At 39.2% G+C, this 72,089-nt stretch overlaps 1 protein-coding gene across 6 annotated transcripts; it reads right to left on the bottom strand.

Annotated features, from left to right (window-relative positions):
• Window positions 1-15,691: 15,691 nt before the first annotated feature.
• Window positions 15,692-62,209, bottom strand: LOC134540489 (gastrula zinc finger protein XlCGF57.1-like). Of its 6 annotated transcripts, none has more exons than XM_063383295.1 (5): window positions 62,018-62,198; window positions 53,556-53,645; window positions 51,265-51,323; window positions 46,749-46,897; window positions 15,692-21,477 (listed from the first exon to the last, which is right to left on the bottom strand). In XM_063383295.1, exons 4-5 carry the CDS (start codon window positions 46,843-46,845, stop codon window positions 20,204-20,206), a joined length of 1,371 nt encoding a protein of 456 aa, XP_063239365.1. In that variant the 5' UTR covers window positions 46,846-46,897; window positions 51,265-51,323; window positions 53,556-53,645; window positions 62,018-62,198; the 3' UTR covers window positions 15,692-20,203. The 6 variants fall into 6 exon arrangements, with proteins under 6 accessions (XP_063239365.1, XP_063239364.1, XP_063239368.1 ...); XM_063383294.1 differs by having other exon boundaries at window positions 46,749-46,881; XM_063383298.1 differs by lacking the exon at window positions 51,265-51,323 and having other exon boundaries at window positions 15,692-18,528; window positions 21,253-21,477; window positions 46,749-46,881.
• Window positions 62,210-72,089: the final 9,880 nt, after the last annotated feature.

Below are 72,089 nucleotides of genomic sequence, written 5' to 3'. Positions count from 1 at the left end.
GGGCTTGTTAAGTAGGTAACTGTTTAACAAGATTTGAACAGGACGTAGATTCTTTCCGGCGACAAACAACGCCAAAATGACTGGCTTTTAACCGCACACGTCTCATTTTGTGCCATAGCTCACAATCAGCTTGCATTTTTGTTCGTTCTACGATATTATTTCTTTCTTCCAAAGTGACTTGCAGTGATGGGATGCAATCAACATTAATTACATAAGTTGTTTTGTCACAGAAATGATACTCCTAAATATACTAACATTGTGCACCCGTTAGATGTTAGACATGCAATTATAACATGACATTAATAATATACATTTTTATACTATTCGTTACTGTTAAATAAAACTATATACACGTTAATTATATAACGTTTTTCAGTCACATTGTAGCAAATATAAGACGTGTATAATTACAATGGCATTCCATCGGTGAGTGGGCAAAGGCGTCACCAAAACTCAGAAAATCTAATTTAGTACTACTTTTAACGTAAATTGATTCTTACATTAAGTGAAATTATAATAAAAAGTTTGTTTTACGTATAAGTCTAAAAAAATATACACATGGTAAAATTTTTAAATGGAATAACATAAAGAATATTTTACAGAAATATTTCTGGATTATTTTCTCAGTTTCTGTTTTATAATCTATTGTCGCTGGCAATAAGATAAGTTGACAGTAAAGATTACAAAAAATTTTATAGACATAAAATTGCATCCTAATGAAAATGGTATTTATAGCTGCATATAAAAATCAAAATTTTCCCGTATGCATCCGCACTTTTACGGTTAACATTGTCACTAGCACACAAGTGTAATGTATCATTAATAAATTTTCAATCTATAGGCATATAGAAATAATTTTTGAGCATAAAAGGAAACCTTAAATCCGTTTGAAATGTGTTTAGAGCAAATTTTTTTTTTTCAACTGTTAATAATATTAAAAATGAATTTCCAGGACAGTCAGTTTTCAACCTTATTTTAAAAGTTTTACAGTAGGTCACACATAAATGTCTCATATCCGTGCATGCATAATAATAAATATAACACTCAATGTACATAGGTACCTTTTTTATTTTTAGCATACGTGCCAGAAGCATTTTCTTTTTTGCGGATTTCTTTCGCTTTGACAATTTATTGTGGCCGTTTATTGAGGAATTTTGTGCTGCCCATAATCGCACACTGCGTACCAAGACTTGATAAAACTTCGTTGAATAAGTCACACGTAGTCGAGCATTCCGAACACTAATACTACACAAGAGAGAATGAGTGACCTCGGTGAGACGCTGGCGTCACACACCTTTCCCCATCCCTTCCCTTCATGTTCGGTAGCCGAGGGCGCAGCTAGCCACGGGCCTCGACGCCATAAACTCTTTTTCTTAAAAAAATGTATAATTGACAGAATGTGAGTGTCACTAGATTTTTTTATCTACACGGCTCTACCAAAAATATCAAAGTTTGAAACAAATGTAATTGTTTGTGCGTCTTCAGAAACATTTGAATTTTCAGGAGCAGCCTAAATCTAAAGATAGCAAAAACTATTCTGTGTTATTTTTAAAACTCGCTATTAAAATAAAATTTTATCAAGTGTGTGTAGATATTCAGATAGGAATTTGAGATCTCTTGTCACAATAAATGTGAAGTTAAAAAAATTAATAAGCATTTGGTTTAGACAGGATTGTTTCGAAGAAGCCTCGGTGTTCATAACAGTGTGACATAAAATCCTCCTAAATTATATATGAAAAAACGACCACAGAAAAAACTATTTAAAGTAATGTACAAATTTAATTTGTGAAGACGAACTGCGCAAGCACAATTTTTATTATTTTTAATGCATGACCATCATGCTATCAGTTTTTGTTTTTATTTGCTGTCCTGTAAAGAGTTAAACACTAACCACTGAAGTTGTAAATGCAGAACTGTCACTACCCCGCGCGCAACGGCGCAAGGCGTGTCCGTCTCCCTGGCTCACAGTCGCGAGGGGTGGGTGACCTTCCAGGAAGGAGCTGGCAACGCGGCAGCCTGTCTCCGCCACCTCGCGCCTCATCCTCGCCCCCCTGCCACCCCTCTTCAACAACCATGTGCTGGGCCAACACCCTCTGGATACAACATAAAGGGCCTGCTTTCTAAACGGAGGGAGGCGTGTGACGTCAGCAGGAGTGGTCCTAGCCTGCCCCGGCCGGCAAGGGTCGAGCCTAGCGCGCGCACGTGTTCCTTCCCTTCTGTAGCTTGCCAGAGGTCAGTTTTTGTACAGATTTCGTGCTGAGCGGTCAGTTCACATGCTGGTTCACTGCTTTGTTACTCGATGTCGGTTTTTGCTGCAATTCGAACCGAGCTATCACTTAACATTCCGTATAGTCGTTGTGTCGGGATGTGGGTTTCTTATGTGATTTGGAATTGAGAGATCAGTTAACATGCCGTATCGCTGTTGTGCTACCGAATGTAACGAACTATAAAACAAAAGCATTTATAACCAAAGAGAAAAAATAAATATAATACAGTAAAGCAAAGGCCTATTAGAATTATATTTGAAATTTCCTGCAAGAAGCATTAAATTTACAAGTCACTAATACTCACGCTATATATAAACATGTATACTTACATACATACATATACATCCACTTTCAAATTTATAATGCTATTGATATTTAAACTACCATATATATTGGAGAAGGTAATATTTAAATGTGTTATGCATGAATGTTAAATTATGAATTCTTTAAAAATATTTGAAAACATTTCTAGGAGCAATTTTCTCTTAAAAAATAAAAATTCCTGATTTTAAAAATCATCATTTAAGGAATTTAGAGGGGAAAAAAACATTTTTAATTCGATTACATCTTTGTTTCATGTATAGAATGTTAGATGTTCATATCTTCTGTATGGGCCTTTTTGTAGATAAACATGAGAATTCTGATGCATAGTGTAAGAGAAAACAATTTTTTATTTGTTTGTTAACTTTACAAATTAATACAGGTTAACATAAATTGCATTTAAATTTACATTTTTTTCGGTAACTCTGATAACTAAAGCTCATTTTAGTTCAAAATTAATATGTCTATTTATTCGTGAGACCATGAACTAATTACGTTGGTACATAATTTTTAGTTATAGCTTTATAAACATTACTAAAAGTTTCGTAGTATTATTTTTTCGTATTATTTTGAAACAAAATTAACGAATATTGATTCTCATTACTAAAATAATATGCCCAGAAATTGTTTTGATTTCTTAATAACATTGGATTTAAGTGGTTTCAAATGCATAAAACTATCGCTAAGACTGTCAAATTTAACTTGCTCTTTCCCCACAATGCCAGTAAAATAAACGAGCATGCTTAGTCAATGATACCACTGCTTGGTATCAAATAAAAATGTATAGTATTTTATACTTACTGATTAATAGGTTTCTCGGATGTATATTTTAATAGCGTGGTTTAATACTGAAAAATCCTATAAAACACTATTCAAATGTCAGAAAATTACTTACACTTCTTCTTTTATATTGGCAGAAAAATGTTTACTGTTAAACTTCATAATAAACGTAGGATAATAAAGATTGCTAAATAACTATATTTTCTATGTAAACGCAATTAACTGACCCTGAAAACTTAATAAAGGTCAAACCTACACCAATAAATGAAAAATATTATACACTATAAACCAAATTTGTATTTGCTCAACTGGTCTTGTTAAAATGTATGCATTGTTTCAAATAATAATTTTCATTATTTTAAGGTGTACGAGTTGCATTTCAAGTCAGACTACATACTGAAGGAAACAAGCTGTTATGATTCTAGAACTGGCAAACATCTGACTGCTCCACTGGCACACCCAAGATTATGTGATGATGCCGTTCCAGAAATATTTCCCAACTGCCCTTCTTATTTGTCAGCACCTAGTCATAGTCGAGAAAGCCCTGAAATAAAAATAATTTGTTTGCAACAGGAGTTAGCACATGTTCAATTAAACTCAAATTTTTGTTATTTCATTTTTTGAACAGTCTGTCCACCTGGAATTTGAAACCATACATTTTAATTATTTCCCTGTAACTTGAAATTCTCAATTTGTGTATTCCATTACACCTCATGCCCATAAGATTCTTTTAGGAACCCAGGAAGAAATAATTTTGCCTCATTTTTACACAAAAAAAATTGCCCGTTCAACAATAATAACAAATATAATTTTAATTTCTTGAAACACTACAAAGTAAGTATCAGTTACATACGAGAGAAGAGTACTTTTTCTCTGGTTGACTAAATTCACTTGAAACCGTATTATGACTACAAAGTGCACTTTTTTTATGGTCATTATAGCATTTCATCGTCGGATGAAGATGATGTTTACATTTAACCATTAAAACCAATTACTGCTAAAATATACTAATCACTATATACTCTGCTGGTATTGTAACAATATACTGTGAATGATGTTCAAAGTTTGTTCTGTAACAGCAAAACTGTCTTCAGCAATGAATTATGAAATGTAATAAAGTTACGTCTTGTTATACTATCGTTTATTATGTGTAGGTATGTTTTTATGTTATGTAGCTATATTCAGTCATAAACTGAAAGTTCATTTGGATCTTTTTTTAGTAACCTAACTAAAACTAAGCGTATTTGTTTGGGAGGCGTCTGGGTTAGGTAAGACTATAAGTGCGTTCTAAAATAATTCCAGTGGTAATTATTTTGCTTTATAAACATATTGTCAACATAAGTTTTAAAACAGCCAAAACAGTTTATGGATAATAAATGGAATGACAGAATTTTTTTTAATTACTTCAGCAGAGTTCGTTTGTTTCGATGAGCTTAGTCAAACTGAACTAGCTTCTTGACAAGCAACCTAAAATTCATTAAAATAAAGAAAATAGAGTTTGCTTCGGTGGCCTGCTGTCGTGATAAAACAGTCTATAACTGTGTTTATTAACGAAACTAGCACTGCTGTGAGCAGAAACGTTTTTACAAAACATCCAAAGTATATTTTAAATCGAACTTTAGAAAATGTAATAAATAAAAAAAAAGACTATGTCTATAAACGTTAAGTCAATTTCTTAAAACCGTATAACACTCTGATACGTTTTTGTAATGGTTATCTTAGCCACGCATTTTCATTCTTAAAAATATCAGTTTTAATAACATTATACGATTAAATTTTAAATGATTGATGAACACGCTTTAATGAAATGTGTCTAATACTATATTAGACAAGCTAAGATTATGTGTGCAGAAGATTTCCTCTTCGAGAAATTACTGATTTTGTACTCAGGATTTAAATCGCATGACTTAACTAGATAAATTTTAATCCACAATTACTTTTAATTAATGTTATATGTGATGTCCATACAGTGAGACAGAATTATAAGAATATAAAAGTAATAACATAACAGCGAAAAGCAGCTGAAACGCTGTGAAACAGGCGCGCCGTAGAGCGGAGTGAGGGACCACTCTTGATGACGTCACGCTCTTGAAAGCAGGCCTTGTGTCCAGAGGGTGTTGGCTGGGCCTCTCGGCCTCAATGTTTCCATTACAAATAACCATGCTGTGACTTTGTTTTTAGAGATAGAGTATCAGCCCCGCTGACTTTAAAGAATTCAACTCAGTCAAGGGTGCAGTACAGCTGTTTAAGCGATTTAATTAATAGCCTGAAAACTATGATACTTTGAATATTATATCACAAGATATCACCATCTTGAAATAAAAAATTAAAACTTTTGAAGCCATAGCACTGTTAAAGGTCTTCAAAATCTACAACATGGTTTTTGTTTGACGCTATTATTACAAAAATTGTGGAAATCGCGCAATAATTTGTTTTGCATGTAAATGCCTATCCCGCGGCCGGAGTGAATTTGGTTGAAGCCCGGCCTTACTCGCGGACAAGATATCACCCTGGGTTCAGCCTGGCAAACGTTGGGTACTGCAGCTAGTATTATATATAAACCATATGGACATTAATTATATTCTATTTAAACTCCATTTAAAAATAGTTACAGTTAAAGGTGTGTGTGACTGTGTACAGTGAAGTTTGCGTAAGAATTGCTGTGTAGTTAATTTTTAAAAGTTGTCACATTTCCTGTAATAGACGCTTGGGCACGAGTTTTGGGCCCTTGACAACGTTAATTTGACCGCTGGGCGGAAGGATACCAAACAAGATAAATAATATGATAGCACAGTGGTAGAGTCGACTATGCTTAATAACATACCGAAAGTTTGCCGCTGTAGACCTTGTGCGTATTACCGAAAATTTGCAGTTAAGCCCTAGATGACAGCGACTGACAGCAGTTCATTAAATGCTTTCCATTTACGCACTCTTTACCGTAGACTCTCGATAGCTTTATGAAAATAATCTTAAAGCACTAATACACACATTTATAATGAATAAAGTTCTAAGTGTTAGTATAAAAGGTAAGAAAAAAATTGTTTAATTAATGAAATAAGTTTTTTTTTTACATCAGTCAAGGAAATAAAAATATTATTCACTTAAAAATAAAGGGTTTTACGAAAATATTTCTTAAACAAAAGTTGTTGTATAATTCTTAAGCTTAACAGCGACATATCTCTTAAAGGTCTAGCTTAGTTTATTGGATCACTTCCGAGCGTATCAATGTCGTCTACGCACTGCGACAGAGCCACATCCGCAAGCGCTGGGGCCACTTCCACTCCCACGAAATAGAAGAGTTTTAATCTTTGTAAAATTTGCTCCAAACTGAAATTTGAAACAGTAGTAACAACACGTTTTCTAGCAACATGTGAAATGTTTACCTCCGCAAACCTTGCGCGTAACACCGAAAACATGTAATTAAGTACTTTAGTACTTTATTGGCAATTTAACAATATAGCACTCCTTAAACGTAATTACTATAGTAGACCTTCATAATAGCAAACCAAAACTAACTCAAAACATTAATCTCTATGATTAAATTTAAAAACCTTTCACTACGTTTGACTAAATATGCTAAGTATTCAATAATATTAGGAGAGAGGTGTTATGCAAAAAAATGGCACAAATGGAAATATGCATGAAAAGCTCGATGTGAAAACATTAAATAAAAGTAGTTGCAAAGTTCTTAAGCTTTACATTAGTTTATTTGTTGAGAGTCTGGTACAATTTGTCTGACCGCCGAAGCGATCCGAGCCACGTAGTGTGTACTACTGCGAGGTTGCCGAAGTTGGCTCGGGTCGGGACGAATTTCGCTGTTAAGAAACAAAGGTTTTTAATACATGGAAAATTATCCCAAAGAAGAAACTTTGTACAGTTGTAGAATGACCGTTTCTTAGTAACATGTCAAAAGTTTACCGATGTAACCCCTGTGATCACACCAATAACGAGCATTTAAGTCCTAAATGATAATTTCCCAAACGATCCACAAAATTGTGTTTCGTAAATAATTTAATAACTCCATAAATACTTTTTTTAAGTAGGCTCTCAGTATACAGCAAACTTGGTTTTTCTTCAAACGCCATACTGCTACGGTAATAGGAATATGAAATCACTACAGACAAGATTTTGTTCCGTTTACTGTGGTGAAACCAGAGCTGACCGAGAAATGACAGAGCGTCCCGGAAAGTTGTGATATTTGACGATATTGCGCGAGTAGCACACCAGTACGTGACTACAGAGAATGGCTAGTTTCCTTAACCGTTAGGATTTCTGGGACGAACACCCTCTCACAGCTAGGGTCATAAAATACGGTCAAACTCTTGCAAAAACATCCACCACCGCTCTTTGCCACTAGCAATCCAACGACGTCAGCTAGGCGCAGCACTCAAATACATTAACTTATAAAAAAAAAACTAAATATGTAATGCTACCTATACATTTTACAACACAACTCGTGTTTTATTTATTTTCTGAAAAAAAAAAAAAAAGTAATACCTATTATTATAGGAATTATGTTATAAAAGTAAAAAATAACTCAGAGTACCTACATTTACGATGTATCGTTTTATTCCATTTTTATGTAGTAAACTGATTTTAAAGAAGTAAATATATAATTTTTAATATTTTCGAATACAGGCAACATTAAAATTTTGCATTGTTCTGATCGAAAATAAAACGATCTATCAGAAATAAAAAAAATATTTCTTGCTACAAAAATAATTTTTAATAATAAAATTGTTGTAACAGAATATATCCATGTATATATAAAACCAGAGGTCCTCTAGAGTTTTTCATTTACAAGTTCCAAGCAGAAATCATTTATTGTTAATTTTATTGTATCAAAAAAATTCATATAAGAAAAAAATGAATAATCTCAATACATGTAACATAAATACACTCTATCATATGAATTAGCTATGTTTAAAGTAATCCCTAAGTAAGACCAAGTTGAATGAGTGTCGCAGTACGCAGTGTGTCGCAATGCCGCGCCGGCGCGGCGGTGGCCGTGAGAGATCAGTACGGCCGCAGTACACTACAACGCTCGGGCCGCTTTAATAAGCTAACTAATTATGTTAGACTCTTTATAAATATACTGTCTTAAAGCTAAAGGTATAACCAAAAACATTTATTTGGACATTTTTCGCATTGGGCTCTTCAAATGGGTGTATATCGTATTTTTATCTAGGTGGCAAAGATAAAAAAAAGTTATGAATTAATCGCTTAATATCATATCTTTAATATTAACAACTTATGCTATTAACAACATTAATGGCTGTATTAGAGTCTCAAGATTATTTTGGTAATTTTATGGACAGTCTAAATTAAAAACTGTACAAATGGGTAGCATTTTAATGGACTGATGTAAGTCGCTGTCATCTAGGACTTAAATGCAAATTTTCGGTGATACGCACAAGGTATACAGCGGTAAACTTTCGGTATGTTATTTTATTAAGTATAGTCAACTCTACCTACTTGCAGCTGGCTTTTTGTAGAATGATGTACAATTATGATTATTGACAGAACAATATAAGCATTATGTGTTCTTCCGCCTGTATCAGCAGCAGTGTTGCACTGATTGTACAAAATTTATTTTACTCTTCAGACAACTAATGGCGGTCTTGAAATTTTCTGCAAATTTGCAGCAAAACCAATTTGATAGTATAATAATTTCAATCAGACTTACTACAAGCATATGAAAGCACACTTGTTATAAGCTTGTTGCAAGCACATCACTACTAGCTTGCTGCATAGCAAGCATCTCATGACATCTAGTGGCAAGCCACTGACAGCTTGGCATGGTAAGTTTGCTGCAAGCTGGTCATGGCAAACCAGCTGCGAGCTTGTCAAGGCAATAAGCCTGCTGCAAGCTTGTCATGGCAAACCAGCTGCAAGCTTGTCAAGGCAAGCCTGCTGCAAGCTTGTCACGGCAAACCAGCTGCAAGCTTGTCACAGCAAACCAGCTGCAAGCTTTTCATGGCAAACCAGCACCAAACATGTCATGGCAAACCAGCTGCAAGCTTGTCATGGCAAACCAGCTGCAAGCTTGTCATGGCAAACCTAATGCAAGCTTGTCATGGCAAACCAGCTACAAGCTTGTCACGGCAAGCTTGCTGCAAGCTTATCACGATAAGCCAGCTGCAATTTTGTCAAGGCAAGCCTGCTGCAAGCTTGTCATGGCAACCAGCTGCAAGCTTGTCATGGCAACCAGCTGCAAGCTTGTTGCGGCAAGCCTGCGGCAAGCCTGCTGCAAGCTTGATTCAATCACATTATGGCAAGCTTGCTGCAAGCTTGTCATGGCAGGCTTGCTGCTGCAAGCTTGTCAAGTGTAAACTAGTTAGCTTGAATCAAGCTTGATTCAAGCTAACACACTTGCCATGGCAAGCTTGATTCAAGTTTGTAGGCTTGTCATGACTCATGGCAAGCTTGATTCAAGTCTATTTTACTATCTGGGTAGTTAGTGGCTTGACCTAATCATCACCTCTAATTCTAACAAAGTTGTGTGCCATGGGTATCTCCCTGCACCGGGTCTATCACGCCACAATTTATTTACCATGCGTTTCCATTCGCGCACCTAAGTTTCTAGCTACAGAAATATCAAAATTTTTGATCAAACTGATTTGCTTAACAAAGTGGTCTAGTTATTCTTATAAACCCGGCGTGTGGCGCGTCCTCCGTCTGCACAGATGACACTGGCATCTTGTTATTGATGGCTCGAGGGGATACCTGCTTTCAGAAAATATAAGGGAGCTATTAAACGCAACGATGAAGTGTCAAATACAGTTTTTGAATCCTAGCATATTCTAAGAAACAGTTGTATCCAAGATGTACGCAAGGCTAAATTGCTTACACTAGCCGGCTCACGGCTCAAATAAGGCGTGATTTAAAAAATAATGTTAATGCAAACAAAGCTCCAACTGCGAAACATGTATTAACTCTAACGATTTCAATTCTCATTTCCTAATAAATTTCATTCCTGTGGCACCTGACATCCAAAATAAGGCAACAAAAGTCATGTTCATAATTTAGAAAGTCAGTTGTAAAAAACATAATGATACGGTTCTTTTTAAGGCTCGTTCTACAATGGCACGGAAACGGAGACGGATCACGTAAATGGAGACGGATCTCACAGAACAGAGTTTCCACAATGGCACGCAGATGGAGACGGACCCGCACGGATTAGCTCGGCAATGCTGAGCTCTTCCGTTTACGTTGCTCCATGCGACCAATAGACACCGAGTATTTGGATGTGGTGGTAGCCATGTTTGTTTATCTTCTAAATACGTTAACATTTGTTTGAAAAACTAACATTTTTAGTGTTCTTTATTAATTTGTCATTAATTTTATATATTTGCAAATTCTGCCCGTACTTAGATTTAAAAAAAAAAAATTTCTTATTATTATTTATTAATCTTGAAATGCACTCTCAGGCCCGTTCTACAATGGCACGGAAACGGAGACACCGAAAACGTAAACGGAGAAGGATCTCCCTGAAATTTCATTGTCGCATCTGCTGCTTCCACAATGCACGGAAACGTTCCAATGAAAGTGCATTTCAAAATTAAAAAAAAAAATGAATTTAATTAAAAAAAATTATATATGTTTTAAAATATAAGTACGGGTACAGGGACTATTTTAGATTTTTGTATACAACATGTACAGAACCATGATTTAAACTAAGTACAGTCAATATTTAAGCCCAATTTCTTTGCTGTATGTGTACTTTTTGGATTTAATAATAGTTCAAATTTATATCCAGATTTGCTGATGTATAATTATATTTTAATATTATCATGTATAGCAGGTTTTCTTAACATTAACTGTCAATTTATTATTTATGAACCAATTATTATTTCATCTATAGGTATGTGACTTTTTTTGTATTTAAATTACGTGGAAATAAACCTGATACTAAGATTCTGTTAATGGCATTTATAACCCTATTATGAAAACGTTGATTTTGATGTTCTCTGCGATCCTTGCGAAACTCCGTGGATAGTATTTCAACTTCAAGTCAAACTCATAGCTTTTAGCTTCACTGCCAGGTGGCAGCAGCATTGCTCAAACAGGATAAGCCTGCAATCTACCGTCATTTTATATGAACTATTTTTAAAATATCAATTTCGACAGAATTCCCGATCGGTATGGTTCTGGCATACAGGTTAGTCACTGGAATTTCACCTAAAATATTTCGACACTTTTCCGTGTGCTATTTGTAGATGCTAACAACAAACAGAATAGTCACTACGCCGTTTCGACACAATTCCGTCTTTCCTACGATTGTGCGGAATATACACTATTCCGTGTCGGTACAAATCCGGGCCACCTTTCAGAATTTATTTCGTAGACGGAATAGTCACTATTCCGTTCGATGGAAATCCGTTCTTTTACTTAGGGAATCCGGAATAGTCACTACGCCGGGTCGAAACAATTCAGTCGCCCCATTATGACAGGCGTGGAAAAAGAACACTGTAACCAGTACAACTGTTTACAGTTATATTCTTATTATTTTTATTGTTATTGTAACATTAATTGTATATTTCATGGGCCAATATTATGTATTTAAATATTTTATTGTAAAGAGGACAACCAAAGTATAACAGATATTACACATCTTATTGCCAGAGACAACACACTTTTAACTTCAGGGTCTTCTAAGAATTATTCTTTGGAAACTTTATTCATTTGGTCATAGTTCAGCACTCTTACACGCTAACATCCAAGTTTTATTTCACTATGCAGTCTATTTGGTTTAGTGATAGCTATAGCTCCTTGGTTGCTAGGGACTGAAAGTAAATAGTTATAAGGAGGAAGAGAAGACGCCATCGCCATCTTGCAGCGGGAAGACGTTTCTCGGGCTGGGGCGAACCAAAGCCTTGGTTGCCGCCCGAGAAATTGAAGATTCGCGTCATCCGCGATCGTGTACTATCTAGGATTCTCCATTCTACGAGTTGGGAGAGTAATTTCTAGACTGAATAAGTCTTAGATAGGGAGTATCGGCGACATCAAGTGCCAACTTCCGCGTCGGTCCCGTTTTGTCCCGTAGTGGTTCCGGACGACTGATGTCAGCGCCAGCTATGATCGGCCACGACGATTGGTGAGACCGATCCAAATTTAAACCAGACTTTCTAGGACGAGAGAGAAGTCGTTTCTTCAGCCAGACGCCCGACTACCTCAGATCTTCTGTAGTTCGCCAATTACAGCTTACAGCGTCCAGTGTTCCAGCGTAGCAGCAGACCACCTGGAGGTCCTGGGAAGAGAGTCTTCAAGCCTCCGACAGCGTATAGCTAGACCCGGCATGGTATTCAATGTGTTCCAGTGACGTCATTTGCATATAATTACTGACACCTAGATTTGAACATAAGTTAACATACAAAATATATTATTTCGGTTGTTCTCGCTTAATCACCTGTTAACAGTAACTTCATGCCCATATTCAAGAACCCATTAAAATCATATGTTTTTCAGTTATTACTATTTCATTTATAACAAACGTCAGTTAAGTAATGCAAATTTCTACTATTCACACAACACTACCAAATTTTCCTTTTAATAATTACTCTCTGGACAGTAACACAGTGCAGTGACGTCTAGCTGGATTATCAGTCTGGTAGTCCATCCAGTAGCAGCATTCCTGGTATCTACTGCGAAGAGGGTAGGCGCCCAAAACCCCGCAAGAACACACAGTATATTAACCACAGTGGCTACCACAACTTGGGGCCAACGTATATCACAACATAGCAAATAGTTTTCAACACCGATACCTTTTTTCGACTACAAAGAATGTAGAATGAGAAAACTGATACCTTTTTACGACTACAAAGAATGTAGAATGAGAAAACTGATACCTTATTACGAAGAACGTGGAAAGAGAAAACTGATACCTTTTCACGCTAGTGATAAAGGGACGGAGAATGTGTAACCTGTAACGAGAATGCTGATACATTGTTGCGTCCTGGGACCGCTACTGCTTATCTGATACAGAAGTATCAGCTACTTGTAACTAGAACAATACTGTATCAGTAACAGGTTGGAACTGATACCGAAAATTGCTGTAACAACCCACCTCTAGCCGAGTGGCTTAATGAGACCGACGTTGATCTTCAACAAAGCACAGTGCCAATAGCTGACTTGCAAGATTCTTATCCACTTGTTATTGTTGAAGAAAGTCTCACTAGTCCGTGGTCCGAGGAATATTTCCATTAAATATATCCATGTACCAATTTAATTATTAAGTTATATGTTTTTTCACATACAAGCCTTTCCTTTATTATTTTTATGCCAGTGATAAACCTGCAACCTTGTAGCGGTCAGGTCCGTTACCATCAAACTTCGCGCCTCGGCGGCTCTTCCCCCTCCTTGTGTGTGTTTGATTTCTCCTCGCCTCCCCTCCTGGGGTTGGCGCATGCGCGCTGTGACACACCAATTTAATATAAGCTGCTGTCAGGTTATAATTCGGTCTTGTTAGCTTGGTTTGCTTGTCTCGTCTCATCTGGTCTATTTCAGTAGCTTGAGTAGCTACACTGTCTGTTTAGTTCGGCATGCAGTCTGTTAGTCTTTAATTGTAACGACGTGCGAGAGCGACCTCGGGGGAAAGAATGTGTTATTCTTTTTTTGCGAGTGAGGTGGTGGCCGTTGCCCTAATGTAAAGTAAAATAATAGGCTGTCTTGTTTAAATTCCCTTTCGGTCGCCACCTAGAAAATTATGTTTGGATTAACTTAATTAACTTAATGAACTTAATTTTCAACTTGTAATAACTGTTCTCCCCTGAGGTGTCGATGTACGTAAAACGTACGTAAAGTAATTTATTGTAACAGCATGTAACTTTCTTGCGCGCAATATTTTGTTGTTCACGTATTTTTGCCTTTGAATTCTCATTTAATGTAACATTTCTGTATTTGAGGCGTCTGTCTTGTGTGGACAGAACGCCCCTTTTGAAGGTCCGTATAGGGATCACGCACTGTTAAGCAGGTGTCACTTGCGTTTTTCTTGGCCTTGATGGATGGCCCATCCACCTAAATAATTTGTTGTGTATGTCCCTTGTCAATTATTAATGTCACTCATTAATTGAAACTTAATTGTAAACATAGACTGTCTTGCTGTCTTACTGTTCATCAGTATTTATATTTGGCCTAATTAAATGCAAACGTAAATCGTGAACTGATATAATGTATTTCCAGTAATGAAACCTGCTCACAAACACCTTTCCGCAGTCCTAGCCATGTTATGGCCCTCCTCGCCTCTAAGCTTATAGGCTTTCAACCTTAATGCGTGTCTGGGCATTTTTATCACTGTGCTTAATTTTCCAGAATTAAATGAGATTATACCTATATTTAAAGATAATATTCTGAAATTTTTAAAAACATTTTGTATAAAAAAATCCACATTATTTTTGGGTTGTGGGGGGGGGGGGGGGAGTCTAAAACCTCACCACAAATCACTAAGGGGGAGGGGGGTTAAAAATTTGCTAAAAAAAAAATCACGTGATTAATGGACGACCTCTCACCTGATCTTCATTTAGCTATGTGTGGAACTGACAGCACCACCTATAGAGTGAAATACAAACTAAACACGAAAGTTACTATTTCACCACAAGAGTGCAGCTCTGAATGCAGGGAGAGTACAAAAAATTTTCTGTCACTACAGCCCTTTCAAATTACTAACGCTTTCTCATCCAAAATTCTAAGTTTTGCATTTTGGCATTGCGTGTATATAAGTTACGTGTTTCTAAGTTATGACAATATTAGTTGTGTGTTTCTAAGTTGAGATAGTTCTAAGTAATGACTTTCTACGTTACGGCATTTCTAAGTTGTGTGATTTTGCATTGCGTGTTTCTATGTTAAGTGTTTCTAGGTTATTACAGTTCTAAGTTGTGACAGTTCTAAGTTATGACTTTCCAAGTTACGATGTTTCTAAGTTGTGTGGTTCTGCGTTGTGTTTCTAAGTTATGATCGTTCTAACTTATGACTGTTCTAAGTTACATGGATTTTTTCAAGGTTTCTAAGTTATAACTGTTCTAAGTTGTGTGTTTCTAAGTTACGTGTGGTTCCCCTTGCGTTCGGGTCACAGATTTTATTTTATATTTAAAGCTGAAGAAAGGTTTTTGTTGCATGAATTATTAATATAAATTGTTTGGCGTTCTCTTGTATACTATAACTTTTTTTAAATAAACATACATTCTATGAAAGGGTTTTGTTTTTATGAATAACTTTACCTCACAACATTTTTTTTCCCCGCATAATCATCGCACCCCTATTTTTCAAACTTGATTTTGGTATAAAATGTGCAACGATTATGCAAGAAAACACAGTATATGCAGAACTGGGCAAAATACTTTGAAAATGTATTTGAAATACAAATTACAAAATACTTGTGTACATTTATAACAATACAGTTACAAAATACTCAAAATAAAATTTAGTTTAGATACAAAATAGTATTTTAAAATACAGATGAAATTACAAAATACATGCAACATTTTTGTGAGCAACGAAGGATGAATTCCCTTTAAAACAAACCAGTCTCTCATTGTGTCACTCAAGCTGTGGCGTTTATGGTTGTGTATTATACCTGCAAATGAAAACAACCTTTCAACACGACCACTAGAGGTTAAACTTGTATTATATAGTAAGAAAAGCTTTCGCACCACTGGATAACCATCTAGCATACTCGTGTGGGTAGCCTTATCTTGTAAGTATTGTAATAACTCAAGTTCAATTTTGTTTGTTTGTGCAACACTTGATTCATTATTTGTATTGACATGGAATGCAAACCAATCATCTTCTGCTGGTGTGTAACTGTTCTTGTCATCTCTCAGTGGGTTTATGTCCTTTGCAGCCACTGTTAGAACCTCTTGGATCCGTTTTCTCGTGCTTTCATTAGTTTCAGTTGCAGGTAACCAATGCAATTTGAAGTATGGATGTGCACATGTTGCAATAATGGCTTCATTTACCTCTGAAGTTAATTCAAAATATTTCTCAAATCTTTTCAAAACTGATGTCTTCACAGCTTGCAAAAGATGTGCACCAAGTCTGAAAGTTTGGAGTTCTAGTTCTTCAAACTTTTTAACCAATGTAAAAAGTGTTGGTAGTAATTGGCCATAATAGCAGCCATCTCCCTGTACGCGGTCAAGAGCAGCAGCAAGAGGGCTAAATATGTCTTTAATGGTGCATTTCAATTTTAGTGATTCAAAAACTTCTGGTAATTTTTTTTTGAAATTGTATAATCTGGCAGATAGAATCGTACATATAATTTCATCTGGTAACACAAGGATAACTAAGTTTATGTCCTAGGATAGAAAATATTATTTCAGCCGATTTTGGTCGGCCTGAGGCATTCCATAAAGTAGAACACTTGGCCAGTGTTGGGTGACGAATCCTCGAAATTGATGGATTGCTTTCAATGGCCTTATTGATATCTGTTGTTGCAACGAGATTTAGTGTATGAGATGCGCATCTCAAATGTTGAGGAAGAATCAGTGGATCTTTAGATGTCGTAAGACTGTCATCGACATAAATGAACATTAACTCAGCTTCATGAACATACGTGATAAGACAGAAATTTGTAAAATCTGTGATACCGTTTCTGTTCAATGATATCACTCACTAGTGCCAGATTTCAAATAAATAGCCAATCCTAATTTCCAAAATTATAATATCCAGCAAATAAATTAGATGTTTTATAAATGCAAGTACACAATATATTTTGTATTTTATAAAATACAAAATACAGTAAATGCACTTCAAAAGTATTTTAGATACAAAATATAAAATACTGAGACATAACTTTCTACTGATACAAAATACAAAATACCCAAAAATATCGAAAATACGTATAAAACTACTTGTATTTTCGATACTGCCCAGCTCTGATTATATGTTAGGTGACAGAAGTGTATTTAATTTAAGGGAGATGAAGGTTTAGGTAATCATAAAGTAGATTTAATATCAAACTCTATTCTTTAGGGATACTATAATTTAAAGTGGTGAAAGGGAGACATTTTCCAATAAAATTTGATCAATTTTGTGAAGCAAACTATAGTCCTTTGCAAATAAATTATGGAAAGTAATAATATTATAATAAAAAAAACCTTCATGGTATGATGTAGACTGAGTGTAATTTCTGATACCAGTATTCCTTTAATTAGAAATAAGATGTTTCAAAACTAAAAATTAATGGGTATCATGAAGTAAAATACAGTCCCATGTGGTCTATAATGCAATACTGGTAATTAAATTGTTAAAAGAAATCATTTAAAAAAATTACAGTTATAATGAAGTAGAATGCAGTTCCACCCGGTCTATTGTATGTATTAAAACGGGGAAGAAATATTTGAAAAAAAGATTTTTATAGGAAAAATAAATCATGGTATCGTGAAGTAGACTACAGTCCTCACCCAGAATAGTATATTTTGAGATATTGATAATTAATATATTGAAAATAAGAATTTATAGGAAATATATTTGCTAGATTGTAAGAAGACTAAAGTCCCAACCTGTCTATTGTATTTTGCAATACCAGTAAATAATTTATTGATAGTAATAACTAATAGCAAAAATATTCACGGTATCGTGAAGTACACTAAAGTCCCGCCCGGTCAACTGTATTTTGAGATAACTTTTTAATTCAATGTAATTCACTATTCCCGCGCCTTTAAAATTTCAGTATCATGAAGATTTCTCATACATAGGGTGCGCTGTAATATTTCACCATACAACAGTAATTCATAATGTCTACAGACATTGATTGTTTGGTAATGAAATATTTTCTAGGAATAGAGAAGTAGACTACAGTCTCACCCGTTGTAGTGTATTTAACGATACTGGTTTTAATTATCTATAATTCACGTCTCCCACAAGTTTTATTTTTCAGAATCATGAAGTTCTTCAATAAATAGGTCATGTAGTTATGATTCACAATACCAATGTAATTAAAATCATTTACAGAAATAGTGTCTTTGATAATGAATTTTCAGTATTGCAAAATAGTCTAGAGCAAGAGGAGATTATAGTGATGTTTACGATACATATAAAACATAATATTCAAAAAATGCAATATCTGAGAAATAGTGTGTTTATACTTCTCTGCTTAAAACCCCAATTTCCCGCACTTGTCACATAAGAATGAAGGGGTGGTAATGATGTAAGCGACGCCATCTTGCTGAAAACATTAGTAATGTTATGGAATGGTAAAATGCACTAGCCCCTTAAAATTATGGCACAGTTTAAATGCTATGTTACAAAAAATGCAACCAAATTAATTTGGGAAATTGCTGAAGAAGCAGACACAACAAATGCTCACTTATAAAATTAAAATAATTATTATAATACTACCATCACTCAATATTAATTTTTTTCCTTCTCTCACATAGAGAGCGAACTTTCTTCCTGCAGCATAATTTCCCAAATCTTAAGTATGTTTTAGAAATTTTTAAGCAAGCGTATGTGAACAAAACCCCAAATATTCTGTAATTACAGTAGAATCTCAGTACTAAGTACTTACAAGGACCTCAAGTTTTTGTACTTAGTACTGAAAGTACTTAGTACTGAAACATACATACATATCATCTTAACAAAGAGAAATAAATAAATAAATAAATAAATAAATAAATATATATATATATAAAAATAAATAAATATAAATATAAATAGCTACAGGAGAGCCGCAATGCCATATGTCTTCGCAACTGCGACTTGCTTTTCCCCCTTGTCTAGTTCTCTGAGTATTTCCACTTTTTCCTTAAGCGTGAATTGCTTTCGTTTCTTTTTATCTCCAGGATCACTCATATTGTAGCAAAAATACAATGCGGTGTCTAAATAACGTAACCTGAAAATAAACTCAACAATAACAATAAACAATCCCGGCACAGACATCAAACAGTATTTTTAGCGTAGCGTAACACTTTTGTCTAAAAAATAAATACTTCTCTCAAACTTCCGTATTTCGATGTATCGAATGGTGTCGTGTTGCTCACGTCGCATACTACGTACGGTATAATCTATGGTAGTGCGCGCAACAGTTTTTGAACTTTGTTTTGAGGGTTTAGAGGTTAGAAAATACGTTGCGGTGGTATTTGTGTATGTTTGTTCTACAACATTAATCATTTGGCTGGAAATTCAATTACCAGTTTAAGTAAATTTTGGTGTAGTAATGCCACGCTACTAGTAGAATTTATAAGTTATAGTGAAAATATGATACTTTAAACTGAAACTGTTTTGCATGATGAAGATACGATTTTTGGCGGGCACTTAAAAAAAATATGTTAAAGTGAAATATACGTTATAATGAGGTACGTTGTACCGGTACTCTACTGTATTTCAACGTCATTCTCACATGATCACACACTAACAAATCCCGTTCAAGCTGTCCGTTGTCCATTCATTATGCAACAACAGGTGAACCACGGCAACCTTGCAGCTTGATGTAATCTGTGCTATGCAGTGTTGCCATGCGGCATCCTCAAGTTTTGAAAAAACTGCACACCGCGCTATTTCAACACTTTTACTAAAAATTGTGAACAGTTTATTTGGGTGTTTCGGTAATATTTTTGCCACTTTCAAAGGTTCTACATAATTGTTTAGAACTCAAAAAATTTAACTTAACTTATGCAAAGAAAATATACTTTCAAAATAAGCAACAAGTGTTTGCCGTTCATTAATGACAAAACACTAAAATGATTCAAATGCGAAACATAAAGTATTATCCTGCCATTATATCCATTTTAAATAACACAAAATCTAGTCAAATATTATGGAAAAAAATCACTACTTTTTTTTTTAAAAGGTATTTACTAAAACATTTCAATTGCCACAATTTGCTGTTTTCCTTTCTGTTGCTAACTGCTTGTAAAAGCCTGCACAGCTAAGTGTACTGTCTTAATGTGAATCCTCAAATTACTCTTTTCAGCAAACTTAGCTGAACACAGAGCACATGAAAATGGTCTCTCACCAGTGTGTTTCATAAAGTGACTACAAAGATGACTCTTTTGAGTGAATGTAGCAGAACATAATGAACATGAGAATGGTCTCTCACCAGTGTGTTTCATTGAGTGTCTACGAAGATCACTCTTTTTAGCAAATGTAGCAGAACAAAATGAACATGAGAATGGTCTCTCACCAGTGTGTTTCATAAAGTGGCTGCTAAGAGCACCCTTTCGATTGAATGTAGCAGAACATAATGAACAGGAGAATGGCCTCTCCCCAGTGTGTTTCATACAGTGCCTACGAAGATTACTCTTTTCAGCAAATATAGCAGAACATACTGAACATGCGAATGGTCTCTCACCAGTGTGTATGATTGAGTGTCTACGCAGATAACTATTTTGAGTGAATGAAGCAGTACATAATGAACATGAGAATGGCTTCTCCCCAGTGTGTTTCATACAGTGTCTACGAAGAAAACTCTTTTCAGCAAATGTAGCAGAACATAATGAACACGAGAATGGTCTCTCACCAGTGTGTTTCATTAAGTGGCTGCTAAGAGCATCCTTTCGATTGAATGTAGCAGAACATAATGAACACGAGAATGGTCTCTCACCAGTGTGTTTCATTAAGTGGCTGCTAAGAGCATCCTTTCGATTGAATGTAGCAGAACATAATGAACATGAGAATGGTCTCTCACCAGTGTGTTTCATAAAGTGGCTGCTAAGAACACCCTTTCGATTGAATGTAGCAGAACATAATGAACATGAGAATGGCCTCTCCCCAGTGTGTTTCATACAGTGTCTACGAAGACAACTCTTTTCAGCAAATGTAGCAGAACATACTGAACATGCAAATGGTCTCTCTCCAGTGTGTTTCAAAAAGTGTCTATTAAGAATACCCTGGGAAGTGTATGTAGCAGAACATACTGAACATGTGAAGGGACTCCCATTGTTGTGTTTACCACTGATTTTGTTGGGAATCACAGATGCACTTCCCTTGAGATTCACTGACTGTTTTGTTTCTGTGCCTTTCTCCTCCACACTCGGTCTCAACATCTCCAAATGAGCCGGCTGAAATGAGCGACTGGACTGTGCTGTCATCTCGTGATCATTCACGGCTGGTTCCGTGTCTCTTGCAACCACGGTCCCCCCTTCCTGCTTGCACAAGTCACTGCTTCGTCCGTGCTCTACAAAAGACAACATGATAAATGTCAGAACATGAAACAGAATTTAATGTAAGTACATAAACACAGTGTGTACGTTTCACACTGTCACATCCAAATGTCTCTTGTGCCAGCACAGTTTATCGACTTTGTATCTGTTTGATACGATAATAACCAGTGTTTACACTTAAATGAAAATCCGTGGAACTTCTGGGCGTGTCAGATGCACACATGCACCTATGATATACCTGCTCTTATATACATTGTTAAACAGGCCTAGTAATCAATTCTAAACAGAATTTAATGTAAGTACATAAACACAGTCACATCCAAATGTCTCTTGTGCCAGCAAAGTTTGTCTACTTTGTATCTGTTTGATACAATAATAACCGATCCATCAGGCAAAGTTGCGCCGCTCGAATGGGACATGGGATGAGCGGTAGATGGGTGTTGGTCTAATGGGGATGTGGCACGCGTGGTGGTTAGGTGTTCAGGGTGGCTACAGAATGGTAGAAATTACGAGGGTTATTTATTTTTCAACCTCCAATCGGCTGTAATAAAAAAACGGGAATGAATTGGGAAATTATTTTAATGTCAAAAGAAACGTACATCTTTACTCTATTTTTCCACATAATCACTGTGCAGATTGAGGCATTTGTCGTACCGATGCACCAGCTTTCCAATACCCTCTGCATAAAATGATGCCTCCTGCCTATTCAGCCACGTTTTAACAGTGCTCTGCAGTGTGATTACAGTTTCATTTCTCCATGGCATGCCCATTAATCAATACCCTAATCGCTCGTACACGAATTGACACGTCTCGTAGTGTTTACCCCCTTCCACCAACCATGTGGAGCGGCCAACTCACACCTCAGTGGAAGCTTGGTTATGGGAATGTCAACATGGCTGCAACGATAAACTGTACGGCGAAATGCGAGCTGCGTGGAGTCATCCGTTTCTTACAGGCAGAAGGGCACACTGCAGCAGAAATCCATCGCCGAATAAGTGTTGTGTACGGTGAAAACTTTATGAGCGATGGCGTTGTGCGAGAGTGGTGTCGGAAATTCCGCGAAGGCCGTATTGATGTTCATGATGAAGGTGTCCAAGGAAGGAAGTCGGTAGCAACAGATGAAACAGTTCAGAGAGTTGATGCAGTTGTTCGTGAGAGACGTCGATTCACGATTTCAGAACTGTCTGAACAATTTCCACTCATTTCAAGGCCAGCCCTATACGCCATTGTTACAGACAATCTCGGATACAGGAAAATCTGTGCCCGATGGGTACCCAAGATGTTGACTGACATCAACAAGGAGCGGCGAATGGCATCAGACTTGTCGTTTATGCTGCGTTACGCAGACGATGGTGAATACTTTTTGACTCAAATTGTGACAGGTGATGAAACATGGATTCATTTCGATAATGAAGAAACAAAACTTCAATCACAACAGAGGATGCACACCTATTCTCCAAACAAGCCGAAAAAGTTCAAACGGACATTCAGCACCAAGAAACAGATGGCTACAGTGTTCTGGGATCACCAAGGTGTGCTACTGGTTGATTTCATGGAGCCAGGGACAACAATCAATGCTGCTGCATACTGCGCGACACTACGACGGCTAAGACAGTCGATACGCAACACGCGGAGAGGAATGCTGACATCTGGTGTTGTCTTGCTTCATGACTACGCCCGACCGCATAGTGCCGCTGTAACACAACAACTCCTTGCAAGATTTCGATGGGAAGTGTTTGATCACCCTCCTTACAGTCCGGATTTGGCACCGAGTGACTATCACCTTTTCCCCACGTTGAAAAAGTGGCTTGGAGGACGACGCTTCAACACCAATGATGAACTGCAGAGCACTGTTAAAACGTGGCTGAATAGGCAGGAGGCATCATTTTATGCAGAGGGTATTGGAAAGCTGGTGCATCGGTACGACAAATGCCTCAATCTGCACGGTGATTATGTGGAAAAATAGAGTAAAGATGTACGTTTATTTTGACATTAAAATAATTTCCCAATTCATTCCCGTTTTTTTATTACAGCCGATCGGAGGTTGAAAAAAAAATAACCCTCGTAATTTCCCTGACTTTTCCTACCTGAATGTAAGGTTTTCCCTGACAAAAATAGATTTTTGAAAAAAAAAAAAAAAAAAAAACACTTTTTATGCTTGCTTGAAATCAATTACAATTAGTGGTTGTGTGTGCTTTCACGGCTACTCAATACCTATACAAGTTACCTAAAAATTAAATTACTGCAATACCTCAATGTGCCGGGCAGGACTGGAAAAGAATTTTGTAAGTTATGACTTCTATTGCATACTAAAGTAATGGCCATAATGTGCAAATTAAATCTACAAACTTCATTGTAGGAATAATTCATATTTCATAACAAATGCAAAATATATTTACAAAACAACACCAGAATGTATAAATTACAATCACACTGTGGAAAAAAAAGTTATATAAATAAAAACATCAATTATCTTGTGGATTTCAGACGCAAAAAGTACATAAGTTTTATACCACATACAAGTTTTAAACCACCATTTTTCACTTAAATTTCCCTGCTCCAGGACAAAAACATTTGACACACACAAAAGAATATATGTAGAGACATTTAACATTTAAAATATTAAAAACCATATAACAATATCAGTATCAATTACGTCTTGGAAATTTGTTCAATTCTGTCTTCCATCATTCCAATTTCTCTTTGGGCATCTTCCATCAGTTTTAACTTTTTAGCCTTTAGTTCCTTGACCTCTTGTGCTGCATGTCTCCTTTTATCTGCTTCTTTTTCCTCTTTGCTAAGTCTTTCTTTGTCTTCCTGAAATCTTTCCCAGGCATTGCGAGCTGCATGGATGAGGGATTTCATTATTGGGACATTTGCAACACCACCAAATGAACTAACAGCATCATATGTTGTTCGCCTTGCCACCAATGTCTGCTCTCTCATATTTTCTATTATGCAGTCTTCATTTACAGAAAATCCTCGTTCCACCTGTGCATTTCCGTGAGACAGTATCATAACCATCTTCATTACTTCTGTTATATTCTGCATTTTCCCCATATCTCTGTGCAACCTTGCTGCTTTCGAGCCACCTAACTTCACAAAACTTCATGGGAAACACTGTGGATGATGAAAGTCTTGTGTATATTGCCCGCCGAGAAGGAGTATCTTTGAAAAGATAGTACAAGGATCTCAAAAAGGCAATAATATCCCACCCCATTTCTTTAATGCCTGCCTTAAATGCACAATGCATTGTGTGAAGTCCACAACTTCCAATGTCAAGAAAAACAGGACTAAGTTCATCTTTCTTTAAATCCTTTCTTAAATCTTGCAAAAACCTAAAATTGACATTGGGTCCATCCATTGAGACTTGAATGATTTTTAACAAGTCAATGTTGAGCGATGAGAGAGATTTAACAAATGCATTCAGCAGATCTGAACATTTTGCGTGACCTAGAAAAGCTGAAGTTAAATAGCGAACACATACTTCATTCTTCTGAAAATTCCAGAAACGAATGGTGATATCCATTTGTTGTTTCTGAGACACCTTATTCAAGGACTCATCAAATCCAATAACTACATTCTTGCATGCATGGAGTGTTTCAAGTAGCATATTTCTGAAATATGGTTCTAATCCATGAAGGATTACATATGCCATCTTATCACGCTGCATTTGCATTTTTGCTGCAATGTCACGGTCGTGAAACATTATGGGAAACAAAGAAACATCTTTGGCAGCAGACCTTAATGACTTGTGTGTCATAACACTTTGTAGGCACCATAAAACTTCTGCCTTTGTAATACTCTCACCCAACACAAAACTTTTAAGTGCACGACTGTGATAATAACTGACTTGCACTGATGAAACAGCAGGTAGAGCAACTGAGACTTTAATATTTTCACTGCTTGTGCACAACTGAGGAAGAATAGTGCTCGATGAAGTGCTGGGTAAACTTATGCCGGAACTACTTGTAAGCACACTTGCTAATGCAGCAGTTGCTCCAACACCACTTGTTGATGTAGGAGTCGCTTCAACATGTGGAGAAAAATACCTGGTTAGGGACACTGTTGAGTGTCCACTGGAAGCTGCCTTCATGTGCTTACTGCTGGCAAGATGGCTTGTAACCGCACGCCTACCCATGTTGCTGAGAGAAAAGGTGTACCGACATAGTGAACATCCAGCACGGAATGGATCCTTATCATCTTCATATAACCAGGCAAATTATTCATCATTGAGCCAGTCTTTTTGGAACCTTGTGCGTTTGTTTGGCATGCTTCACGTCCTAAAAAAAGAGTGCAATGCTTAGTGCCCATTTACTGAATTCCAGTACTTCATATCCAATAAAAATACCACACACACATATATATATATATACGTGTGTGTGTGTACAGTGAGCACCATTAATTTTGAAGCAAATTCAAATGGGAAAAGAATTTTAGAATAATATTGCACTAACATTTAGAGGCACCAGTCAATTATGTAAGATAATGTATCTTTCTTTATATACAATGTGGGGATGCTGATATACTTGTAAAATAATTTTATTAAATCACCCTGCCCTTAATGTCCACAATCTTTATTCAGCTTACATTTCACAATGTAGCAAATGAAAAAAAAAATCAGTAGTTTATATACACAAGCGCTGAACGACTGTACTTCTCTACCGGACACCGAGCAGCTGGAGTGAAGTGGTAGGGTGTAGTGGCAGCAATAACGAGATAACATACACGAGAAGGGACGAGAATGGAAATACACGAGGAGTGAGGTAGGAAGACAAGGAACGAGTGTGTTGAGGGTGCAAGAGATGAAAGATGGGATGGGAAGCATTAGTAAAAACAAAGCAAGATCAATTTTCCTTCCCTTGTCCATGTCACACGCATAAAAAAAAAGCACCAAGTTTGGTTGCGTTAAAAGAAAGAGATAATCATCACAACGTATGTTGAGTAGGCAACGAGACATGAAAAGTTTTTTTGAAAATGCACTTAACAGTAAACTAAGAGACGACGTTGTGGGGAAACTTTTGTTGTTTTGTTCGTGTTGAATGGCTCCACCTTGATGGAGACAACTTAATTATGTTGGGCTTTCTTTCTCTGTGTAAAACAATACTGCTTAGGTAACACTCAGTTGGCATGTGTTAGAAGTATTTAAGCCACAGTTAGGTATTGACTTGAAAACATAAACATACATATACATAATTACCAACTGACAGGAGTGACAATGCGCACATTTCATTACCATGCAAAAGTCTTTGGTTCTGGTTCGACGATATTTACACAGTTTTATTCGTTGAATTTGGGTCCTTAATTTGATATTACCTCAGCTAGATAGGTTCAATTAGGTCGGTAGAGCTTAGAGTCTCTCGCTCATCAGACCTCTGAGTTAAGTTAAGTGTGTGTAAAAATAAATTATATCAAAAAAAGTCAGTTTCTTGTAGACAATAGTTTTAACTTCAAATATCTGTTTATAATTCCTTTAGGCTGCCATGTGACAATTGTATGGAGGTACATAACAATGAGCCATGAATTGGAGTGACAGATTCTAGCAATTCTTTTACTCACGTATTTATCACTCCTAGGGTCTTTATCTTTTTAGATAAAGCCTACTTAATTAAGTACGTTTACACCCTAATAATACATAATTACCATCCTTGGTCCAGGATGCCTACTACTTTCCAGCTATTTCGTAGGATTTAGATTCATCGACGTCACGAAGCAGTTCTAGCTTAAGCCGGCCATTACATTCTTTTTCAAACCTTCTCAAATTAAGCCAGTTAACAATGCTTGACTTAGTTTCAAATGGTGGGCCGTCATTGGCCGATTACCACAAACTGTTACATTAAACTTCTGAAATCAGCGCGCAACAATAGCGTGGAACACAAAATTTCTCATAAATTTTAAATACACAAATACTGAAATAATAATTTACATTAAATAATAACGGCATTAACTTTACCGTTTACCGTTTAAATTCAATACCTCCTTAGAGGGGTCTCGAAAATTGTCCAATTTCAAACGTCTAATTCAGTCCATAGAGTAACATTGTCATAGATATGCATTTAAAAATAATTACCGTTTTTAAATAAATTAAATTTCTGACATAGAGTACACATTAAACAAAACATAAATAATAATAACAACTTAATCTGGTAACAACATTAAATGTTGCAGTACAGATTATTGCCGCCCTTGTCAATCATATTCAGGGTGTCTACAGATATCTGCCAAACCAATTTCAGGACTCTTTCAGGACCTTAGTGACCACTAAACACGGCAATTTTTGTTTAAATCTGATTCAAGTAAACTTGAATCAGATGCATCAAGCCCACAACATCAAGGTTTAGGCCTAGTATCTGTCACATCACTACAAAAATTTGATTTAAGCTTAAGCCTACTAGTTATTAGGGATTGTTTGCCTGAACTCAAGTCATTCACTAACTGAAGATGACGTTTACCCTTTTCATGTGTCTTAACTGAGTTGACACCTCCATGCAGATGTAGCAAAATGCTCTATTCGTATCAGTTTCATCGCGTCTCAGCCACAACTTACAGGTGCCTGCATATGGCAGTTCATACCAGCTGTTTCGAAAACTACATTTACCAGGCATTTTTATAATCACAATTTATCCACTACACACAGAAACACCCACGAGACATTTCATAATACACACAATCTGCAAGACATTTTCAACACAAATGCTTGTTTAATGCTAATTATGCAGTAATGTACTTGTGTTTATATTATAGAAAATGTCTTAATAAAATAGATTTAATTATCCTAAACATGTATGATGACAGAGAGAAAATATATTTTCGTAGCACACACACATGCATATAGGCCTATATATAACTGAAATATCACTACATATTCGTTTGTGAAATACAAGGGAAATTTAATGTGTAAAACTGAAATAAAAGGGGTATAACTCGGAAAATTATGTCATTGGTTGATGTATGGTCACGTCACGTTCCGTTAAATAAAAAAAAAAGTTTGTTTACAAGTTTAAAACTCACGCGTGTTTAAATGCTTGCTTCCACTTTTGCATAAATAATTACCATAATAAAGAGTAAATAAAAGTTAACAATGTCAACAAACGTAACTTACCTAGCCAGATTGTAATTTCTGCCACCAACAATAATAATAATAAAGCAGAGGCCAAATGTGCTAATCATAACATTGTATGTACATCCTTTCATAATAAATTATTCGTCGTGATTTGATTTGTAACACCTACAGCACTAAAATACACAGATTGCTTTTGTGATGTGTCTCAAGTTTAATCATAAAGCCAAATACCACACTGGCACATCACTGAAGTTTATTCACATGAACGGAAAACTGCTTTGTTTCTGCATATGCTGTTTCGAATAGTTGTACACGCTTAGTTCTGGCTTACTTTACAAACGAAAAACCTAACTTCGCTCGTTAAAAGTATTTTAGTATCACAGTTAAAAATACAGCTTCCTAGTACATGGAGACGTTCAATCATGCGTTTAATTTCCCACACGGATGAACAGCCATGTACCTTTGAATATATATACTGTATAGAAGTCGCCAGCCCAGGTTAAAATTTCTAATACGGTTTTGAGGTAGTTGGTTAATTCACCGCCGCAATCGCCACCATCTCTAGGGCATCGACTTGTGGTGGTCCCTAGCGGACAAGTGTCGAACTCTTCAAACACTCCTTCCCCCTCCTGTTGAACGACCTTGAGCTGCAGTGAATGTTGGGTGGTGGGGGGTGCGGGAATGACAGCGGGCGACAGTGCTGCGCTCTAACGTGTAAATAACAACTAAGACGATACAGGGCGTTACGGCAGCGCACTGCAGCGGTGAAGTTCCCAAGCTGCTCATCATACGCTTCTGAAAAACGTAGAGTAAATCCTATCCACTCGCGACTTCTATACAGTATATATATTCAAAGCATGTACTACGCCATCTTGTAACAGCAAAGGCCAGCGCACAAAGTGGAACAGCCAAAAAAGTAGAAGAGCCAATTGAAATTGTTCATGTTAACCAACAGCAAAAAGTCACTTTCTGAGTATTACCAAACGGTATTACCCCACATAAATGCTACTACAAATACAATGTATAGTTGGTAGACCTGTACATTAAATTTGTCTGTCCGTACGAGACATAAACAAAATTTTTTTAAAAAAAGTCTGTTTTATTAAAGTTTAGTGACTTTTCACACTTTTTACATTAATTTCCGGACTTTTTCGTGACTTTCGTAACCCATCCCTCAATTTCGTGACTTTCGGGACTTGTAGACACCCTGATATTGAACAGTATTCGTTAACTCGTTCAAAACAGTGCAATGTGATTGGCACTTCCCTTTCTTCATCGCACAATACACAATAAAACTTCTCGTTGCCTAGCAACGCGCGCACAAAACGACGAAAAAAAAAACAACTCGGGAGCGACAACCTCTCCTTCTTTTATTGTCTTTTACCGGTGCTCAACGGAAATTCGCGCACTTTTAAACACTTTGCATCGGGTCGTCGCTGCTAACAGACCTGCACAATAAAGTTCACGGATTTTACCGCGAAAAATCTTCGAAGGCGGGAACTGCCGCAACTCTTCGACTGCGTATTCTCCCTTGAGCCGCTCCTGTTGAGAGGGACGTGGAGGACTTACTTACGGTAAGTATGATTCACAAAAGGTTACAAAGGGTGCAATGTACACGTGAATCAACAATAGGATGTTCTCCAGGTCACGTCACGGCAGTGGATCGGCGTCCACCTGCGGTGATGACGGCATCCTTGCTGCGACTCCTCCTTCCTGCAGCGGACAGCGGCGTCGAGATGGCGCCTGTCCTCAAAACGGCGAACAAACCTGGACTGGTTCACCACGCGTCGACGGGGTCTGGAGTGGGGCGATGGTGCAGTACCAGACAGCACGGCACCTGGCACTGCAGCTGACGTCATCAACTGCTACTGCGGCGGCATCTAGCCACCCTGCCTCACGACTACGCGCGAGGCGGCGTCATGGTGTCTGCGGTGCTGATTGTGTGGGGCGAGATCACCACTTCCCACAAGGAAGCACTCGTCTGCTCCCACCACTGTTAGGTACACAATCGTTGCCAACCGCACTATGTCTAGTTCACTCTGGTGTAACCTTCGCACCTGGCTTAAGTATAGGTGTCCGGGTTTTAATCACTAACTTACTCACTATGTGCGTACTTGTACTCTTGCTAATACAAGTGTCTGCAGGCAATTACAACTTGTGTTCTTGATGTAATGTAATGCGATGCCAATATTATAAATACTTAATCAAATTCTTAACTTACTAAACATACATAGATCAGATTAACATTGTTTGAAATACAATTAATTATTGATATCTATTCTTGCATAACAATACATGGTTATTAATAACAAATAAAATCAATATTAATATTTTGCTACTAACATATCACATTGTTAGTTTATATATGGTGATTATGCATCACAGTGCATTTAATTGTTCATGTTCTCATTTCAATGAACATTTCATACATTTCACAATACATTTCATTATAGAATATTAAAATTTCACATATTTGCATTTGATAATAGAATATTTAACTTGCAATTTACATTTGCATTTCATATTATTTACAAGTGATTATAGTGTACATATCATATAATGTTATTTACATATTATCATTATGTACATATCATACAGTTTACATTTCATACATTAGCATCTCATCATTATGTTTACATGGCATACAATCAAAATTTCATAGTGTTTTTCACATCTTGCTTCCATTAGCAGACAAGAATATATACAAGAGAAATAGTATGTTTACATAATATTACAAACTCTTTTTTATTTTTCATTTGGGCTGCGATTAACTTAGCAGCTGTAGAGGTCTTATCTTCCTCTTCTCATGTTTCACGCTTGTGTGTTCAACCCGCAGTGGTCTCGCTGGGTTGAAAAAAAGTTCATCTTTCATTTCATCTTGGTTAATCTTATCAGCAATTTGAGTCTTGCAAACACTCGAGGCTCCTGGCTTCAGCGTGGTTAAAGTTTCTTTGCAATCAGCTGTTTCAAAACATGCTGGATCAAGATAGCTTTTTAACACATTGTATCATATGTTCAATACTTTTCATTTCTTTTTCAAATAACTTTTTCTTGATTTCGAAGCTTTATAACTTCTGTTTGGCGAGATTGCTTGTGAACACTTGACTGCCGGAGTATCTTCACTTCTCGCGACAAAGGGCTTAGATCCTGAGTTTTTCAGGTCCACAGTCTTCGCTACTCTTCGTATCTTGCAACGAATACTATTCAAGCATCTATAACAGTTCCACGAGTGAATAGTGCTGCGATTACATAATCTTCTTGTATAGGGGCTTTTCTTAATAAATCCTCCAAAATCGTCTTCCAATCTAGTGTTTTCATTTCATAAAATACCAGTATCTTGACATCCAATGTCAAAGAAAATAAATTTATGAGCTAAATCTGATTGGATTTGTATGCGAAAGGAGTGCATACTTTTCTAATCTGCATTCTGAGGAGAATGCAATCCTACAGATCATTCTTTTCCCTAAACACTCCCAGAAATGGTAATAAAATAGTGAATTTTAACATCAATACTTCTTCTTTTCTTTAAGTGTAATCTCAACATATTAAATATTTATTTTCAAATAACATAAAATCTTAGTGATTTCTTCATAAAACAGTGAAGTGCTTCGCAATGGGATTAACCAGCAACATCAATAAATCAAGGTAACCTTTATAATTCTTGCTTGTAGTTGCAAAGTGCTATGTGCTTTTAGAAATGCTTTGCCTGCCAGTGCTTACACATGTTTAAACAGCAGGATGGGGTTTCATACCACATAGGTTCGACACTAAATAAGCTTAACTTTTCTTCTCGTTTAACAGTACTAAGTATACACAGCTTCACATAAATAGGCAAGTCTAGTTTCATGTACAGGAATTAGTGATATTGAGTTCATACTCATACGAAGAATCATGCAATATACCTACACATGGAAGTTTTTTTAAAACTATGTATAAATGTAGTGAAATATGTACTACTAAACAAAAAAGAACTTTAAATATACTTACTCATAACAACTCACTGTTCAGAGAACTGGGATAGCTTGTCACAGTTTCAAAAAGCAGAGGTATAAATTTAGGGCTATGATGGAAAACCACTTTCTTATATCAGATCACACACTGTGTGGCCTAGGTCCATATTGTTTACATATGAGCAGAAACAAAAAAATAAATTTACAAAAGCTGGGAAAAACTTGTAGTAAAATGTCAGAGAAATCGTATCACATGTTTACTGCTTGATTGTTGAGGATATTTCATCATCTAGCAGTTGGGCTTCCTTTTGAGCATCTTCTAATATTTTTCTTTTTTTTTCTTTCAATGATTTGATGATTTCTGCTGCTCTTCTCTTTTCTGTCTTTGAAATTTCAGCTTCATTTTCATCTTCTTTCGTTGTTCCAAAGCTTCATGGTATCTGGATCGAGCGTTCCGAGCATAGTGCATCATACTCTTTGTTATATTAAGTTTGGTAATGCCTCCTGCATTTCTTACACCTTCCCAAACAAGCCTCTGTGCGACCAGAGATTCATCCGACTGGTTTTCGAGAAGAAACTCGCGATTGACGGAAAAACCCCTTTCCACCGCAGCATTTCCATGCCAAAGAACAAACACTTTCTTCAATAGAAGCATTAAATCATCTGACCCTGTCAATTCTAGCACATCTTTCCAGAAGTGGTCTAGTCGTGTTTCTCTTGAGTAGTGTTTCATTTTTTCAATGAAAACAGTGTTCAAACAAAGTGATTTGAAATTTCTCTCCAAACTGTCAGCACACATTCCTGTGATCCATTTGTTTTCAACAAATATTTCTAAACAAACCTTGAGTCGCTTTGAAGCAATTTCAGGGCTATTAGAAATTACTTTCGGATCACAAAAAGACAGTCCTCTAGTAAAGGTAAATGTCAAAGGAGACCTGTCAAGCACTTTGCTGCAAAATGACTGCAAGCATTTCATACAATCTCTTTTGAAAAGGAGAATGTCTTTAGGATTACTATCAACCACTTTTCTCATGGCCTCGCGTGTTTCATACCCTACATTGACTTTCTTAACTTCAATTAGATTTTTGCTATCATTTGTGTTTATCTTTACAACATTCTTGGCTTTGTCCATTACTTCTTTTTTTACAAACCTGGTCAATTTGTAACTATTAATAATAGATCTCCATACAAGAAAGGAGCCATAGGTTGATCACTTTGAAAGGCAGTCGAAAATGGTTCTACTTCTGATGCCAGTACTTTAAAAAATGCTAGCTTGGGTCCTAGCATTTTATCTGCTAGGTAATTCTTCATTAACTGATAACTGGCAGATGCTGGTTCTTTTTTTTCTATAGTAGCAATTTTGACATACTCTTGTAAATGGATCAAGATATCTTGAGCTCTGCTTGCAACCTCAATGTTTTGAAGCCAACGAACTGCACAAAATTTTTTTGGGAAATTTAGTGGACCCAGAAATCAAAACATAGTCACTTCTCCGAGATGGGACATTTTTAAAAACATTATAAATAGACCTCAAAATTTCAATAATGTTCCAATCAGTCGACTTGATGGCTACCTTGAAAGCATTGTGCAGACTGTGTAGTCCACAGGTACCAATTTCTAAAATAACAGGATCGTCTGGATTTTGATGATCATCTTTCTTTAAATCTCGAAGAAATTTCAGATTTACATTGGGACCATCCCATTGCAACATGCAACATATGCTTCAAATTGAAGGACGAGAGCTGCTTTCTAAATGCTGCTAATAAATCAGCCGATGTAGTATGACCTAAAAATGACGACCCTAAATACCTGCTAACTATTTCATCTTTTTCTTTGCTCCAATACCTCACAATAATATCCATTTGTTGGGTTTGACTTATTTTATTAAGACACTCATCAAAAGATACAGCAAAACAATCTGTGTCAGATATATCATTTCTGACTTGAAGCTGAAAGTAAGGGCCTAACCCGTGGACTATGGTGTATGCCATTTTTGCCCTTCCTAGGGCAATTCCTTTTGCAATTTGACTATCTGGGAACATAATCGCAAAAATATCAGTAGTTTTCCCAGCAGCTGTCATTGAAGAATGAACAGAAACAGACTGTAGGCACCACAATATTTCTGCTTTTGTTACGTTATCTTTTATGAGAAATGTTTCCAATCCATGTTTGTGAGGCAGTGATTCTACTGATGGGGTTGCAACCGGTCCACTAACTGAATCTCCTCCTACTACTTTTGCTGTTTCAGACACTGTTTCTTTTGGATTCACTGCTGCCATCTCCTGTGAAGTTTGTGGTTTCCTCAACATGAATACCCCGATACCATATGACATATCCCTTCCACACATTGCTGAAACATGTTTCTGTCCTTTCATGTGACTTGTTAGGGCTTGTTTGCCAATGTTGCTAAGAAGCACAGTCTTTTTACAAATTTTACAGAAAGCAGAAAACCTATCTGTATCAGTTGGTGTCACCCATGATGCTAGTTCAGGGTCATTCAACCACTGCGGGTTGAAAGATGTTTTCTTGTACTTTGAACAAGACATAGTTATAAATAAAATAACCTCAAAAGCGAAATAAATACACCAGACGAAATGTAGGCCGTAACTATTGGTACAAAATTACCATATCTTTAGAAAACACTTGTGATGTTCGTTTATGTTACATATTAATTCTCAGAGAAAGAAATGTCAGTTTTCTTAAAAAAAAAAAACCTTTTCTACAAAATTGCGACTTTTTTGATTTCCATGTTTGTTTCGTTTCAAGTTTGAAATTAACGTCGCCTTAAAAACATTCCAAAACTTTCGTACATGCAATGTTTATTTATTTAAATATATATGTATTTTAAGTCAATGCCATTAGAATCAAGGCAAAACACACACACTATCGTATTTAAGGTGGTGATTACTAATTTGATAACGAACTATGCAGTAAAGCGCTCAAAGTTTCCTCTTCATGCTGTTAACCAATGTAAACAATAGAAAATGGTTTTCATATTACCGTTTCTACAAAATAATTGAAAACCACACGCTATAATTTAACAAACTATAATTCACACACACACTCCAAGCCAAAGGTAAGCCCGTAGGCCTTTATTTTCATATCCGTAATCCAAAGCACAAAACGGTAAACGTCTCACGAAAAGAAAACAAATTCAGCCATCATAACCGTTTTTTTCCGCTCTGCCATGATCAACTAATCAAAATCACGGTAAGTATAGATCATGGTAAGTATCGATCGCATTTCACAGCACAACAGATTGTCATGCGAAGTCCGTAAAGCGTTTATTCATTTATTTATTTGTTAGTTTTAATGTCGGTGACGTATTAAATTTAAACTGCAGTTGGGCGAAAATGTATTAGGTAAATTTTACAAGAATGTAACAATTCTATGCAAATTCCAGTACGTTTCTTAATTTCCCTGACTTTTACAGGAACCATGAAATTCCCTGACTTTTCTCGGTTTTCCCTGACCGTAGCAACCCTGCCTAGCATCGAGAGACAGTCTCACTGTTCCATATCGTTTACTCACACACACTATGGGGTTAGTATAGGGGCTTGCTTCTCTCCTGATTACTTGCCAATCAATCATGAGTTGTAGGTAGGCTGTGGATTCTTGTACGTACTTCACCGGAATGGGATAGCATTTGCGGTGGTACGGTGCCTCTTCATTAACTTTTATTCTGGCTTGGTAGAATTTGTTTCTGCCTGGCTTGTCAGAAAATACTGACTGGAAGTTTGCCAGTACACTGAACAGTTGTTGCAGCTGGCTGGGTGACACACTTTTCACCTCTTGTAGAGACTGCCTAATATCTTCAAGTGATGCCTGAAGTTGCTCACTTGTTTGGACATTCTATATGTGCCTGTGCATTGGTTCATCATACAAGATTCCTACAAAATTGTCCCTTAAAACCACTTGCCAGTGAGTGATACTGGAGTTTCACAGTCACTCGAGTGAATAGCACAAATTGAAAGTCTATCACTACACCAAATTGTGATAGAAAATAGTTACCTATTATAAGTGGTTTTGCTCGAATGCCCTGTTGTTCGAGGTAGTTCACCAACTCCTCGCTGATACATGTGACTTCAGCGCCACTGTCTATCAATGCATCTACATTGCATTCTCCGATTTTTAATGTCACATGTGGACAAACTGTACATATTTGATGAACTGAGTTTTCATCATTCTCATTACACAAAAAATCTCTCTCACTTTCCCTTAACATAACAGTGCATATAAACTTGTCATAGCTGATGCAAATGTATACTGGAGTTGTATTGTTTAGTACCCCTGAGACTGAATAGTGGGTTTCTGTTCGGGGCGATCTCACGGAAACCCGTTCTAGTTTAACGTGCCCTGACTGGCACGTCCACCTTGAACATGTTGAGGTCCTTCGTTGTGGTTCCATGATCTTGGTCCTGCTAAGCTGGACACAGCAGCCTTGAATTCAGCTGCTAATGGATTCACTTCACCTCTTTGGTAGTACGTAGCCTGTTGTCCCGTTGATGGCGCTGTAAATGGTGGCGGAAACGTTGCATTCTGGTATCTTCGGTTGCTGGAGAACTGGCTATTGTAGGCATTGCAGCCATGGTTCTCTAATGTCTGGGGGGCATAATGGTGTGGCATTCGGTTGTCTTCGTGTCGGCCATGGTATCGAGGCTCCTCCACCTATAGGTGCTTCCTCGCATACTCTCGTTCATCATCGGACGATGATCTGGGGCGTCGATCACGTGACTCCCTGGGAGGCCGTACTTCCGGTGAGTAGGAACGGCGGCGGTTGTCCTTGCGGTCGTCCTGCTTCTTGCACTGGTACGCTTCTTCATCGCTGTGGTAGTTGCGCGAGTTTGACCACCAGGTCTTTTTCTTACTGTAGGGCCCCTTTCGCTGGCTCGCAGTGTACCTACCATAGAAGCTCTGTTCTCTGCCCCTCGGTTGCCAACTCATCGTGTTGACAGCCCCTTCTTGGTTGTCCCTGAGCTTATTTATCCCGGTTCTGCCAGTAGTTGTTCATCGGTGGCTGGCGGTTGTGATGAGGCGCTTTTTCGCTGTCCTCCTTGTTCGCTGGTGCCCTGTCCAATTTTTCCAGCTTGTCGTAGTTCAGGAGACGTTCCGTGAACTCTGTGACGTCCCTGTAGGGCAGACCGGACAGCTGTTTTTGGTATTTGATCGGCAGCTGCGTGAGAATGGCTGCTACAAACTCCTCGTCCATCATTGGCAGGTCGAGGTACCTTGTTTTTTAAAACATTGCTGACAAGTGAGCCTCCAATGTTGTTCCCTTCCTCGGGTCATACCTCTCGGTATGGAGCTGTGCACGCAAGTTGCTTTGGATGCGCAGACTCCAATACTGTTGGCGGAACATGGCCTGAAAGTGGGCGTAGCTCCGTGTGGTTGCGCTCAGCATTTCCCACCAGTAAAATGCTTGCCCTTTCAGTGCGCTGTTGAGGCACTTCAGCACTTCAGTCTCGCTGAGGTTGAATGTGGCCACGTACTCCTCAAACCTTTTCAAAAATCTTACGGGGGTCTCCGTTACCCGTCCTGAAAAAGTGGGCATGGCCTCTGCCCAATGCTTGGCCAGATGGTGCATCAAAGTGGCAGGGTCCAGACTGGACGTGCTGACAAACGTCCGTGCCCCTGGTCTGTTTGTGATAGGAGTAACATGAGTATGTTCCTGGGGTTGGTTTCGGTGAAAAATTCAGTGCCGCCCTGTTGTTTACTTGTGGTAGGTACACTTGGAACATTAGGTTCATGGCTCACACTTGCTTGAGCCTGACCTTGATAGTCAGCTGACTCAGCTGTAGGGCTTGGTTGAACTGTCAGGTTTTCCAACCTGTCCCTCAATGTTGCTATGGCCACTTCTATGTCGCCCAGCCGGTTCTCCAGGTGCTGGATATGCTCTCGCACCTCCTCCCTAGCGTTTGCCTGTCCCCTGTGTTCGTTGGCCATCATGTTCCTAAATGAAGTGACATGGGATTCCAACCCATCTACTCGGCTGTTGTACTGAGAAACTTGTTCAGCAATCTGTTAAATCTCCTCGTGCTGCTGGTTTAGCCTAACCTCGATGCTGTGCTCGAGATTCTTAATGCTGGAGTTGTTCTGCTCCAACTTCTCAGTTAGGGTGGTGTTGTTCTGTTACCGTGTTGTTCTGCAGCAAAATCTGCATTAAGGTCTCCAGTGTCACTGGTGGTGTAGGAATGCTGTCCTGGTGTGAGGCTGTGTGAAGGACAGTGTTGTTCAAGTCTGCCTGCTCCATGACCATAGGAGACATGGGCCGCCCTAACCTCTCCATGTTAAAGATTGCTTCCCCAATGTTCCTCTCCACACATGTACCTACAGGTGAATTTCCTGTGGATGACGGTCCGTGACTCACTGCCCGAGCCTGGTGCAGTGACATATTCCTCACCTACACAAATTGATCTGTTCCTAAGGAAATAAGCATTCGGTTCGCTTGACATGTTGGTGTATTCTTAGGTACGAATGACACAAATTAGTTAACACACAAATAGTGCACTTACACACAATACTGATGTTGCACAAACTTTACACATAAAAGTATTGAAGAGTCTCATTTAACCTCAATTCGGGCCCCACCGTTAGGCTGACAATTAAATATGTGCGAACTCTTTTGCTATTTTGTATAGGTATAGTCACCACCTTGATGGAGACAGATTAATTATGTTGGGCTTTCTTTCTCTGTGTAAAACAATAATGCTTAGGTAACACTCAGTTGACATGTGTTAGAAGTATTTAAGCCAGAGTTAGGTATTGATTTGAAAACATAAATATACATATACATATACACACTTGAATATATGGGATAACAAATAACATAAAAACAACACAGAATTAAAAATTTTACTTATTCATTTAAAACGAAAATATTTCAAATTCTCTCTTACTAATAATATTTACTTATTACTCTCAAATTTCCTAACCGTATATTGGCATCGCATTACACATAAAATTACCAACTGTCAGGAGTGACGATGCGCACATTTCATTACCAAGCAAAAGTCTTTGGTTCTGGTTCGACGATATTTACAGTTTTATTCGTTGAATTTGGGTCCTTATTTTAATATTACCTCGGCTAGATAGGTTCAATTAGGTCGGTATAGCTCAGAGTCTCTCGCTCATCAGACTTCTGAGTTAAGTTAAAAGTGTGTAAAAATAAAATAAATTATAACAAAACAAGTCAGTTTCTCGTAGACAATAGTATTTGCTTCAAATCTCAATGTTTATATTTCCTTTAGGCCGCGATGTGACGATTGTATGGGAGGTACGTGACAATCAGCATTGAATTGGAGTGACAGATTCTTGCAATTCTTTTACTCACGTATTTATCACTCCTAGGGTCTTTATCTTTTTAGATAAAGCCTACTTAAGTACGTTTTCACCCTAATAATACATAATTACCATCCTTGGTCCAAGATGCCTACTACTTTCCAGCTATTTCGTAGGATTTAGTTTCATCGACGTCACGAAGCAGTTCTAGCTTAAGCCGGCCATTACATTCTTTTTCAAACCTTCTCAAATTAAGCCAGTTAACAATGCTTGACTTATTTTCAAATGGTTGGCCGTGATTGGCCGATTACCACAAACTGTTACATTAATTAATAATAAACTTCTGAAATCTGCGCGTAACAATAGCGGAACACAAAATTTCTCATAAATTTCAAATACACAAATACTGAAATAATAATTTACATTAAATAATAACGGCGTTAACTTTACCGTTTACTTTTTTAAAGTCAATACCTCCTTAGAGGGGTCTCGGTTATTGTCCAATTTCAAACGTCTAATTCAGTCCATAGAGTAACATTATCATAGATATGCATTTAAAAATAATTACCCTTTTAAATAAATTAAATTTCTGACATAGAGTACACATTAAATAAAACATAAATAATAATTAATCTGATAAAAACATTAAATGTTGCAGTACAACGTGCTACCGTACATTTTTTAAAACGGTATTTTTTTACAGTAACGTAACTTCTTACATATCTTTTTGCATTATTAATTAATAACAAGACATCTGACCGCTGAAATATAGTTAATATAATATAAAGAAACAGCTACCTTTACCGTAGGATGTCGCTGAAAATGCACTTAACGCATAGTAAATTACGAGGCGGCGTGCTAGGCTTATTAAAACGGTAATTTTTACAGCAACGAAACTTTGTACATATGGATTTGATATATTAATTTATTCCCAAGTCATCTGACCGCCGAAATATAGTTAATATAATATAAAGAAACAGCAACTTTTACCATGGGATAACGCTGAAAATGCATTTAACGCACAGTAAATTACGAGGCGGCGTGCTAGAAATTTGAATTGGAAAATTTGAATTTTCGCAGAACTCTACACACAGATACACGAGTCACTAGAATTACATGTATACGTGACTTCCATCCAATAGCATCATTAAATACCACTGTCCTGGAAACTGAGAGCCAAGAAAAATTATAAATGTTTATGAAGTTCTTAACGGATATATATTGAAACATGAAACAGTTAAACTGTAAACACAACAGATTTGCATCCCTGCCAGCTCACACTTACGTCCGTCAGGGAAGCCCAAATACCACGCAAATTATTATTTGCTTTTGCTTCGTTGTCAGGGAAACATTAAAAAATGTGACATTCGCTATACCGTGCTGGAGTGATAATTCTACTCCTCCTTTGTGCATGTGTTCACACTTCTCAAACAATAGACACTGACTTCGGCTGCTCGCGGCAAGTGTGCTTGCTCGGGCAACTACAAACCCCCCTTCCCCCTCCATCATTACTGCCACAGGCCAAAGGATCCTTCGAAACCCTTGCCCCTTGTCAAAGTCAAGTTGACAAATTACTTCTGCCCTTTTGTTGCTTTCATGGCTTAAGGTAAAAGGAAATTAGCCTTTATTTTCGGTGAATATAATTTTTTTCCCTGACTATTCCCTGACCTTTCCAGGCTAGTAAAATTCCCTGACTATTCCCGGTTTTCCCGCCCTGTCGCCACCATGGTGTTGAGCTGATGGGGTCGTGGGATAAGGGGTGGTTAAGTGTTGATCTGATTGATGGTGATGTGGGACGAGTGGTTGTTGGGTGTTGAGCAGCTGGGGACGTGGGGTGAGCAGTGGATGTATGCTGGTCATTACCACTGTCCCTGTCCCCCGCTGGGACAGTTGGGGCGCCTGTGGGTGGGACGAGACGCAAATCATCCCGGTGGATCTTTTTCGACCTACCGTTCGGGAGTCGGATCAAGTAAGAAGTGGGCCCTAGACGTCGCAGTACCTCCCGGGGGGCGGCCCATTTGGGGCTCAGACCTGTGCAGTAGCGCTTGCTGCTAGACGACAGGTGATGACACCGGATATTCACCATTTGCCCGGGCTCCAATGGTGTCGGTGGATTTGGTGATTGTGGAGTGCGCGTGGCTAGGAATCTGGTGTTGCCGTGCCTCTTCTCTGAAGTCAGTGACAGGGGGACGGGTGACAACTCCTGCTGCTTCTGCAACCTGGAGCTCCCCTGGTAGAGCGAGATTCTGCCCATGGAGCAGTTCAGCAGGGGTGTGGCCCGTGACCACATTGGTCCGCCGCCGCAGGCAATAGAGCAGCTTGGGCAGGGGGAGGTCTCATTTGGAATGGTCTTCCCCCAGACGGAGACGCAACTGGATTTTTATGTCCTGGTTGCGACGCTCCGTCGGGTTCGCCCTGGGGTGGTAAGTCGGGGTAGTGTGGTGCTCTACGCCCCACCTGCGGCAGTCGGCATTCCACCGCCATCCTGCGAACTGTGTCCCGTTGTCCGTTTGTAACACTCTCGGATACCCATAACGGGGGAAGACCTCATTGTCCAGTAGGGCTGCTACTAAACCTGCTCGTATGTTGGATACAGCGAATGCCTCCGACCAACGTGTGAACACATCCGTGACCACGACGAGGAACCGCTTGCCCTGCGACGTGCGAGGGTAGGGGCCCATGACGTCGAGGGCTACTGTGTGGAATGGTTCCTCCGGCCGCCTGGGGCGCTGTTGCTCAATCCCATCGGCCCGGCGGGTCTTGCGCTGCTGGCTGAGCTGGCAGTTGCGCACGTATTCCTGGACATCCCGTGCTATGCCCGGCCAATGGAACAGCTTCCTGATCTCCCGTTGGGTCTGATCTGCTCCCGGGTGGCCTGCTAGGTCATGGTTGAGGAAATACTGCAGCACCAGCTGTCATGGGTCTTCCAGGTGTCCATGTCACCCGGCACCCTGCTCTGCAGGACCCCGTCCAGGTTGCGCTGGTGTGGGAGGGCGCGTTCACCGCATGCTGCCAGGTTGTGCTGCGTGTCTGGGTCATCCTGCTGGGCCAGTTTCACGTGATCTACCAGAGTGGCCAGGGTGGGCGATGCCTCTGCTTGGACCGTGGGATCTGCTCGTCCGATGACGTAGAGTGCCGCTGGAGGTGATGCTGCTAGACCGGTAGCTGGCTAGTGGGACGGTGGCATCAGGTCATCCCACCCTTGAGTGTCTTGGAAGATGGTATCGGGGTCTGGGTGACGGGACAGCTCATCTGCCAGCTGGTTCTCTCGCCCAGGGACGTGTTCGACACGGAATGTGAAGCCCTGGAGCATGAGTGCCCAGCGGGTAAACTTCGATTTTTGTCCCTGGGCGGAGTCCAGCCACCGCAGACACTGACTATCCGTGCGCAGGGTGAATGGTCTCCCCTCAAGGTGGTGCCGGTAGCGTTTGAGGGCCCACACCACCGCGAGACACTCCTGCTCATTCACGTGATAGCGTCAATCTGCGGGGCCGAACTTGGCACTTGCATACTCTGCTACCCGCCGCTCCCCTTCATCACCCACCTGGTAGAGAACCGCGCCCATACCGTCCTGGCTGGCATCCATCTGGACAAAGATGGGCTTGTCTGGGGCCAGACGTGACAGGTTGTGGCACTCGCGGAACTGTTGCTTCACTAGGATGAGTGATTGGTCCGCGGCTTCCGTCCACCGGAACTTTGTTTTCGGGGAGAGAAGGTCCGTCATGGGTGCGGTGATTGTGGCAAAATTGGGAATGAATGAACGTAACCAGTTTAACAGCCCCATTAGCTTCTGGAGCTGCTTCCTGGTGCGGGGCGCCTGTTTCCTGTCAATGAGGCTTAGCTGTTCGGGGATGGGGTGGCAGCCACCGGCTCTGACGATGTGCCCCAAGAACTCTGGCTCACGGGCGCCAATGTAGCACTTGTGTGGCGCGCATGTGAGTCCGTGCGTGGCGAGTCGTTCGAGGACCAGCGAGACTATGGTGGGCATGACCCTCCCACGTCCAAGACCAGATGATCACGTCATCCAGGTACACGGCTGCAAAATCACCAACGTGCCCGTCCAGGACGCGGACCATCATGGTCTGCAAATATTATTTTAACTTCATATATTCTTATTGGTTAAGTTCTTTATGTCACTGCTTGCTGGTCTTCGTTTAAATAATTTGTTTCGTTGGCGGTAGGGAGAAGTTAAATTTTAGACATCACCCGGGGCTTCAAGTTGGACATCTGGCCGGGACGAAGCTCTTCTTAGAGAGAAATGAAGCTGGAGGTCCAGGACAACATGATGGGTGCCATTTCGCCGCCCAAATGTTGGACCCTGTCTGAAACACAAGCCAAATTCCAAATGAATTAGAACTGCTTCCAGACAGTCAAACACAGTCAGCGCGAAAAGGCCAACAAACTGGAATTCGGGGAGGAAAAATAGACCGAAGTAACTCACCAAACAGGGTGTAGCTCCAGGGCTCAGGAGATGTCTCGCGCCGACATCAGAAAGGCGCGGACCGAGAAATGCGCGGATGACGCGGCAGATATCAACATTTAGTAAAAAAAAAAAAATAAAAAAAAAAAATAAACTTTAAACTAATACATGACTTGTATTCAATTGTCACTACTGACTGGCTACTGAATTTTTAGCTGGGATCACATCCCTTAAGACAGATGACTACATTCTTGATTCGAACGAGTACGTCGTTGCATAGAAAAGCCTCTTAACACAGAGGACGCTGAGATGACGCGATAAGTAGCCGAAGTCAGCGTACCAAGTGCCGCAGTGGCGGATAAAGCTCTTAATTAAAACGTGCTGTAGGCCCTAGGCAAAAAGAGGGGGAAGGTTCGGCTCTGGACCTAACATATCCGGAGGTGCCCGAAGTGGTCGTAGCCACGACTTCAGTTGTTTGCGCCGAAGGGCAACTGCTGCTGTCTCTACCGGCAGGCACCGAAAGCAACATACAATCGACTTTAATTGGTGGCGACTTGAAAACAAAGGGGCTTATGGAGCCACGGAGCTGCTCTCTAGCGGCGTAAAGGGGAACAAAGGGAGGGGGTGAGCTGAACCAACGCCAGGTGTCACGGGGGTCAGCTCCTCGCGCTGGCCACAAGAGAAGAAGTTACTGTTTCTGCCGCTAGATGTCGTGGGTGGTCCATCCTTGCACATATTTTTTTATGGCAAGTCGTCCTTGGAGTCGGTCACTGCCTGGCGGGGATTACGTCATGTCAATGGTCCTGGGCTAAATTCTCAGAACTGAGAGGGGGGGGGGGGGTGTGGGAGTGAGCGGGTACAAAAACGCAACAATGGCTGGGAACGGGGGTCCACGGGAGACTCGTTCGTGCCGAGACTCGCTAGTCTCAGCGGGTCTCTGAGAAAATGAGCTTGCAGGCCAGGAGCTGCTCTATGCGATTTTAGTCATGTAGGGAATTAATATTACAAACCCCGGACGTGACTGCAGGCAGGAGAAATGTCAACCGGGCTGCCAACGATTTCATTAGATTGCAAAAGATCAGATAAGTCCCTGAGAAAAGGTTACTCGGTCCACTGGTTCAAAGTTTAACTAAGGAGAGTACACTAGGCTAACAAAGTGTAAATCACCCTTTTGTAACTAAATAATATAGAAAATAAAATTTCCAAAAATAATTTAAAATTATAATAAAAATTTAAAAAAAGTGCCTAAATGCCTAATTTCCGGCACAAGACCACCAAGTGCGCGCTTCCCCTCGCAGCTGTCCGCTGACCCGCTCCGTCCAGTCTTCGGGCGCTGTGTTGTGCCGGGTTAGTTTCTCTTCACAGGCACTTAGGAATAAACGCGGGTCGTGGTGGGCGTGGCCCGTGAACTCTGGGAGAGTGACAGGACCGCTACGGGGGCGGTGCACTAAGGCCAGGAAGCCACTCTGTCGCCTACGTGCGCGTCCTTCACACTCGACACACAGGTAAAGTCCGTCGCGGAAGTTTACAAACTCGAGTGCGTCCGCACATGCGCAGTGCCTGATAGTCCCACACTGTTGACAATGTGCTACTTCATCATGGCGGCCCGGACACCTGTTCGCGGCGCACAGAGGGCCTGTCGGGGCTCGGAGATTGCTCTCTGCCTTTAAGTGCGGAAAATGACATGTGCAGCATATATGAGGGTACTCACCAGCGCAGCTGTTGTTGGTGTATGGTTTTCCGCAGCGGTCGCAGGGCTCCTCCATGGTGATGGTTACGTCAGCTCCCGCGTACATGGCGTGGTTCGCGGCTGTCAGACCCGGACGACGTAAGTCTGTTCTGACTCCACTGTCCAGTTTGCCTCCTTCCTGGCATTCGTACCGCTGACGTATGTAGACATGCGTGTGATCAAATTGTGCGGCACGGACTACCGCAAGAGGGCGCTTAGCGGCAGTACGACATAACCAAAAAACAATAAAAACAATAATTATTTATGTAATAATATATATTTATGGTTATGAGCCAGGATGAGGGATTGTATAAATTATAAGAGTTTTTGTCACTTCCTTAAAAAATGACCCTTGGTGCGAGATCATATAATAAGAATAATGGTTTTGTTCCGGCGGGAAGCTGCCTGCTGCTCGCCCCAGTTCCTCTTCGTCATCCGAGACGTGTGGCCACATGGCACCACCCCGTGGTATCCGTGTATGCTGATCAGCATGGCGGGCCACACGCCTAGAGCAGGCCATACCTTAATAAATTAGCTCGATAAATTAGAGGACTAATATCTCGCCCCACACGGGCCACGTAACGCCCTGACCGGGAGTCTCAGCCGGGTCCACGTGCCCACTCACGTGGTGGCGTCCACTACAAACAGCCTCGGGTGAGCAGCTATGTCCTCAATTCCTAGGTTAGGAACTGAGTGTCTATATATTCAAGGTTAAAGTTTATATTTTAATAATGTTTTGCCTACACAGCACACCTCACACACATAGTCATATGTTATTCTTAATGCTGGGCAAACAGCCTCTATAATTAACGACTTGGGTAAGGAAAAAAAAAAATAGTTACAACCTGCAAGTGAGAAAGTTCCTTCCAGCTGTCCGATCAATACACCATCTTCGAAGGTCATTTCCTGCTTCACCTTGATGCTGGGCCCTGTCACAGTCATGGCTGGAGCAGTACTCCAATCTGCCTCGTCTTCACTCTGCAACAGTCAGTCACTGCCTGCAAGTGAGACTGCTCCTTCCAGCTGTCCACACAAGACACCATCTTCAACTAGACGCTGTGCCCAGCCATGGTCATGGTTACGATACCTCCATACACATGCATCTAGAGTTATAGTCTTAGCTTTAAAAATATGTTTTATTACTAGCATGAGTATTTAACTAACAAGAATCAACAACTATACTCAATATTTGTATTCTCTTCTTTGTCAACTTCTTTTGTCATTTATTTTATTGCCATGTTGGAATCAGTAACATAACATCAAATCGAATTTTTTTTTTGTTTGTCCAATTTTTAGACAAAGATAATCTCTTGTTGGATTGTCCTTTGTTTCTTCATTACTATTTATTACACTGACAAGGATTTATAATACTAACTTACTGTGAACGTTTATGACTCAAAATCTGATACAAAAGTATTCCCTTTAGTTTTTCAGTGCCAAAATTATTGCAAAATCATAGTATTCATTATAGTGTATTATCACATTAAAACAAACCAGGAATTGGGCACAGATTCTGACTAGGTACTGACGTCAGGATTCCTAGACATTTTAGGCATTGCTATGCACTGTCAATAATCCACAAGGTTCGACCTACCTGAATACTTTCTTCAAGTCATGCATGTTGAGAGTCAGGGTAGGTGACTTTCTCTTTCAGCCTTTTCTCATCCTTCAGAATAAAGTCAAGTCTAGTAAAAGACTATAGACCGAGAAAGAATGTTATTCATCACTGGTAGGTACACATCAATTTAACAAACCCTGTTTTGAAAATTTCCCTTAATGCTCAATGTTACTAGGTCCACTTCCATACCCACGTAATCAACTTTTACTTTTTTCTGAGAATTTATTGATTTCACCGTCAGATTTTTCCACCCCAGGTACCTTTCATTCTTAATTATTTCAAGCGCATCTTCCACTGTCTCTATGGGATACACATCTATAAATATTTTAAGACTAGCTGCAATTCAACTTTTTTAATACATTATTTTATAATTTATTATTCTTACTTTAACAGCAGCAGCAAAACTCAAAACTTGAGACTGTCTCAAATCAGTGTCTTTATATTTAAAGAGGAAAATTATAACATTTTAGTAAATTCTTTTATCTCATGCAGAATAAGCACTTATCTATGATCAATGTCTGACTGCCTTGAGCTTAGTTACAGAGTAACGTGGTAACTGCAATCCGCACAGATAATTACCTAGAATGACAGATATTTATACAAAAAAAAACATTTAAATAAGTTATGTTTTAGATCTACTAACCATTGTGGTGGATGGTTTGAGACTGGAGTACAATGTTATATTTTAATTATCTTAAAAAGGTTCACAGTTGAAGTGGTATAATCATGTAAGTACTTTATGAGCACTGGTATATTCATATAAGTACTTTATGAGAGCCATGTTAACTAGGTTAGTTTTTCATTGTAGTTTTGTCAAGTGTGGTTTTATTTAAATTATGAAAATTGTTTAGTTTGTAATTTTTACAGAAGAAAACGTGACTGAAACTATAAATACTGATTATATTATGGTTTTGCATTTAAGTTAGTTTAAATTTTTTGCATTCTTGTGAATTTATTTGTGTTGCATGTATTTTATGACGTAGCTCGACTCATGTAGTGGCAAACAGTTCGGAATGGAGGCAAGAATTAATTGTTAAATTGAATTAGTTGTTTGCGTACCCTTTTGTGAGGTGATTGCTTGGTGTAACATCAATAAGCAAAGAGCAAAAATTGAAGGTCATTCCTGGAGGAGTTGTCAGTTTGGTACTGGCGTATTTCTTAATGTGAGTCTGGCCGATGTTTCTGAGAGAGTTTAAATGGTAAAATTTCTCATTTTACGGAGGGTACCTCAGGGAATTCATGTTTCATCAAAGGTTCTAGGCAACTGAAAAAATCTATGTTTTCTGCTCAAAGCGAATAAGATGTAACTGCTCAGACAAAGGTGAGTGTTCACTGTTTTTTGTACTTTTGAGCTACATGTAATACCCAGATCCTGATGACATTGACGCTGTTGATAATCTTGCTTCCTGGTTTAGTTCAGTTCATCAATAATACTCTATACTTGATCCTGATTGCATGATATTTTAGGAAATTTGGAAGTGGAATTGGGCGATTCCAAGTAAAATCAACACAAGACATTCTACCATAACTTGTCTTTTGTTCATAGCTTACATATCTGCAGAAAATGAAGAATGAATTTTTTTTTTAATATTGTGAGTTTGTGTTTAAAGTTAATTTGCAAAACACCTCTAATTTTAATGTTCAAAATTTACAAAAATACTTGTCACTTGGGAATGGTTGGAGTTAGAAATATCAAATTGTACCAGTTGTAACCTTTTTTGATGTACGTTCATGAAAAAAACTTGATTGGTGTTGCTTTATAAAAAAAAAACAAGAGATGGAATATTTCAAATTGGTTGTTCTCAAAAAGTGACACTTTTACACATTTAAAAAAATTGTTCATACTATTTTTATTTTAGCCATTTAATATAATTTTGGGATCATTATAGGTTCATGAAATATGAGGCATAAAGCAGTGGCATGAGTTGAAGGCAGCACCCTTCTTGTTAAATTATTTAATTTTTACTACACTAAAGTACAAATATTGATATTTTCAGTACCTACTCACATACTAAATCATTCATAAGAACTTACACACGTAATATCAATTGGGCTACAGACCTATTTTAACGGACAGCATTTACATGAATTATAAAGGAAGTTTTCTGGCTTGGCAAACCATGTGATGCGAGGCTTTGAACTCAGGCATTACCTTGCACTCGTGTCAAGTTTCCGCAGGTGAAGATCATCGTACCACAACCTCTTTATTTCTGCTAGTGCAATTATTGAAGTAGTTTCTGAGGTTATTATAATTACATTATCTTCAGATTGAGTAAATTCATTGCTGTAACTCTCGGCACTCACTAATAAGTTTCACTGTATTGTAGTGCTTATTTTCTTACGTTTTCTGTTCATTATTTTTGTTAGCAAAAAAATTCCCTGATTTACTGATGAGAGAGCTTGGAAAGCTTATGAACGGAAGAACACATCCCGATCTATTGCCGAGTCTGAAGACCCTGCTTGGCTAGTTCCCTAAAGATATCAATCGTCAGTAACTTCATTAACACTTCAGGTTTCCCATTTCTGGTCTACAAGCATCACAAACTTTTTCTAATTCTGGCAGTCAGGAAAAAGCGAACACCACATATTCGATGCAATTCTCAGCTTCTTTATTATGTTACGAGTGGTTGGCCTATTCTAATGTGTTAAAACAATTGAGAGCTACCATCCTATCACCGTTTTCCATTCTGGGTTAGATGTCTTGTACATATAAAACAGTCATGAAAAATGCTGGTTAAATTCCATTATACAAGTTATTTTCATAGTGGAACATGCTGCCTAATATTCTCACATTAACACAAAAATAGACCTACTCTACACTTCAAAATATAATACACTTCTATATTAGGCACTTTATAAAACTGGTAAACTGGCAGCAGACTGCCAACTTCAGAACCGGGAAGCAGAGGGGACGGTACATGTCTGGACTTGTAATCTAGAAGGAGTGACTCGCATTACCTGAAGCAAGGAGATCTAAAAATGTTCTTCAACTTCCACTAGTGATGTCTCAGTCCTGCACTACGTCAGCTGGATGAATAACCTCTAGTTGTGCCGACGAACTGTTACATTCCCCATAACCTTCGACCAGTGTGTTCCGTACTTCGTCAGCCTTCGCAAAGACCTGGCGGAGATGGATCGCCAATAACACAAGACATCACAAACACATGCTGCAGGTTTTTTTTATCAATATTGTGCTTCATCTCCCTCGTTTTAGACGGCCGTAAATAGGCTTGTTTTACTCACAGTCACTTTTGCACCCTAGGAGTTGTAAGAGTTGAGAGCAAAGGAACCTAGGTCTTAAAGTGTTGGTAACTCTCACAAGGCAATAAGAACGACTTGGAGTTTTTTTATTTGATTTTTTTTTACATTGTACAAAGGAGACATCTTAAAAAATACAATTGTGAAGTAAGATTCGTCGAAAGGTGATACTGCTTAGGCAATACCTAATATCGTGCCATAAATTATGACAGCTTAATCAAACTATGTTGTATGTGTTTTAACATGAGACTGTCAAAACAAATATATTCCACATAACCTTTAGTAATGAAATAATAGCATGTTAACAATAAATACTTTATTAAAAATATCATGATTTTAAAAATGCCAATATCATTGTAATTTTTAACTTGCTACGTAACATATTAAATTCCCTGAATAACTGCAATATACCGAGCCTTGCGAACAACACAGAAGTATAAACAACCAGCAGCAACCTGCCCTCCAGGTGAGGAGCACAGACTGACCTGGGAGCGTCTGCTCTCTCCAGTAGAACGGCCATCCGAGCCGTCCGCCACACTGTTCCCTGCAAGTGAAACCCACCAGGGCGCCCTGGGAGTTAAATGGTCATAAAGACACTTTGAGTAATACAAATCTAATGGCTGCAGTAAAACACAACGTATTAATTATATGGTGAAAAAATTTTTTGAACTGCAAAATCGACCAAAAACCCTCAAATATGTCATAAACTGTACTGAGGGCCCACTGCTTGATTGGTCTTTGGACTGTCGCCAGACTAATTATTTTAGGTTAGTTTTTAATAATTTTATTTTTGTATTTGTTTTTTCATTTTTTAGAATGGTAAATATCTTCAATTTAGTTTCAGCTCTCAATTTAATTTTCATATTACGGATTGTTTAGTTACCCTTCAGGGAAATTGTGTAAAAGTTAGAAAGACAAAAAAAAACTTTTTTATTTGCTTTCAGTTGCATTTTTATTCTGATTTAATTGCATAAACTGGATTACGTTTTGCTGAAATATTGAACAGTAACATAAGTGTGAGACAGGTTGTTAATCTAGTAGTGGCGGGACTGAGTTGCCTCCAGCCGCCAGAGAGCAGGTGGTGGGGGTACATCTCGCGACTGGAAGGAGTACGAGCAGAGTCTCGCTCTGACGAAGCTGCTGTGTGCACGCCTGTGTGTGTCCTTTGTTATCAGGAACAAGTGGAACTGTGGTGCCAAGTATGTGCTTCAGTTTCTACGAGAGTGCTACTGAACCACAGGCGATGGTTGCTACTAGCACGCCCTGCTGTGGGTGTGCACTGCGGGCGGAAATCGGCGGAAACGTGCACTCGAGCATGTTGTTTTAGGCCAGTAACCAGGTTTAGCTACTGGTTATTATTTACGCATATTGCTACAGAGAACTTCTGAACCTGTAGTTTGTGAATTACCCTTGACGAGCTTCTATCAGCTGACACTGTAAGTACGTCACCACTGATTGGACGTGTGTCACCAAGTTAATAATTTGCAGAGAGGAAATATTATGTTACAGTTAAGAAAGAAATTTTACAGTGATTTTATTTTGGCCAAATTTCAAACTAAAACTTAAATACATGTTACAGGAGGTAAATTTTTTATGATATTTTTGTAACGTATTTATTTGAAGAACTCAAGCTCTAGTAATGTTAAAAATAATTCAAGCAAGAAGCAAGAGAAAGAAGAAAGAGCAAGAAGTCAAACTGAGCATAAGTCGAACAGAGCTGAAGTCGAGCAGAGAGAAGTTGAGCGGAACAAGAAGTCGTGCAGAGCAAGATGTTGAGTGGAGCAACAAGTGGAGAGAAACAGAAGTCAAGCGTAGTAAGAAATCGATAGGAGTGGAAGTCAAGTGGAGTGTGGTTGAATGACGTGTGCACGAGTGAGGCGGGGGAGGCATGCAATGAGAAGAGGCGTGAGTGACTTGCGAGGTGCGAGGCACAGAGGAGAGTTCCGCAAGTCAATGGCGGCAAGCAGAATAGTTTATTGGCGCCGAGTGGCTCCGAGGACCTGAGTAATGGCAACAGTGGTGTACAGACACAGAGGACAGGAGGCATACAGAGATGTTTTTAATTAAGAGATAGCTGTAAATATTATTGTGTATTACAGCAGTTAATTAATAAAAAAAATTATTAACTAGGCTATCCTTTTCAAACCCTGTTTTATTCCCTAAATTTACATATTAGAGAGATGAAATTAATATGGTAAAATAAGTATTTCAAATATTTTCAAATTATTTTAAGTGTCTCTTTTTGAGGAAACAAAAAAAATTTTTTTTTTATACAGTCCTATTATCAAATTGCATGTCACATGAAAATTCATTTAAATGAGATAAATTTGAGCTTTCTAACACCATTTCTTCCTAAGTGACCAGAAAATCAGATAAAAGCAAAATTCAAAGATTTTTTTTTTGCAAAATTTGTAATGTAATAAAATTGACTGAATAAAAAAATTAAATCAATTCATTCTTAAAAAATTCTTTGAACTCCAAGAGGTTCCCGTAGTATTTGAAATGGATACTGCTTATTTGACGTGAAATCCTCCAAAACAGCCTTGAAGTCTGGGAAAATTGGTGTGTTTCAGCAAATTGAAAATAAATAAATATTGATGTAAGATTTTACATTCGCTGTAATTCCTCTCAAATTCGTGGCCCTACCCACTTCCGAGTTTCTTACAATTAAGTAAGAATTCAAAAAACTGTTTTTGGGGGAAATGCAGGCCATCCCCGTTATGTGATCCCCCCCAACAGGGAAAAGACGGCAATGTAGATAATCACCAGCCCTTACCTTGACCTCCTCCTTCACGCTCGACAACCCTCCGTCACACGGCTCCAGCCTCACTGGATCCTCCTTGAGGCACGTGCGTTCTGTCGCCATCTGCAAGACACAGCACGCAACATGCCAGATGAGTCCTTGCAGACTTCACCATTTCCTGCTCTGGTTTATGCGGTATGTCACAGGAGAAACCTCAAGAACGGACAACAGGCATGAACACAGGGAGAACAAGATAAATCAGCGGATGTCAAATGTTGAATCCATATACGGCACAGAATGTTCAGTGAAAGGAATTAAGTTAGAAATGGAATGTAAACCAGCAATGGTTATGTACTTAGGTGACGTTAGCTGTGATTGAAACACATACCATAATACTATAATGTTACAGGGAGACAAACTCGGGGATTTAGTGCCTAAATAACATAAAACATATCTTACCAAATGAAAAAAAAAATTAATGCAATAAACAGTATTTTGAACAAATGTATGGGTAAATAAACTATGAAAAGCACTTGGTACTTTTGAAAGGAATTCAGTATTAAATCGCCACGGTTAACAGGCTATGATATTAACACAGGATTTTGTACTCTGTACTGGGGGAATCTTACCTTATCTTACTCTGGTTTAAGAATCTTCCACGTTCGCGGGCTTGTAAAATGTAAACTAAAATATGTACATTATAGTAGGTACATATGCGTTAGTATACATACCTACCACTATAAGAATACATATTAGCTTCAGGCTGACCGCTTCCCAGTTTGTCGACATTCGCCCTTAAAAATGCCTGATGAGCACTCCTGACAACACAAACTACCAAGTTTGAGGGTATCAAAATGTACACTAAAATATTGCACACACCTTTCACAGAGAGGGATGGTATTAATATTTATGTCTTGAGCAATTCCTTCATCAAGAAATTCTCATATGCATTCTTTTTAAATATTTGTGTGCCATAGACATTGCTTGAGATAATCGCAAGTGATCGCAAACAAGACTGTCTTGATGATGACCATCTTATGATAGTCCCATGTTTCTTATTTCTGAGAGGGCATTCTTCTGTCTCATAGTCGTTGCTTGAGAACACCATCGCAGAAGCATGTTAAATAGTCGTTGAGACTGTGCTTAAGAACATGAATAAGACTGTCTTTGCCATGACTGCTGCAGCCATTTCTGAAGCAATTGCTTGCTCAGATCGCAGTGTAGAAAATGGCTGATAATCGTGAACCTCGTATTTAACTTACATAAATCCCGTATGAAGTGCTGAAGCAATTTGATAAGTGTTTTAAATGAATTTAGTAGTTCATTGGTTTAGCTATTTCATACTCAATAGGCTTTGTAACATACTTTATGATTTACTTATAATAAGAATAAATGATATGATCAAGTAACTTGAACAAAAAAAATTAACCTATATTACATTAGGAAACGAATGTCATAAATTATTGATAAATAAAATAACACTTCCAAGGAACTCAACTACACGCCTGTTAGCCTAAATGAAAATACAAGATGGTTTTCTGTCACTTAGGATTTAAGTTTGTTATTGGGCCATCACCGGCGGTGCTATGTCCAAAACCTCGGGAAGAACCCAGTGTTGTGGATGTGAATGTCCGCAAAGAGCGCCCGGCTAGTCTCCGGAGCTAAACACCAGAGAGGGGTGGGTCGTCACCCCATGTGGTGGTGCACAGAGTTCGAGACTGCGATAGTTGGTGACCTATTATAACTATTATTGCAGCACTCCCCTGCTCAGCTTAAGATGCTGATGCCTATAGTACGGCAAGATACTTGTGAATTTGCGCAGACCCCAATTCGTGGCGTGATGCACACTACCGTCACGTGATAACTGCCAGGGGAAGTGGAGGGGATCAGTTACGGGCTTCACTTGGCTGCGTGAGGATTGTGTCAGCGCGTCATATCGGGACCTGGGTTACACGGTACAACAAGCGAGCCTATCCCATCAACCTCGGGAATTAAGTCGAACCTTATTCCAGGACGACCCTTGCGAGAACAGGCGCATGAAATTGTATACAACGTTGCGACACATCAAAAAGAAAAAAGTTGCTGTACGGTTTAAAATACAATGTTACTGAAGCGACAAGTGCTGCGACGGGTGTGTCTGAATCAACGGTAAAAAGGATTTTGGCTGAGGGGAAAGTAAAAAGTAAATTTGGTCTGAACTTTTCAACACCTACTGGCAAAAAAAAAAGAACGCAAAAAACGGTTAGAAGTCGACGATTTTACGTGTGGTGCTGTGAGGAGAAAAGTGCATGAATTTTACACTGTCAGGAAAACTGTCCCAACTTTAAATAAATGAAAGACGGCTTTGCGAGATGATGGTGTTTTGGACTGCAGTAAAGAATTTTTGAGAAAACTGTTAAAGAGACTGGGTATCTTTTGGACGAAGTGTCAGTCAAGGAGAAGGATTTTGATTGAGAAGCCTGATATAGCAGCATTGGAGGGGGCGTTTCCTACAAGAAATGCGCATGTTTTGAAACAATGGTCGTTCAATCGTTTATGTAGATGAAACGTACATCAATGCTATCCACAGCGTTAGTTCTCGTTGGCAATCGGACAATGAGCTGGGTGTTAAAGAGCCAATCGGGAAAGGCCAGCGTTTAATAATTGTGAACGCAGGAGGAGAGGAGGGATTTGTACAGAATGCATTGTTGATATTCCAGTCAAAACAAACAACGGGACATTATCATAATGACATGAATTTCGAAAACTTTTAAACTGCTTCCAAATTTGCCTGAAAACTCCGTCATTGTTCTCGACAATGCAAGTTATCACAATGTACAGACAAATAAGAAGCTGACTTCCACTAACACCAAACAAGTGATTCAAGAGTGGCTAAAAATAAACAACATAGCTTTCTCCTCTGACCTAACAAAAGCCAACCTTCTATTACTTGCGAAACAAGTGCCCACTTCCAAAACTTTCAAAATTGACGAAATCATTAAAATGAACTCCCACGAAGTAATCAGGCTTCCACCCCATCATCCTGACCTCAAACTGATAGAGTTAGTGTGGGGATATATTAAAGGACAGGTGTGCGAAGAAATATAATTCTCACTCGAAGACAAGAAGACATTATGTGAACAGCTTTTTAGTAGATACTCTTAAGAGCAATGGAAAGAATGCTGCCGGCATGTGGAAAAAATCGAGAATGAATACTGGAAAAGTGATAGGTTATTAGATACTGAAATAGATAAGATTACTGTTAATCTTGAAGAATCTAGAGACGAAGATTCCTCTAGTGAAATGGAAAATGCCAGCTTCACATCAGACTCAGATTAGGTAAATAACATAATAACTATATAACTATTAAAATATTACGTTGTCATCTTAAAATTATGTATCTATAATCAACGCACGTTTAAGCGTCGAACATTAGTGACGGAAAAAGAAGTGACAAAACACAAAAGTTCTGTATTTTATCTTTAAGAAAATGCTATTTTAACAGAACACTTAACCAAATTTTAATTTGATAACCAAGCTTTCAAAGAATGAGTAATTTTAACACATGCAGCATTTTTGTTTATGATAATATAGTTCATCACAGAGAGGTTTTTTATGACTGCAAACAAATAGCGTGACTGTTAGGATGCTGATGTTCTGTTAACTTGATTTATTTTTGTAAATATGTATGTGTTTGAATGATTTGGACATGGGTTAACGATATAGTATATTTTCCAGTTATGATTACATCATGCAGTTCATGCGTTATAACCCTTTTGTAGCGTTCGTGTAAGACGGGCTGACACTCCATCGCCTTGCTTTGGAGGGGTCACCACGCCTTCCCCTCCAGACACTGTCGTTGCGCTAAGGGGTGGTAAAGGGGAAGGCAGACCATGCGCACAGCGATAACAGAGACGGTTCAGATTTAACTTTTCCCCTTATACTAGCGTAGACGGGTTTAAACTGTTTGGTCAGTAGACTTTAATCACATGCATTTGTCGGGATGCTACCCAGCCGCGTTGGTACATCACACATTATAAACCAATGTACTGTAAACACAGTGACCTGATTCTGCGGCAGTCTCTTTAACCATTCGTCCCGCGGACAGTGAGCTAGATACCATAACTGGTCAGTCCCGAGGAGTGGGTTCTACACACAAATATCTGTATAGGATGATAGTGCAGTCGGTAGGAGTGTGCGCGACACAATTACCCGCAGATCTCGGACGGGAGTCGGCTAGTGCCGCACACGGGAGTCACCTGGCGGTGAGCTGCAGCTGCAGAAGGTTAATCCCTCCTGTGAAATGGTTCGGAGTCACAGTGGTTAGCGTAGACCACGGCTCCAGTTTAATTACTCATGAAACAGAACAAATCGCTCAAAGTTTCAACATTGAAGGCTCTCCCGCGACGCTCAACGCGTGAGCTCTGAACAGAGGCTGGATGCAGACTGCCAGAGATGGGGAAGGGGAGCGGGAGGGGCGGAAGCATGCTCTCCCGCCAATCCCATGCAAACAAAACTAACTACTCTTACATAGACTTACAAACTATGAGTCTTACAGCATTCCTATACTATTAAAAGCCATTGAACATTAAGTTAAAAGGTTTTATGATTTACTAAATTATTTATGTTATGAATAATTATTGGCTGCTAGAGTCGAACGGAAGATTGTTCGATACTTGCTTGGACCATGCCATTTAATATTACATACCTACCTACTTAAACTTCCCCCATCAAATAGTGCTGAAGGCGGTACCCACAAATAATGAGTGTTGATTTATTATAATGCGCTGAAGGGGCCACACACATTCTTACAGTGAACTTTCCTTTCTGGGAATTTCACCAGATTAAAAAGACACATACATTCTTACGGGGGCAGGGATTCACTGGGCAGCGGCCCTGCGTAGACATGATCGAGGGTGCGTGCCCCAGCGGGGACGGATATTAGCGGGTTGGCGACCATAGCAGGTACCACGTCAATGGCCACTTACACGTTTTTAAACATGCTTGTTTCTTTGTCTCTCTTGGTAAAATATTTGTTAGTTACAATTTCTAAAAGTATGATTATAAGACAATATTCAATTTGCATATTTAAAAAAGGTGAATTGGTAGCATTTTGAATTGTTACAATGAACCTAGCACAATTATTACTACTGTGAAATAGCTCAGTGAGCTGTCTTATTAGTTTAATATTATGAATATATCATAAATAAACTGAAAAAGGGTAGCATTTTGCGAGATAGGAAAATGAAATGGAGGAATAAAAAATAGATTTGGTGTGAATAATGCAAATGTAAGAAAAAAAAATGGTACCTAGTATAGAATCACTGCAGTAATATTCAAGAAAGGAAAGTAGGGTTGAATGGATGCAAAGTTTTTGTGATTTTTAAATGTTTTATGTGTAAGTATTGTTGTGTGTTAGGTGACAACTGCGTATTTAATTTAGGTGAAATATTGATATAGGTAATCATACAATAGATTTAATTACAAACAAGGTTTCACAGGGAAATTGGTATTTTATGTGGTGAAACAGAGACTTTTCCAATAAAATTTTTGCTGTATAGTATAATTTGTGATACCAGTCAATAAATTATGGAAAATAATATTACAAGAAAAAACATCACCGTAACATGAAATAGACTGGAGTGTAATTTGTGATACCAGTATTTGATTAATTATAAATAAGATGTTTCAAGATAATATTCATGGGTACTTTGAAGTAAAATACAGTCACATGCAGTATAGTCTATTATGCTATAATGATAATTAAATTGTAAATAAATAATTAAAAAAAAAAAATTCACAGTTATAAAGAAGTAGAATGCAGTTCCACGCTGTCTATTGTATGTGCTAAAACGGGAAAGAATCACGGTATCGTGAAGTAGGGAAAGAATCGCGGTATCGTGAAGTAAACTACAGTACCCACCCGATATAGTGTATTTAGCAATATTGATTATTAACGTATTAAAAGTAAGAATTCGTAATAAATATATTCATGGTATTGTGAAGAAGACTCAAGTCCCAACTGGTCTATTGTATTGTGCAATACCGGTAAATAATTTATTGAAAGCAATAAATAATAGAAAAAATGATTGCAGTATCGTGAAGTAGACTACAGTTCACCTGTTCTAGTGCAGTACCGGATTTATTTCTTTATAACTCAAGTTTATCGCAACTTTTATTTTTCAGTATCATAACGTTTTTAATAAATAGGACAAGTTTATAATTCATGATAAAAATGTAATTTATATCATGTACAGAAATAATGTCTTTAATAATGAAATTTCAATATCGCAAATTAGACTTCGAAAAAAGGGGGAGGGGGGAAGGAATTATAGTGTAGTTGACGAAACTGATAAAACATATTGAAAAAAATGTTTTACGTGAGAAATAGTGTATTTATAGTTCCCCACCCAAAACCCCCATATTCCCACGCTTGTCCCGTAAGAATGTTGGGGTGGTAATGACGTAAGCGACGCCATCTTGGTGACGTCATTAGTAATGTTACGGAATCATAAAAAGCACTAGTCCCCGGGATCTTTCGAGGTAAATATGTAGTTGAGCGGTATTTGCGAAAAAAAAAGTTAAAAATCCGAAAATACCTTTATTAGACGCTCTTTAACTTCCTCTTTTCATTAAAAGCGGCGGAGGTAAGAAATTCCAAATACTTTAGGAGATATCAAATTTTTAAATTTCATCATATGTAGTTGAGCGGTATTTGCGAAAAAAAATGTTAAAAGTCCAAAAATACCTTTATTAGATGCTCTTCAACTTCCTCTTTTCATTAAAAGCGGCGGAAATAAGAAATTCCAAATTCTTTAGGAGATATTGCCATTCTTATTTTGCATACAAGACCTGTGTTTATCATTCGACCGTCGCCATTTTTTTATTTTGCCGTGTGTTTGTGAATGCCTAATTAACGAAAATGGTTGATTAGGTCAGGTCAGTTACATTATAAATACTTTGAAACTAAGCGTTCATTAGAAATAATATGAAATTATTTCAATGGTTCTTTAGTTTTAAAGTATTTATAATGTAACTGACCTGACCTAACAAACCGGAACAAAGGATGAACAGAAACAACTCACGTAAAATTTTTTTGTTACTTATTGCGCAACAATAAAAAATAAGACTTTAAAATTAGAAACGTTAAAAACTCGCCCAAGTTGGAGGCGGTAATTAAAAACCGTTTTAAACAATTAAGTAAATAATCACGTATTGGTTAATTTGAATTCTGGCCTATCACGAACAATCACGTGACATCGTTATCAAATAAAAAAAATAGATGCTCGTAAACAAGAAACAATGGTAAAAGCCACATGAACGCACTGCTATAATTGTGATGAAATTTAAAAATTTGATATCTCCTAAAGTATTTGGAATTTATTACCTCCGCCGCTTTTATTGAAAAGAGGAAGTTGAAGAGCATCTAATAAAGGTATTTCCGGATTTTTAACATTTTTTTTCCGAAAATACCGCTCAACTACATATGATGAAATTTAAAAATTCGATATCTCCTAAAGTATTTGGAATTTATTACCTCTGCCGCTTTTATTGAAAAGAGGAAGTTAAAGAGCATAGAATGAAAGTATTTTCGGATTTTTAACATTTTTTTTCGCAAATACCGACCAACTACATATTTACCGATAAACTTAGATACATGATAAAGAACAATTACCCTATTTTTTTTAAAAACATGAAGCAATTAATATATTTTGTATGAATTTATAATAGAAACATACTTATAGGTATGTATAGGTAGGTATGTACACAAATGCATGCATACCTACTATAATGCACATATTTTATCTTACGTTTTAACAGCCCTTGAAATTGGCAGTTTGTGTTGTCTGGAGCTCTCAACTGTATTTTCAAGGACAAGTATTTACAATCTGTGAGGTGGTCAAATAGAAGTTGATATGTTTTCTTCTAGTGGTAGATATGTTTAATAATGTACCACACCCACTACTAAGGACATATTTTCATTTATTCTAGTTTCCAACACCGGTATTTAAATTTTTGAAAAAGATAAGTTAAATAATATTTAATTACACGGATGTATATTTAACGATACCGCGTAAAATGTTAACGTATGCAGGTATTATTTCTATGAAATGAAATATCGTTATCGCAAAATAGAATACACAAATGAAGAAAAAGAGGGGGGGGGGGGGGGGGTGGAAATTAGAGTTTATGATACATGAAAATTATATTATTATAAACATGAGGCGTTCTTATTTTTATAACGTTCCCTGCCCAAATCATATACCCGCGCTTGTCCCATCCTGATTTGCACACACAGTAGAAGTTTATATTTGGGTAAATATGTAGTTGTGCGATGTGTTAAAATAAATTTTTTTTAATCCGAAAATACTTTTATTTTATGCTACTTCCTCTTTTCATTAAACCCGGCGGAGAAGCACGGTACAACTATGGTACTTGTTCCGATCTGGAGCTGGGATTCTACGCTAGCTTCATATCAGTTGGTTATGTTTGTTGTAAATATGGTCTTGTCTTACCTTGCATCACGACTTTTCCGTAGATAAAATAATAAAATACCGGAAAATGTTTTACGGAAACTAATTATTCCTCTACATAAACTGAGAAAAGCGTTTATAACCAACAATAATTCATAATTTGTACCAAGGAGTATAAAAGAAACCAATAATTTCAAATTGTTCTTTTTCTCTAAAGAATTGTTTTCTTATAAGCAACCCCAAAGAATAAAACAAACGAAATTTAGTTTTTCCCAATTGGACTAGGAATTAGGGTAACGGTATTCTACAATTTAATAAAATATTGTCTAATTTTTATTTTCATTTCTTAACATCCATGATATAAAAAATTAAGCATTTTTAAATACTTTGTAAAAGATGGAAGGAGATGTTCATTGGTGGACAAGATACAATTTTACCCTCATTGTTTAAAATTTTTAACAGACCTTAAAACGTTAACGTTGTTTAATAAATTATGTATTTCACCAAATATTTTTTGAAAATTAAGATAGGCAAACAAAAATTAAAATTAAATTCCAGTGGTTTAACTTAAAAAAAAGGGCCCTATTATTCATCTTTATCTGTCGGAATAATTCCACTAGCGGAAAGATCCGCACCTTTTATTCCTTCAAACAGCTAAATGTATATATGTGAAACTGCTATTGCAGCTTGACGCCGACCGCCGGTGCTCCCTCTGGTTCGCACAGGCCGTTATGTCACAACAACACTTACTCTTAAGTGTGCCGAACACACCCGAGCGTGATGTCCACCGAGTGTGTGAAAGTGCGCCGCGACGAACACCAAAGCGACGTCAGCGCCCGGCCGGGTGTGGCAATGCGCCTAATTAATTGTATAATTATTTTTTCAAATTAAAACAACTAAATTAATAACAATTTAAAAGAGGATTCATGTAAGGGAAATTATGTCTAATTGTTTTATAAGCATTTATTGTGTAACTTGTCTTTTGGTCCAAAACTGGCCGGGTCGGTTTTCCCGAGTTTCACGTGGTTAGGCGCGAGGCCGTAGGGCGGTCTCGCGCTCAGTTACCGTCTGGAGCTCGAAGGGGTCGGGCGCTCCGCGAACGTCGGGTCATCAACTTTAGCATCTCTTCAACATTTCAGCAATAGTGTAAGTTTTGTAAATCTTTTAATCAGCTCGGCGCCGACCCCAACCCAGTCGCACGATATTTCGTGCGACTCTTAACTTATTAAATTCTTCCCATCAGGGAACTTAATTTTCATACGTAATTCCATGTCCAGTTTAAGGACCGCGTAGTAGTGGTACACAATTTTCGGCTGAATAGCCAATTAATCGTTATCGTCGTAGATCCTCAATAATAAGTGTTGAGAATAACATTGACTAACTTTCGTCTTGTAACTTTCTCGGTTTTTATAGTGCAAAGTGTAACGTGTATTTTAATTGACTAACTTTCATTTGTAAGGGACTTTTACGTGTATGTCTCCAGTTGGCGTGTCCACGTAATTACTGAAACGTTAATAATTCGCAGCAGGCTAGACTGCAAACCATCCTGAACATAGGAACTTTTCTACGTATTTACCAGCCCGCCTAAGTTGGGGCAATACCAGTTTCATTCACATGCTAAACCTTTCACAGGGACAAGAACCCACTGTTTCAGTTTGTCGATATAACTTTGCAATCCATCTTGGTCGCGCAAACCATCACGTATAGAGATACGCGTGTCATAGCGGTCCGACAACGGACGCGGCCAGTATCGGGACGAATGAGTGTATCAATACTGAATAAAGTGCAGTGTCCTGTAACTCGTTTATTATTCATTTACAAGGCGTCCTGGGTGGCCTGAACAGCCCAGGTAATTTTCGAAACGAGACGCGCTCCTGCCTGCAGCCACGAGGCCGAACCCCCGTTAAAACCCCTGAGATATTTCACAACGCTAATAATTAATTAAAAACTAAAACAGGCAGCGGGAGTGGCGTCAAGCTATCGGAATCAACATTGTCGGGTTGACGAAAAGTGTTGACGTGTCCCGACAACAGCGTCTTCCCGTGCTGGAGTGGCTTGAGGTGGGGTGAACAACCCCAGGGATGTGATGTCCTCAGTCGCCACTGTGGAACAGCTCCTGTTGGTGGGCAGTCCACCAGGCACAGAGGGGCTGCAGTCTACCATCTTGATGAGCAGGGAAACAAGAAAGAGGAGGGAGGGAAAGGCCCTAGAGCATAATCGAGGAAAGTCCTAGAGTGTAATCCTCATAAGGCCATTCCAGGAGGAGGTTCCTAGAGCATAATCCTCTACAGGACACTTCAAGGGAAGAGGGATGTTATATCGTAATCTCCAAAAGCTACTCCAGAGGAAAAAGGGAGCGAGAGCGAGAATGAGGTTGTGGGGAGAGGAGAGAGCTCCACACCAAATTCTAGGAACCTGCTTACATTACCCCAGATTTCTCTGGGTATAAAAATCTCAGACATGTAATTATTTTTTCCTAGCCTAAATTATTCTAAGTGTGTAAGGGGAGGGTCCAGGTTAGGGGAGAACCTAGGTGTGTCTCAGGCCGAAGCCTATACACTCTACCATGCGGGTTTTTAACCATGCAGGACAAGGGCACGTGCATCGTGTGCTATTGGGGTTTACTGGCCAGCCATGGCTGCAATTGGCGCCATGACTGACGCCCCATTGGTCGCCTAGCTTAAAAGCTAGCTAATGTGACCCAGGTAAAACCTGCATAGACACAGGGAAAACCCTGGGCCAGGTCATGCGGGGATCAATTAACATGCATTAAGCAAGCAGGTAACTACTGGACAAGAGGGAAGGAGGGTCCAGGTAAGAAGAATTGGAGGGGCTGAAAAATCAACCATGCTGGAGTTGGGTGATTGGGCATTGCGGCCCGCATTTAAAGGTTGGGAACTCCTGGGTTATTATTAAAAAGGGGCGCATGCGCCCCCAGGAGCGGGCGACTTCACTCGTCAGCACAGCCCAGCTGCCCAGGCAGCCACAGTTAAAACAGAAGTGGGCAGACGAGCCAGTAAACCGGCTTGAACTGCAGGTGCACGGAGCGAAAGGCAGCCTGACATTGAGCCAATTTTGTCTTCCTTCTTCCAGTCAACAGCCAACGACCTTTCAAGCAAAGGGTGGGGGTAAGTCGTTCAGGCGAATGAAGTATCTTGCGAGTCGGACCCTCTTGTCCTCCAAATTCCCGGGACGGTTGAAGGTCGAACCATCCAGGCTACCACTGGCTCCAACAGGGCCCCAACTTGAAGGCACTGCCATCTCTTCCTTCAGAGTTCCGATGCTGTTCAGTTCCGTTGCGCGCGCGGCAGTCCACAGCTCCGCAAGTTCCAGCCCCCAGTTCATCTACACTTCGCATCCAGGGCACATCGAGCTCCCCTGCGGTGCCTTCGCCGACGGAACTGCTTCCTGCCACGCGCCGAGCTACATTCAGGCTACCTTTCACCCCGATAGCCGTGATAACAACTCCACAGTAGGGATAGACGATATACATCGATGAATTTTAAACACTCGATGTATAGTTGACGTCGACCCAATTGTCTCCCCGGCTCCTTCAGGCCGTTATGCCTCGCCAGCGCCATCTCTTGCGTGTGTTGTGCGGCGCAAGTGAGAGTGACGTGCGACGTTTTTGTTTCCATACAGGATTTGACATATTATTTATTGTAAATATATTTTTGTTTTACGTTTTTTGTATATTTTTGCTTATATTTTATTTTAATTAATTTTGTATTGAAGGGTTTTGTATTTTATAAGTTTTAATTGTTCACTGGGCGCCAAGGCCGTGGCTTCCGCCTGTGACCAATCAGCGTGTTCCGCGGGCTCGCGGAGGAGGGGGGAGACGTGGGCTCTCAGGCGCGGCAGGGGAGTGGGAGGGCAGCCGTGGACCTGGCACGAGAGGCGACGGACGTGTTGGTGACGCCGCTCCGGGAGGGTGAGAAAAGCGGGCGCGGTATTAGCACAGGTTCTAGTTTTTTGCAGTGCAGAGACGTTTTTTCAACTTTGCAGCCGAGCTTGTTAATTTGCTATTTCAGTCGCGAGTTCTCATCTTATTATTTCACGCACGTGTGTTCTGCTCTCAATTCTGGCGAGTCGCGATTCATTTTTTCAAACTGGTCATTCGCCGTCATAGGTTCTGTGCTTTTCATTTCTTTCTGGCCAGTGCGGAGTATAGTCAGACAGACATCATATTGCGCACGGGTCATAAGAATTATATTCCTTACTCTGGGAGTAATAGTCGTCACGGGCGGGACATCCCGTAATTTTCTTAACCAGATCAGTGTGCGGAACCGGGTTTCGACCCACATAGAAATAGTCACAGGCGGAAACGCGGCAGCCCCGTGTAAAGTGTTCAGCGTCTTGAGTATAGAGGACCATCAAACTTTATTCGAGTTGTTCTCATTTCATCTCTGGAGACTAAGTCCCTCGGCCACGCGGCCCAAACTCCCCTCTTACGAACCCTGAGTAGCCGGCAGGACAGCAGCATTGTCAGGGACTAGTCGACCAGCCTACGACATATTAACGATGCATCGTATTGAACCGATATATTGTTAACACTTCAGCATCGAATATATATCGATGTTTTTCATTCGATGCATCGAATACGCAAATTAAAACCAAAACAACAATATGGCCGACCGAGTTTCTGCTGTGTAATAATGGTCCACCTTGTGAACCATACCTTAAAGTTTTTTTTTTAACTTTCAGGTATAATGGGACCTAAAAAAAGTTCAGTTTTTTTAATATTCAGATATAATGGGACCTAAGAAAAAAAGGTCAGTTTGGCAGTTCTTTAAATATAATTGATGATAAGTAATCGAAATGCAAACTATATCAAAAGGATATCAAGTCTGCTGGAAATACGACGAACTTAATTTGGCATATTCGTAATGTTCATAAGGCTGCTGACCTCGAAATTCAGCCGAAACAAAACACATTGAATTCAGTTAATAAAACAGAAGAAAAATCGAATCCTCCAAATGCCAAGGATATGCCTAATAATAAAAATGATGGTGGTGTACTTCAATCTAAACCAATTCCTTCTACATGTGGCAGTGGTAGTCAAAGTTCCTGTAAGCCGTTAAAGGAAACCTTTAAATGAAACTATTGATTCGGACTTAAACGAAAACGTCATCCCTTTCAAACGCCAACAAACAATGCAGGCCGCCTTTAAAGGTATTTCCTCTTACTCCGAATCTGGAGCGAAGATAAGGAAACTGAACAACTGTTAATTATTCATGATTTGCAAAGACCATCAGCCTTTCTCAATTATTGAAAACGAAGGCTTCAGAACTCTAATGAAAACAGTTGCTCCTCAATATAAACTCCCGAGTTGAACAACTCTAAGATTCTGGCTGGACGAAAAATATGAAGCAATTTCAGAAACAATTTAAAAAATGCTGTCCTCTATAGAAGACATAACCTTAACAACGGATATTTGGTCGGAAATCTTAAACATGAAAAGCTTTTTTGGGCATCACAGCGCATTTCGGAATAGACATTGAACTATATTCGGTCACTTTAGGCATGTACGAATTGGATGAAAGACATACATCAGATTATCTTGCTGAAATTCTGTTAAAGGGTTGCCAAGACTGTAAAATAGATCAAGAGAATGTGACAGCTGTTGTTACTGGCAACGCAGCGAATATAGTTAAGGCAGTCTACTTAGCGTTCGGTAGAAGGAAACACATCCCATGTTTCGTTCATACTTTGAATTTGGTGGCTGAGAGCACAATGATATGTACTGAGTGAAGAAACATTGTTTCTAAAGTAAAAACAATAGTAACTTGGTTCAAACAGAGTTGCATTGCTAGTGATGAGTTACATAAAGCTACTGCTGCGACTGTGGAGACTCCTGCTGGGACAAAATTAATACGAAGCGTAGACACTCGTTGGAACAGTACATATTACATGTTACAAAGATTTTTATAACTCCATTGTGTCATAAATGATATTCTCTTCCGCGACCCTAGAGCACCTGCAATGCTCAGTGCATCAGAAATATCTACTGTATCATCTGTCATCCTGGTACTGCGACCCTTGGTGGTGGCTACAAAAGAAATTTCGGGTGATAAATACTGCACAAGTAGTAAAATTATTCCCTTAGTTCGCTGAATGCTCTCTAAAATAACTTCAGCCGTTATAGAATATCCCGTAGCGAAAGAGGTGCAGAAACTTGCTATTAATGAAATAAATAAAAGAATGGGTCCAATAGAACATTTGACTGCTCTTGCTATCGGAAATATTTTAGATCCACCGTTTAAAAAGATGCACTTCAATGATGCGATAGCTTGTTCGATTGCTGTATCGAAAATTAAAGATTTAATGAAAAAGAATTTGCAAAGCAGTGAAGAAACTGAATCCGATTCTGACAAGTCCGATAAAAATGAACAGACCTTTTCATTATGGAATGATCACCATAAGTTAGTGCATCATAACTGGAAAGTTAACAAATCTGAAAATGTTTTGTCTGACGAACTTTCAGTTTATCTCAGAACGCCTGTTGGAAGACTGAACGAAAATCCGTTAGAAATCTGGAGGGATTATAAAATACGATTCTCAAAGCTGTACAAAATAGCTCTTAAGTATTTAAAAATTGTTGGCACATCTGTCCCTTCAGAAAGACCCTTTTCACAGGCAGGGATAGTTTTGACTGAGCAAAGAAACCGAATAAAGGGAAAAAAAATTAAGTAAACTTTTGTTTTTACATAGTATTAAAAAAAAATATTGGAATATGTAAAGAAAATATAGCTGTATTGGCTGTGTGATTGTGAATTTTAATACATATTTTTCCTTGTACTTACCTAGTATTCTTTAAGTCCTAAACATGTCATTGTGAAAACAATCGATGTTTAAGAAACATCGATGTATGTATTTCTCAATACATCGTATTAACATCGATGCAACTGATCGATGCATTACATCGGAGAAAACATCGATGTATATTTTAATGTCCAACCCTACTCCACAGGCCGGCCATTAGTCCGCGGACTGCTATTGGTTATTCACAGTCACCCCAGCGAGATTGCAACTCTCGAGCTGGGATCCAGTATCCGCCACCCGCGGGATGCGGTCGGAAGCAGTTGGCTTCACAAATCCCCCATGCACTGCCAGCCTTTGGTTACCCAACAGTCCGCGAGAGAGATGCGCGCGCCCCGAGAGACGACCGCCGACCCCTCAGACATGTACAGTGCGAGCCAAGCTTATATACAAGTCAATTACATTATCATTACAGTCAATATTTACAGATTTGGCCTTTGCAGTATGTTCTATAATATGTCACCGACTGTCCTGATAATATGCTGATTACGGAATCTCGGGATGCTCCCAACACGAGCAGAAGCCCACTCCTTACTCGATTAATGCCACCATGAATTCCAATTATTTACATTCTGCAGCAGGCATCATATATTGGCGCTGGGTGCATCACCATATTACAGGATAACTAGCTTGGACATATATATTAGGTAAAATAACTCTGCAGTGTCCAGGGCAGCCATGTTTGTTTTAGGGATGAGCATTCAGCACTCGCACAAGGGGGCCAAAGCCAAATGCAGGAAAAGACAGTGTCTATGGAAGTGTGGCAACATTGCTTATAGTGTTGACATCGCTGGTAGAAGGCCAATCACAATGAGTGTTTTATTTCTTTATAATTCACTATTGCTTACAAGATATAATAACATGTTCCAGTTATGATCTATCAAAGGTCCGCCATTACATGAATACTGCTGGCCTTCATGTCTGTCAACTTCCAATCACAACACCATCCCCTAAAGAATAACTCACTGTCACAGCGTTTGACGAACTAGTCTCTCAATCTTGCGAGCAATCTGATTTCCTGACCACTCTTTGTGCGCACCAGACACCCCACAATTACCCCCTTGTTCTCACTCTTACTCACAGCAGCCTCTCCATGCTGGCTGACTTTTTCTTGTCCTCCGCTCGACGGCTCCACAGCAGCATCTCCCTGCTGGCTGACTTTTCCTTGTCCTCCGGTCGACTGCTCTTCTCCCTGGCCCCTTGCTACTTCTTCTGGTGTAAACCCTCTGAAGTTGAATTCTAGGCTGGACCGTCTATCATGCTTCTCCACAGGCAAAGCCGACGGTCTCAGATGTACAGAGTTTCTTCTGATCTGCCCACGCTCTTGATCCCTGACCACATACGATCTTGGTGTCCCCGCTTCTCGCACTACTTCTGCGGGTTCCCATTGTCCTTCTCTATATAGCAACACTCAGTCCTGCTGGTTGAACCTTCTTTTTATTATTGGCCATTTGATCGTGCCACTGCTTACTTTTATCTTGCCTGTCTTGTAACGCATGAGTTACTTTGGTGTGTACTTGTGGTGTTAACAGTTTCTTGCTGACTGGCAACTTAGTCCGCACATACCAGCTCATGAGTACCTGTGCTGGTGACACTCCCACTCCCGACAGGGGAGTATTTCTATACTCAAGTAGCATGACTGACAAATCAATTTTCAGATCCAGGCATCTTCTGAGCATGTTCTTTGCAACTTGCACCGCCCGCTCTGCTTGCTCATTAGACTTCAGGTAACCTGGGCTTGTTGTCACAACTTCAAAATCCCAACATGCTGCAAATTGCTTGTACTTGTATGAATTAAACAGCATGTTGTCAGACACTGTCACTTTCGGGACACCGTGTGTTGCAAACACGGTCAACAGTGCTGTCGTTACATCCCCAACTTGTTTGTTTTCAACTAGTACCACTTACATCCACTTCGAAAAGTAGTCTACCAAGACCAAGTAACTCTTCCCTCCAAAGTCACACAAATCAACACCAACTTTTTCAAATGGTAGCGTTGGGACCTTATGACTAATAAGTGGCTCTGTTGTGTTCCTGCTTCTGAACTTCTGACACACAAAACACCTACTGACCGTTGCTTCGATCTCCACTGACATGTTCGCATGTACAACAGCTGTCGGGCACAATCTTTGGCTCTCTCGATGCCTAGGTGTCCTTCTTGCAAACGGAGTAGCATTTGTAGACGCAGCGTTCCTGGTAACACTACACGGTCATTTAGAAATAGGAGACCTTTGACAGCATGTAAGTTAGGTCTCTGAACAAAATATGCTTGTGCCTGTTGGCTGTCTCGATTTTTATGTTCTGACCACTCTGTTTGACAGTATTGCATCACCTCACATAGTACTTCATCACCTGACGTTGCCAGTCTGAACTCAGCCTTTTGCTCTTCTGACATCTGAACACTGTCACACACACCGACGGTGTGAACTATCTCGTTGGTCAGCTCTGCCTCTCCATCGTCACACTCTCATATATAAGACCATGACAACAGATCTATTACATGCAATGCCGTCACCCGACCTCTGATTAAGGCCCGGGAGGTACCTGACGGGTGCTACGGGCGTCGTCGTGCTGCTGATGTCTGGGTGGCGCCAGGCTAGTGCGATACTAGGCTGTTGATGGTGGGTTGTGGGTACTCTATCACCGCGTGCCCGCCAGGTACGCGGCTTGAAACCTATCCTGAGTTGCAGCGCTCGGCCGTGTGGAGGATGGAAGGTTGCAGAATGACGGTAGACGACACAGTTTATATTAACAGGTGTTTAATTCACGTATTTTCCGGTGGTACGTGTGGGTACCTTGTACGCCCTATAAGTACACTAGGTGGTACAAAGTCGCTACACAAACCGTGCTAATGTGCTGTGTGGCATCTACTCCGTATTACATTTACACTTTAAAACAAAACACAACTCTACAACAACCCTTGGATTTTACCGCGGCAGTCTCGCGGGAACATGATTAATGTTTGCTGGAAACGGCCAGCGCCGAGAGTTAACGAGTCTGGGAGGGCTCGACTAGCATGACCCTAAAACAACTGTAACATTTACGTGACGTTGGAGCCGGCAGGCGTATGCGCGGCGAATTAACTAAAAAACACTGTAGCTGGAGTCGGCCAGTACCGTAAGTGGCGTGATCCGCAACGCGGTGCGGAATCACTAAAAAGATGGTCGGGATAGGCCTGGTTCCGTGGAATACACGCCGAGTCGACATGAGAAACAGCGAATTAGAAGGTTACGTGATTACATTACTTACAGAAGGAGCGATCAGTGAGCACAAAGGTGAAGGCTGCTCATGGACG

This window comes from Bacillus rossius, chromosome 16 (genome assembly GCF_032445375.1).
Source record: "Bacillus rossius redtenbacheri isolate Brsri chromosome 16, Brsri_v3, whole genome shotgun sequence".
NCBI classification, from domain to species: Eukaryota; Metazoa; Arthropoda; class Insecta; order Phasmatodea; family Bacillidae; genus Bacillus; species Bacillus rossius.
The sequence above is the reverse complement of the archived record's forward strand: the minus strand, read 5'-3'. Positions and strand labels throughout refer to the sequence as shown.

Coding starts and splice junctions, on each gene's coding strand:
- LOC134540489 (XM_063383293.1), bottom strand. CDS start 53,645: ATGGCGACAGAACGCACGTGCCTCAAGGAGGATCCAGTGAGGCTGGAG. Junction 46,882..53,555: donor GCGTGAAGGAGGAGGTCAAG/GTAAGGGCTGGT, acceptor TGACTGTTGCAG/AGTGAAGACGAGGCAGATTG. Junction 21,478..46,748: donor AGGAACTTTCTCACTTGCAG/GTTGTAACTATT, acceptor TGTCTTTTGTAG/AGCACGGACGAAGCAGTGAC.